At 36.1% G+C, this 60,948-nt stretch overlaps 3 protein-coding genes and 1 pseudogene across 6 annotated transcripts; 2 read left to right on the top strand and 2 right to left on the bottom strand.

Annotated features, from left to right (window-relative positions):
• The first annotated feature begins 3,761 nt into the window (after nucleotides 1-3,761).
• On the top strand, nucleotides 3,762-23,030 carry LOC147489594 (putative LRR receptor-like serine/threonine-protein kinase At3g47570). 2 transcript variants are annotated; one of them, XM_086572042.1, is made up of 3 exons: nucleotides 3,762-4,260; nucleotides 22,094-22,355; nucleotides 22,510-23,030. In XM_086572042.1, exons 1-3 carry the CDS (start codon nucleotides 4,234-4,236, stop codon nucleotides 22,791-22,793), a joined length of 573 nt encoding a protein of 190 aa, XP_086428168.1. In that variant the 5' UTR covers nucleotides 3,762-4,233; the 3' UTR covers nucleotides 22,794-23,030. The 2 variants fall into 2 exon arrangements, with proteins under 2 accessions (XP_086428168.1, XP_086428169.1); XM_086572043.1 differs by having other exon boundaries at nucleotides 3,771-4,260; nucleotides 22,175-22,355.
• Nucleotides 4,268-7,620, top strand: LOC147489597 (uncharacterized). The gene is made up of 2 exons (XM_086571045.1): nucleotides 4,268-5,376; nucleotides 5,544-7,620. Exons 1-2 carry the CDS (start codon nucleotides 4,434-4,436, stop codon nucleotides 6,695-6,697), a joined length of 2,097 nt encoding a protein of 698 aa, XP_086427171.1. The 5' UTR covers nucleotides 4,268-4,433; the 3' UTR covers nucleotides 6,698-7,620.
• Nucleotides 11,077-15,237, bottom strand: LOC147489596 (luminal-binding protein 1-like; annotated as a pseudogene). The gene is made up of 7 exons (XR_015201202.1): nucleotides 15,230-15,237; nucleotides 14,896-15,145; nucleotides 14,744-14,836; nucleotides 12,639-12,810; nucleotides 12,371-12,532; nucleotides 12,180-12,262; nucleotides 11,077-12,096 (listed from the first exon to the last, which is right to left on the bottom strand). The product of XR_015201202.1 is annotated as a luminal-binding protein 1-like (transcript).
• Nucleotides 14,235-17,380, bottom strand: LOC147489595 (uncharacterized). Of its 2 annotated transcripts, XM_086572046.1 has the most exons (6): nucleotides 16,530-17,380; nucleotides 16,218-16,271; nucleotides 15,978-16,112; nucleotides 15,230-15,345; nucleotides 14,896-15,145; nucleotides 14,235-14,814 (listed from the first exon to the last, which is right to left on the bottom strand). In XM_086572046.1, the coding sequence occupies exons 1-3, from the start codon at nucleotides 16,756-16,758 to the stop codon at nucleotides 16,054-16,056; spliced, it is 342 nt and encodes a 113-aa protein (XP_086428172.1). In that variant the 5' UTR covers nucleotides 16,759-17,380; the 3' UTR covers nucleotides 14,235-14,814; nucleotides 14,896-15,145; nucleotides 15,230-15,345; nucleotides 15,978-16,053. The 2 variants fall into 2 exon arrangements, with proteins under 2 accessions (XP_086428172.1, XP_086428171.1); XM_086572045.1 differs by having other exon boundaries at nucleotides 14,235-15,145; nucleotides 15,230-16,112.
• Nucleotides 23,031-60,948: the final 37,918 nt, after the last annotated feature.

Genomic DNA, 60,948 nt, shown 5'->3' with positions numbered 1-60,948 from the left:
TAGAACACTGAAGAGGGATGAGAAGAATAATTGTGTATATGAAGACATGGTAAAGAGGAACGGAAGCACATGCCGAGATACTACCGCACTAGTAGATAATGGTCTAGTGGGAATTGTGTCAGATTGTGGTGAGTGTTGTGTTAGTACCTTATGCTAGGATACATAGTAGGTGATAGATATAGGAACATCCTATGATCATGTCACACCGCACAGGAGTTTCTTCACTACCTACAGCTGTGGTGAATTTGGTGAGGTAAAGATGGGTAATAGTGGCGTCTCTAAGATTGTAGGCATTGGGGATGTTCATGTAGAAACAATTGTTAGCTACTCCTTGACACTCAAGGATGTAAGACATGTCTTTGAAATTCGGCTAAGCCTAATTTCCGTTGGGAAGTTAGATGATGATGGCTTTCTAAACTCGTTTGGTAACGGGGTATGGAAACTGAGCAAATGTTCCATTGTAGTAGCCAAAAGGAAGAAAACTTGCTTGCTTTACAAGATGCATGCTAGTTTGTGTAAAGTAGAGTTAAATGCGGCACAAAAAGAAGCTTCCTCCGAAATATGGTATAAGAGACTGTGTCATATGAAAGAAAAAGACATGGAAGTTCTTGCCAATTAAAAGGCTTTGCCAACATAAAAGGTACGCATTTAAATAGATGTACTCATTATTTGAATTGGTTGAAAAGAAACATAGGGTGTCTTTCCAAAGATTCCCCTCTTACAGAAAGGAGAATGTCCTTGAGTTAGTACACACAAATTTATGTGGTCCTATGAAAGTGATCGTACGAAGGAGCTTTGCACTTCTTGACTTTCATTGATGATGCGTCAAAAAAGATATGGGCATATAGTCTGAAGACCAAGGATGAAGTACTTGGTGTGTTCAAGACTTTCCATAGCATGGTGGAAAGAGAGACAGGGAAGCCTTTGAAATGTATTCACTCAGATAATGGGGGAGAGTATATTGGGCCGTTTGAAGAGTATTGCAAGAGTCATGGGATTTGTCATGAGCAGACGGTTCCCAAAACACTGCAACACAATGGTATAACCGAGAGGATGAACCGGACCATTGTAGAGAGGATGAGATGCATGTTGTCTCACTCTAAATTATCAAAGAGTTATTGGTAGAAGCAATGTGCACAGCCGTACATGTGATCAACCTATCGCCTTCGAAGCTTCTGAATAGTGATTATCCAGAGAGAGTATGATCAGGCAGAGATGTTGATTATGGATACTTGAGGCTATTTGGGTGTAGGGTATTTGTTCATATTCCCAAAGATGAGAGATCCAAGCTTGATGACAAAGCCAAGCAGTACATTTTTCTGGGTTATGGGGATGAGAAGTTTGGCTACACACTTTATGATCCGATCAACAAGAAGGTAATCCGAAGTTGAGATGTTGTGTTCCTAGAAGACCAAACAATAGCAGACTTTAAGAATGGTGAGAAGCTAGATACTTTCATTGATGATCTTATTGACTTAGAACCAGAAGTTCCTACTGTGAAACGTGCATAAGGCATTGAGATTGCAGAGAACCATGGGTTTGAGGCTCATGATGATGATCCTATTGCTCATGATGGGATAGAACCTATTGATATAGAAGATGCAGATGAAGTGCATGAACCACTATCTGAGCAAGCAGAAGTGCATCCTTCTGAGCCACAAGAAGATGGGGGTGCAAATGCATTATAAGCTACCATCAGAAAATAATTAACAGGAAATTAGAAATTGGATATAACTGCATTGAATTAACCTCAAAGAATAATTAACTGGAAATCGGAAACTGGATACAACTGGATTGAATAACTAACCTCAAAGAATAATTAATGAAAAATAAAAAACTGGATGCTTGAACTAACCTTAAAGAATAATTAGTAGGAATTCGAAAATTGAATGCAACTGAATGGAGCTAACATCAAAGAATAATTAATGGGAAATAGGAATCTGGATACAAATACATCCAATTAACCTCAAATAATATTTAATGGGACAACAGAAACTGAATGCAAATGTATCAAACTAACCTCAAAAAATAATTAATAGGAAATCGGAAACATGATGCAAATGCGTTGAACTAACCTCAAAGAATAATTAATAGAAAATCAGAAACTGGATGCATCTGCATTGAAATGACATCAAAGAATAATTAACGAGAAATTAGAAATTAGATAGAAATGCATTGAACTAACCTCAAAGAATAATAAATGGAAAATCGATCAGAAACTAGATGTAATTGCATTAAACTAATCTCAAAGAAGAATAATTAATGAGGAATTGGAAACTGGATGCAAATGCATTGAAATAACCTCAAAGAAAATAATTAACAGGAAATCAGAAAATAGATGAAAATGCATTGAACTAAACTTAAAGAATAATTAAGTACAAGTATGTAATTGAAAACTGGATGTAACTGCATTGAACTAACTTCAAAGAAGAATTAACGGGAAATTGGAAATTTGATGCAATTGCGTGGACCTAACCTCAAAGAATAATTAACAAAGAATTGGAAATAGGATGCAAGTGCATTGAACTAACCTCAAAGAAGAAAAATTAACCGAAAATTAGAAACTTGATGCAACTGCATTGAGTTGACAAACTCAAAGAAGAACAATTAACGGGAAATAAAAAGTTAGATACAAATGCATTGAACTAAACTCAAAGAATAATTAACAAAAAATTGAAAAATATATGCAACTACATTGAACTAACTTTAAAGAAGAATAATTAATTGAAAAACAGAAACTGTGAGCCACTGCATTGAGCTAACATCAAAGAATAATTAACATGAATAAAAAATAACATGAAAATGCATTGAACTAACTTCAAAGAATAATAAATAAGAAATCAGAAACTGAATGTAACTATATTGAACTAATCTCAAAGAATAATAATTAACGGAAAATAGGAAATTGAGTGCAAATACATTGAACTAATTATCTCAAAGAAGAAAGATTAACATGAAATTAAAAACTAGCTAGATACAATTGCATTGAACTAATCTTAAAAAAAATAATTAATGGAAAATCGGAAAGTGGAAGAAAATACATGAACTAAACTCAAAAAATAATTAACTATAGGTAATCGGAAACTGGATACAACTGGAAACTAACCTCAAATAATAACTAACGGAAAATTGAAAATTAGATGCAACTATTGCATCCAACTAATCTCAAAGAGTATTTAATGAGACAATGGAAACTGAATGCAAATGCATCCAACTAATCTCAAAGAGTATTTAATGGGACAACGGAAACTGAATGCAAATGAATCAAACTAACCTCAAAGAATAATTAACGGGAAATCAGAAATATGATGCAAATGTATTGAAGTAATCTCAAAGAATAATTAATAGAAAATCGAAAACTAGGCGTTACTGAAAGGAGCTAACCTCAAAGAATAATTAATGAGAAATATGAAACTAGATGCAAATGCACTAACCTCAAAAAATATTTAATAAGAAATCAGAAACATGATGCAAATGCATAGAACTAACCTTAAATAATAACTAACGAGAAATCAGAAACATGATGCAAATGCATTAAACTAAGCTTAAAAAATAATTAATAGGAAATCAGAAATTGAATGCAAATGTATTGAATTAACCTCAAAGAAGAATAATTAATTAGAAATCAAAAATCAAACTAGATACAATTACATTAAACTAACCTCTTCACAAATAACTTTTAATTACATTAAAACTTGGTATGTATTTCAGCAACTACATTAAATCATTAATCTCTCTTTCCATAACGAACAGCCCGTTCATAAGACGGATTCGAAAACTAGTTCCCATAAAAAAATAAAAATTGGCAACTTACGACTTACGTGTTTTCAAAGTGAGGCCTTAGGCCATCGCGCCTTTTTCGCCTTATGGACGGGCCGGCACTGAATACCCAGATGATGCCGTAGAAATCATTTCACATGGCGTCGTATCATTTGTGGCGATATTGTCCACTAAGATCGTCATCTCTGTGGGCCACTAAGTTTGGTGTACTGTGTAGTTTTGTTGAAAACTTGAATGACTTGAATTTCAGATCAATCCTTCGAATTTAAAAGTCGAGTTTATTGTCTAGCTACCACATAATAATTGGAGTTGAATCCACAATCTAGAATGCAAAGTTGGAAGGTTGTGCTCTTAAAGAGGGAAGAAGACTTTTTTTTAGGATAAAGATAATTTTCGAGGGAAGAAGAGTTGCATTTGGCTCTCAAAGCTTTTTCATCTTTGGAGGCAAAAACGATGGAGCTTATGAACATCAAGTCCAAGGTACTCATTATCGATATTATCATTGTTATATTTTGTCGGTCATTTAGACCAGTTACCTTTGCTAGAATCTTGTCAAACGAAACAGATAATTTATCTTTGATTGCCTTCAAAGAAGAGATAACTAGTGCCCATTTGGAGTACTAGATTCATGGAACAATTCGCTCCATTTTTGCATGTGGAATGGAGTCTCATGCAGTCGCAAACATGACCAGAGGGTCATTAGTCTGAAACTAGGTTCCTACAAATTGGCGGGTAAACTATCGCCGGTTGTAGGTAACCTTTCTTTCCTAAGGGTACTCAACCTTTCAAATAACCTCTTTCAAGGAGAAGTACCACAAGAAATCACTCGTCTCTACCGTCTGGAGAATATTTCCCTGGCCAACAATTCTTTCCAGGGAAACCTTCCCACCAATCTAAGTTACCTATCAAATCTTCGAAACTTTTTTTTATCCAATAATCAATTCAATGGGAGAGTTCCTGTTGAGCTTGGCTATTTGCAAAAGCTCGAGTATTTAAACCTCCGTAAAAACAGTTTTACCAGAGGCATTCCTTCCTCACTTGGTAATTTATCATCTCTAACTCGTCTTGATCTAAGTGGGAACAACTTGACGGGAAGAATTCCTCGAGAGCTTTCTGAACTCCGTAAATTAGAAGTTTTTTTTATGGATGCTAATCAGCTGACCGGTACAATTCCTCCTCAACTCTACAATTTCTCCAATCTTATTGTCTTTGGAGTCCAAGATAACCAATTACAGGGAAGCATTCCTTGGGATATCGGCAACACTCTCCCTAATCTACAGTGGTTAGCTATTTCGTACAACGAATTATCAGGACCTATCCCCATTTCTTTGCTCAATTGTTCAAAACTCACTACTATGTTAGTTACACGTAACCAGTTAACTGGGCCAATACCTGAAGATTTAGGAAGGCTGCAACAACTTTTTCGAATATCTGCTGGTTATAATAGATTGGGAAGTAGAGGTGGAAATGATTTGGAATTTCTCTCTTCCTTGACCAACTGCACCAACTTAGAAGTCTTAAGTGTAGGTGGAAATGTTCTTAGAGGTTCAATACCCAAGTCCACAGGAAATCTTTCTGCTACATTGAAGGTTTTGACATAGAAGAGAATCAAATATATGGAGAAATCCCTTCAGAGATTGGCAACCTCATAGGCTTGGAAAACTTTGGTGTTGCAGATAACCTTATTACAGGAAACCTACCAAATGTTTTGGGTAGGCTCGGACAGCTGCAAGTATTGCGCCTGCATAGAAAATGATTGACAGGAAGAATACCATCTTCTCTTGGGAACTTAACGTTACTAAATATATTATTGTTAGGTTTCAACGACATAGATGGAGCTATACCTTCAAATCTTGCCCAGTGCCAAAACTTGTTGTACTTGGATATGTCTTATAGTAATCTTAATGGTTCAATACCTGGCCAGCTTTTCGATAATCTCTCTCGTTTAACCACTTTAGGCTTAGATCACAATGCCTTTACAGGATACCTACCGTTTCAAGTAGGGAATCTCAACAATCTTGTTTCATTGGATGTTTCTGGTAACAAATTGTCTGAGACAATTCCAGAAACGCTAGGCAAATGTGATAGCTTGGTGCAGCTTAATATGCAAAACAATCTCTTTGAAGGTGCAATTCCCAAGTCTTTGAATGCTTTGAGAGGAATTGAAGTTTTGGATGTTTCAAACAATAAGCTGACAGGAGAAATTCCACAATTTTTAGGAAACCTTCCGTTCTTGAAGAATTTGAATTTGTCTTTCAATGACCTCGAGGGTACAGTACCAGAGGAAGGTGTCTTTAGAAATGCAAGTGGGATCAGATTGTATGGAAATGATAAGCTTTGTGGGGGTATGCCAGAATTGAATATACCCTCATGCCTTGGTTTGTCTACAAAGAAAAACAGAGAGTCTCCTTCTCTAGTCATCAAAGCAATAGTCCCAACAGTCGTGGGGACTATATCCCTAGCTGCATTAGCTTATTTCTTTGTAATGTCCCATAAGAGAAGGTTGTCGAGGAAAAACCTTTCTTCCTTATCATCAGCGAACAATCAACTTTTAAGAGTTTCTTATGGAGAGCTCCTTAAAGCCACAAATAACTTCTCTGACGACAACTTGATCGGTGTTGGAGCTTTTGGTTCTGTATATAAAGGAATCCTTGGTCATGAAGAAACAACTGTTGCTGTGAAGGTACTAAATCTTAAAGAGCGAGGTGTATCGAAAAGTTTCATCTCTGAGTGTAACGCCTTAAAAAATGTCCGTCACAGAAATCTTGTTAAGATCTTGACTTCTTGCTCAAGTGTGGATTTTCATGGTAATGATTTCAAAGCTCTTGTCTATGAGTTCATGCCTAATGGAAGTCTAGACAAATGGTTATACCCAGAACAAGCTGAAGAACAAGAGTCTAGGAATCTTAGTCTTTAGATATATACTAGCCATTTGGCCCGGCCTATGGCCGGACTTGCTACATAGATAGCTAATGACTCAAAAGCCTAAAGTTTACTTGAATAAATAATATATGTATATTGATAGCTAATGATTCATTATATACTTTATTTGAAGGGTTTATGTTTTTCTAATTTTTTTTAAGGGTTTTGACAAAAGGTTTTATTTCTATTTTTGGATTATTATTATCCTAAATAACAATTCTTATCATCCACCTATATAAACTATATCAAAATATAACGCAACAATCAAGGAATATAACACGTACTCAAAACATACCATATATTTAAGCGATAACCGAATTATATTCATTACACACAATGGTCTCTCCATCTGCATATGATTATGAAGTTTTATAGCAGATCGGTTAAAGAGCCGTTTCAAAAAGATATCTTTTGGTATAATACAATAATCCCAAGCTAAAAAATTCATACAAAAAAGAATTCAATTAATCTACTTTATTTCTTCAATTGAACTTCAGTTCAATAAGCAGCTACACTCTCTTAACAAATAACTAACACAATTGAGACTTTCCACAACCATTTTTTTTATCCGACTCCAAGTTCAGTGGCCGTTTACATTTTGAAGGAATGAAACTGCAAAACTGAAATAATGGTAATCCCCCTTTGAATGCTTACATTCATCCCGCCAGATTAGGAGTTGTTAAGTAGTAGCTACTGACAAATGATCCCGTTTGACAATAAAATCTAAAAAGTTCTAGCCACTTCTTGCAACAAAATCCTAAATGCAAAGATATATCAATCCTTTCACAATAACGAAAATTAGGTATCTTGTAATTCTAGCTACACAAACCCATTACTAAAAAAAAGTCACCAATATGAAGCCCAAAAAATTGTATAGGGAAATTTAAATAAGATTATTTTTCTTTTGCTATTGTGCTATTACTAAAAAAAAGTCACCAATATGAAGCCCAGGCTTACCTTCTCACCATTGTGCAGTTCCTTTGGCCATAGATGTTCCTAATACAGTACATAAATTAGCTCCACAATGAACTTCCCTCCAACTTGTTAAGTTGATCCAAGTTGTTGTTTAGTTGCTCCAAGTTGTCTGATCTAACCTTCCAGTGCACCTTGTTTGCTTGGAATGCTTTCACTGCTTCACCAGAATCACTCAATCCATATATAATTCCATTCCAGTTCATTGGCTTTGCTAGTCCCTTTGACAATGGCCTTAACTTATACAATTGGTATTAAGTCGGATACAATGGGTGCAAAGGACTTAATCGCATTTAACTTGATAAAATCAACAACGATAATCAAAGACTTTTACCACACAATAACATAGTAAGCGCGAAAGTCATTATACTATGTGAATAACTTAACACCACGTAATAGCATTGTAACAATCAACAATCTCAATATGACATCTTTTAACATCAAAATAACTTTAGACACTCATTGGCATGAGGCATAGTCAAATCAAATAAGATGAGGAAACAGAGATAGAAGAAGGAGATTAGAGATTGAGCATGATTATTACCTTTCAAGTGAAAGCTTTGTGCAAAACTTTTGAAGCTCGAGTTTCCATAAAGAAATAGTTTGGGTGTTGTTTTCGCAAAAAAGTGTTGAGTTTAGTGTTTAGGGTCTAACTTTCTTAATCGTTAGGAGTTTCCCAATAGCACTAATACTCTATAGAAAGTTTGCCACCATCGGATGTGCCCAAACAGTTTTCTCCTTGACCATTCGATGTAGGCTTCACAGATTTTGAGTAAAATATACCTTGAAATTGTCACTTCATTCTTCTTCAATTCTCTTTCTGAGCTTTTCTCCTTTAAGTTGTATCTGCCACTTAGGTTTTCAACAGTGTGTATGCTCGATGATCTCACTTGTGCAATCAATACATTTTTCATGTAACGTAATTCCAATTTCAAAGCGGGGGGCTTGGCTTAGCTTATTAAAGCATTGTCAGTTTGTCACACAATTCCAAGTTCACCAACAACAATACAACATGTATTAATTCTCGTATACATGAATATTTATCATACTTGATGAACATGTAACATTGAATAGAAATATATAATAAAAGTGAATGGTAAATTAGAAAATGGTTATCATAGGAAATAAACAATCGTACCTGATTCAGAATCAAAACCATGATTGAGCTACAATATCAGTGATATGTTGGTCTACCACCATCAAGACCCTGGAACGGAATAATACGATAAAATCAATTGACAAACTAACGCAAAAAAATAATTCAAAGAGAATGGAGAAACAAAAAAAAAAAAAAAACAATTAACTATTTTATTTTGGTGAGGTTTTGAGATATTATTCTTTAAATAATAATGAAAATAGTAAAGTAAAGCAATCGATGAATTGAACTTACAAAAAAAATAGTTCAAAGAGAATGACGAATCCTTGATTCGATTTCTTCTCGAGCGAAGCTCATTGGCAAAATTGAGGATTCTCCTTCCCTTGAAGAAGATGGGTGTGATTGAATTAAATTTTTTAAAACATGTGAGTCTTTTGGTTGAATTTCGGAAGATGAAGAGAGGGTTTGGAAGAGATGTAGTTTTTAGTACGAAGGGTTATTTTGATAATTCCGGAGGCTCCATTCCCGTTGAATACTCATTTTAATTCACAACGAAATAAATCCCTTGACTAAAGCACAGGCAAAGAAAAAGCATCGCATTTAATTAATTGATTTACAACCGCAAGTTCAATAACAATTACACCATTCAACTACCACTAACTTTATTAAAATATTATTATCGCACTCATAACGCATCAACTCGTCAACACCAAACATGCAATTATAAACAATTAGGTTAGTGTCAAAAATTTCATCTAAAGGTTTTGGGATATTGTACATTGGTACTAAGTTTTAATGAATGCTTAGATTGATACTGAACAAATTAAAGGATAATTATATTATTAAGAAAAGGAGAGAGCATACCAGAGGTAGATCTGACCAGGAGTGAGATTTAATGTTTATTGCTCTTGTAATAGAAATGTACTGCTGAACCTATTTGTAGATGAGCATTTCAATGCCATTAGCAATAACTGCAGCCTTCACTGTGATTATCGCATGGCCGCCACATTAGTTAGCATTTGCCATTCCAACACCTAACATTAATATCACACCAAAATGTACTTAATAATCCATTCATCACCAAGGAAAATGTAAGCAAACATAGCCTAAACTTAGGCCAGAGATAGCAATATCTCTAACAACAAATAACCTATCGTACTTGAGCAATTATCATGAAAAGAAGCACCTGAGTATTATTTAAAAAAAAAAAAAAAAAAAAAAAACCCTTGAAAGTTTTAGTACCTAAACCTGGTTGATATATTCTCTAACCGGTTAATCTATTTTTCTAGTAAGGCAAAACTATTTACATTTTGCATATGATATGAAAGTGGTAAAATTTAAACCCACACATCTTCAACATAATAAATCTTGGAGCATGTTACATGCTTACAATTTTTTTGAGATGCGCAGAAAAAAGAAGAAGAAGAAACCTTACTTCATAAACATTAGGTGTTGGGCCGTTGGGGGAAACGTTGAGTTGTTCTCACATTGGTTGTCCGTCAAATTGGAAAGTCGATGACGAAGAAGGTTACATTCAACATTTCTCACACAGCTGTGGGAGGCATGGAGCAACTTGCTGAATTGCAAAGAAACCACCTCCATGCTACATGAGAAGCGATAAAACAATATTAAAACTCATTCAATTATGAGACATAAAATCTGCTGGAAAACAACTACTGATTGAAAAGAAAAATACTAACGCTTATAAGGATAGAATATTACTTGGGTTGTGAATGTTGACGGTTATGGCTATGTTGCCACTACTTTATCTATTATGTAGAAAGCTTAGTCAAACCCTCAAAGGTCACCGGTTATTTGTGCAGCCTAACATGGGATCTATGTTAGGTAACCTTGTAGTCTATACTCGCTGTTTCTAAATGGTGCATTGCAATTATATAACCTTATAGTTTAGAATGGTGAAATTGGAGAATTACCAATTGTCAAATTCCTGTAATGGAAAATAAAAATAAAATAAAAATAATAAAATAAAATAACAGGCTAAAAAATAAACCAAATTGCAAAAAAAGAGAAAGAAAATCAGGATGAAGAGCTAACGCTCATAATGTTAACAAAAGGTCTTCCAAATTTACTTATTGAGATTTCTAGTGCATCTACATGTATACCGTTCAAGTAATAGTTTTGCATTCACAACATGAAGTCATCTCCATTGACCGTAAGCATTGAAGAGCATATAAAATGTTTAAAATGAAAAACATAAAATGTCAGCAAGAGCTTCCGTTGTCCTGCCTTCAAATTGGATTTCTAAATCTGTGATGGAGCAATTTAAATCTGTGATGGATGCTGGACTTGGTTTTGTAAACGTCTGCACATGAATTTAAATCTGTGATGGACGCTGGACTTGGTTTTGTAAACGTCTGCACATGCGAATTAAGTGGTTGACAGAATTCGCAAAGAAGTTGGATTTGCAAGGGAGGAGTTCATTACAATATATTACAATATAAACCATTAACATTTACATTTAATTAATTGCCGAAGTTAAGTTCATACTAACAGTTGAAGATTTTCAGAGGAACTCTCTCTACTTCACTATTAACACTTGTGACTCATCTACCGAAACAAAAAATGTATAAACGAACTAAGATACATTCTCTGGCATCTTGCCTGGCCGATTTACAGCACCCCTTCATTTTCCTTTGAAATTTTTCTGTCCAAGCTGCGTCGCTAATCAGCATTATATGACAATGCTAGCAAATGCCCTCATCTAAGGGCATTCACAAAAGCCAAAAGGGAATCTACATCTCTGTTCTCTGATGGGGAGCTTCTCTTCTTTCAGTCTCTTTTTGACATTTAAAGAAATTGAAATTATCGTCTATAGCTCGTCGTGAGAATCCTCATCTTCTCCTTCTCCTGATCCAACACCTACAGCCCCACCGGATCTCCGGTAAAAGAAGATGATGATTGGGTTGCATACAACTTCTACCTCCTTGAGCTTCTCATCATAATCATCCTTTTCAGCATTTGGTTTTCATCGAGCCACTCGAGAGCCTCCCTTGACGCTAATCGAATCTTTTTTCTTCCGATTCAAGCTTGTCGCAAGCTTGTCCTTGTCGTTGATTTGATTCTTCAAGTTGTACATATAAGTCTCCAAACTGTTTCGGGCATCAATCTTTTCCTTGACTTTCTTATCTTCCTCCGCAAATTCCTCTGCTTATTGAACCATACGGTCAATCTCCTCCTGACTTAGACGACCCTTGTCGTTGGTGATGGTAATTTTCACTGATTTGCCACCGGCCTTGTCCTCAGCCTTAACATTCAGGACACCATTGGCATCAACCTCAAATGTCACTTCAATCTGTGGAGTTCCCCTGTTCAAATGAAAGGAAACTATTATTAGGTTTCTCCTTTAAAACATGGGTCTGTAACAAATTGGAAAGGCGTGCTTACAAACCTTGGTGTTGGGGCAATTCCAGAAAGATCAAATTTCCCAAACTCCCTGCAGTCCTTTGTGAGACTCCTTTCACCTTCGAAAACCTTTAAAAAATAATACCAATAATCCATTAGATGAAGGTTGGCAGCATGTCATTTAGCTCAAATTCTACTATACTTATATTCGAAATGCATTGTGTACATATAATTTACTTGAATGGAAACTTGAAGAGTCGATGATCTTGGTAAGTTGTAAAGACTTGGGATTTCTTAGTTGGAATAACAGTGTTTCTTGGAATCAATTTAGTCATCACACCACCCACGGTTTCAATACCAATTCAAGGGTAAGAGGAGCCACATCCAAGAGAAGGATATCTGCAACAAAGCCATCAATGTAATGCCAGTAAAAAACATCTAGTACTTAGAGTTGCTTCTTATTATAGTTGATAAAATGATGTACACTGTGAGAAGAAAAACACACCTTTGGTTTCTTCACCACCTTCTCTACTCAGGATGCTTCCTTGTACAAAGAAACACCAAAAGTTTATTGCGGCCTCATCGGGGTTAACACCCTTGTTTGGCTCCTTTCCATCAAAGTAATCCCTAAGGAGTTGTTGAACCTTGGGAATTCTGGTACAGGTCCCATTGTCTTCCTGAATAGGTCATTGTTCATCAACTCTTCAAATCTTGCTCGGGTTAGTGGTTCTGAGAAATCCAAACCATCATAAAGAGATTCAATCTCCACCCGGACCTGGTGCTGGTTACTCAAGGCAATCAATATACAAAAGTAAATCATGAATTTTTCAGCACAAAGAATCGAATCAAATTCTAGCACCATGAAGAAAAGCCAATGGAAAACTAACGTGAAAGCCACTTTTAATAGTTTTACTACACCTGCTCATATCTTGATGCTCTTTCCTACAACATCATACATTAATTGTATGTTGTAAGAGCTTGAGCTATTAACTAATGTGGTTTTTGAAGCCAAGGCACATGAGAAGGTGGATCCGATTTAATCACTAAGTATACATCAACCGCTATGCATATTTATATAGAGGGAGTTCATGTTTTCAAAAGTGTGAATTGAAATAAGCAATGTTTGAGAAGCAATCTACTTGAAGCAACCTAAGGTTTCCTATCATGTCCCTTCAATTTACAGTCCGTTCCTTCTGCATTTGCACACACAAATCTATGTGGACTCATCGCATTAAAAAGCTTAGTTAATTCAGAAGTAAGGTTCACACATAAATCTTTCACATAGAAATCTAATAGATGGTAAATAATACTTGAGTATGCTTGCAGATTTGGAGCTTAACAACGAAAACGACTATGTATTGAGTAAGTGACTAACAAAATCAAAGTATACTAAAACAGACAAATTCAAATATTTGGATTTCCAACAACTCAAGTGGAAACATATGCTCCTAAATGGCAAATGCTGAGGATTCTGGGGGGATGGTCTTGAACATGATTAATTATTATTATTACTATTATTGTTAAAAGCTACTGTTGCTAAGAATTCATATATTGATTGATCTATCAAAAGAACATGTCGTCTTATAAAAAACAGAGAGAATATTAGATAGCAAGGTCGGGTAAGGAACAAAAGGTTAGTCCAACAATCAAACAATAATTAAAATAACCGCATATGGCAGAAACTCAATTTGGCGCTATCACTAAATTCTTTGGCATGCTATTCAATTCCCTGAATCCAAGGTTTAAGGGCAAGTACTTAGATCATAATGCTAATTCGGACACTCATAAACAAAACAATGACCATATATCACTAATCAAAATTCAAGTCGTCATACCAACCCACAAATGCTGGCCTAAAAAAGTAACAACAATCCATGACATCCACTAAATCAAACAATATAACACATAGAAGCACACAGTAAAGAATAATAACAAAAATATAAAACTTTCCAGAATTATAAAGAAAGTCGAATCCTCGAGGGAAAGTACTCTTTTCTCTCGAGCCTCTGCAAGAGCAAAAGTGCAAAAGGGTACAATTCCGCTTTTACAATATAGGTGTGGTAAATGCACATAAATTGAAATAACGATTAACTCACTGGATGGGAAACTGATGAGATAGGAAACTGATGAGATAGGAGAATGGAGGACGTCTATACTTGAGCACGAAATCATTTTTTATATGAATGAAGGAATGGCATTCTTGAATGCGTTTCTCCGCCTTTTGAGATAGGAATGAAACTATGCACTGTACGTGGAGTTGTCTTTCACGTGTATTTCCCAAACTAAACTAAAGCAAACTACTGAAACTAAGGCTTACTGGGTTTGTTGTTTCCAATCTGCCCAAATGTCAAACCAACGATGGTAGCTATAGGAGTCTTGTGATTGAATATTGTTATGTATACAGGTGATGCTAAACTTTCTGCTCTAAGAGATTTATAACAGCAGGGAAAGTACCCAGCAAGGTGAGTAGGTGACGGCAAGTAACATCCTGATAATTGCCTCCATTACTTTCACACAAAGATATGGGTGATTAAGAATTTGTGAGTGCACAGTTGCACACAAATATAAGCCCGTAGAAATTAAAACACATGTAAACAAAAAATAACTAACCATCCATTCAAACATTGTGTTGTTACAACAGCTTCCCGTCCCACAAAGCATAGAGGTGTCCTCTTGTTTCCCTGCTTCCAATTCTTTCAGTTGCTACAGGTCAAATTTTATAAGACAAAGCAAGCATACATACTTAAATCTAAACAACATACCTTGATAACTACTCTGTCAGTAACTGCAAAAGGAAACTGAACACCTTTACCACTTTGAGGCTCAACCCTTGACTCGGCATACATGTTCCTAGTTTCACCCTTGAAATCTCTGTTATCTACTTTGGGATCGATAAACTGGATGCATGGGTGACCTCCTATCGACATCACGGGATTCAATTCTAGGCACTTTGGCTGACCTCCCATCTTGCCCTGATTCAAATGGCAATGGATGGTATTCGTTCGAAGCCAACTGTTTCAATTTTCCAGAATGATTATTACTATGAGACAGGTTCGCATTTTCAATCACATGTTTTGAAACCGAAGAATGACTTACCTCTTCATGCAGTCTCTTTGGAGTGCCACTTATTATGTTCCAGGCTTCCGATTCACTCACTTCCTATTAAAACTTATCGTCTTTCATAAATAAAAAACATTCGCTTTGAGTACAACCTGAAAACCAAAGCAATAATGCTTTTCAATCAGTTTAGTGTATAAATAAAATTAGCAGAAGATAAAATTAAACAATATATTTCAAAAACCCCAGTGATCCAGCTGAAAATAAGATGGAAAGTGAAAATGAAACAAGGATAGAAGACCCTGAAGAAAGAATTTGTTCTGCAAAAGATCAATTTGTATGTCTTATTAATGAATGCAAGAAGAAGAAGGTAAGTCTTTGGTGGGAATCTTTGAATACTGATGAGATGCTGAATTTCCTCAATGTGCGTCCTCTTGATCTTAGGTCTCATTTCAGTTCTTTAGACGATAATTTGGCAAATGAGGTTATATTTAAACCGTTCTTGTTTTTTGATGAATATAAGAAATGGGAATTCTGGGAGTGCTATTGCGTTGTGATGAGAAATTTTAAGGCAGGAAGGCTTTATTATTTATCAAGCTAGTATTTTTTTTTGGACGCATATATGCAATATGGGTCTCATACGTATAAGCAAGGTAGTTCTTTCTGTTATATTTTCTCTCCTCTTTCACTTTCTTTCCTCAAATCATCTCTTTCTCTTTACTTTAAAACTCTAGGTGATATTCAACTACCCCCAATAACATAAAGCTCATAAGTAATTTCTAATTACCTCGCTGCAACCACTTTATGGGTAGTATGTCGAAGTTTTATTGTCCAATCCTCGCTCTTTTCGTTTTTCACGAAACCTAACCAAGGAAGCGAATCTTCTGGAAAGATTGGGGTGTTGTGGGACATCTAGCATAACCTGGAGGAAAATCAAAGTAAAAAGGTGATATAGCAAAGGTTTCCTTCAGAGCTCGGAAGGAATCAAAACTACCATATTACTATGATGGAAAGATTTATCACTTACGGGCATACCAAATTGTGATCCATTTCCTCCTAAATATGAAAGAACTGCTTGAACCTGTTTCGAAATATTAGCACATAATTAATATACACACACTCAAAAGTAAATGATATAGTGGTCATCAAGAAATTGTACTTGTAATTCTATAGACTACATTGCTGTCAGAGTTTTTCTAGACGTCTACTTAGAGTTTAGCTCTGTGATTCCATATGTAACGATAATATGATGTCAATTACTCATTTACTTTTCCAAAAGGTAATCCAAGATAAATTAAATGAAAACACCCATTATAAGCACTTTTAACAGTGAACTCACCTGCATTATGCCATCCCCAAATCTTATCCTCCAGCGGAGACCTTATGAAAGATATAGAGCAATTTTCAATTGTGTATTCAATTGACCAGAACCTAGTAATAAAATCCCAGTTCCACGATCCATCACCTGCACTAATGAAGTTTGCAACATACTCGAAGTTCAAATCTGGTGGCTCAAGTGGTAATCTTTCACCATTGACACTTTTAGCAACGTCTATGCAAATAACCATTTCTTTGTTGACCAACTCCTATGGTCAGTTGCTTATCACCAATGTCAGAGATTATCATGGACCAACTGGGACTCTGAAAAAATCACTGTAATAATTATAAGTTAAGCTTCGACGACCCAAATGGTGAAATGCAAATTATCCTATCATATAAACATCATTTGAGAAATTTCAAGTGAAATTAGAGAATTGAGAGAGCTTTTGTGAAATAAGATAGATAACAAATATCTAAGTAATGAAAGATTTTCACCAAGGGTTCATATGTGTTTGGAGTTGTACCTATAAAATAACATCTTAATATCACTATAGAGTATAGACAATCCATTATTATGCAAACTTACCGCCTTTTTCAAAATAGCATGGGTATTACTGCTGATCATCTTCAAGTTTCTTGATTCTGGATTCCATCTCTTCAAAATTTAGGCTCTGCTCTTCATCCAAACCATTCTCCTCACTTCCAACGCTTTGAGAACTATTTGGGCCCTCATCCATGAGATCTATGTCCTTTACCTGTTCGTTCATAAGCACATGAAACTCGTCATTTACATCTATGTTTCGAACAAATAGATGAAGAGACTTCTCTTCACTCCCTTCGAATGATTCTGATAATGGTTTTGGATGGACTTACTTTTCGATAAGAGGAATTTTTAGTCGTTCCTTTAGCAAGCTCGCCATTGACTTTTGCAGATTTTTTGGAGTACTATGTGGCCTTTAATTTGTTTATTATCTGTTGAGAATAAGAGAGAGATTATCATGAATAATATGTTTACCCATCCTTTCTCTTGCCTTCACAATTCGTGTAAGATTGCTTGAAGATTCACGTTAAGCCTTTGATTTGAAACACGGTACTAAAATGAAAAAGAAGGAGATAAGATTTAAGAACGACTTAAGAATGGAGATAAAATTTAAGAATTGAGATAAGATTTAAGAAAGGATTTTATCTACTTATCTATGGGCTACGAACAATTGAAATCGCAAAATAAGGGCGTAAATATGGGCGTAGAATTCATTTTTTTAGGTAAAATCTGATGTGTCAGTATGAGAGAAAAAAGGGGGGCTGACGTGGGTCACTGGGAGCATTCTCAACTACTCAGTATTAATGGTCTTTGATTATAGCTCTACCCTCTTGGCTCTATTTTTTGAGCATTCACAGAGTCTCCAATATTTGTAAAACTCTTTGGCTAATTACGAAAAAGTAAGAGACTAATATAGAAAAATCAGACAATTGACAATCACATAGACTCCAGTTTTTTCTAAACTCTATTACTAATTACGAAAAAATATGATATAAAAAAGGAAACAATCTCATCTAGAGTTTCATAGATTTTCCAACTTTTCCTAAACACTATAGCTAATTACGAAAAAATAGAAGACAAAAAAACTAAATTGTGAAAAATAATAGTTTTCACCGAAAATGATTTTCTTAAAACTCTTACGCCACAAAGAATAGTTTCCACACTAATCTTAGGTGAAGTTTAACATAATAAAATTTCTTTCTAGAAAAAGACAATGAAATAACGAATGAAAAAATGAATTGAGTTGCCTGAACATTTATTTTATACATTTGTTAATCTCACATGTGACTGGGACAAAAAAAATAAAATAAAAGTCAACTAATCATAAAATAAGTAACAGTGTACACCCTTTATACATTTGTTAATCTCACATGTGACTGGGACAAAAAAAAAAAAAAATAAAAGTCAACTAATCATAAAATAAGTAACAGTGTACACCCAAAACTAAGTGGATAACAAATAAAATTGTATTGTATGCACTATATGTCTATATGGGCCTAAACAAATAAACTTGGATAGATTTAATGCACCATCCACTTTGGGATTTAGACATTTAGTCATCGTTAAGGATTTCAAAAACCACAGTAATTACGACATATTCCAATTAAATTTCTGAATTTATAATTTTTTTTCAACACTATAATATAATTTCCAATTATATATATATATATACCAAACCAAAACAAATTCCAATGGAAAATTAAATTATACAAAAAATAACATCACAAAACATATAATAGAAAATTTTGCATTCATTCTAATGCAAGCTCACATGTATATAAAAAAATACAAAAATAACGGCAAACCAATAATGACAAATATTTTAAAATATATATAATACTACATGAAACTAAACTCAAAGAATAATTAATGAGAAATCAAAAACTAGATGCAAATACATCGAACTAACCTCAAATAATATTTAACGGAAAATCAGAAATTGGATGCAAATGCAAACATTAAACTAATCTTAAAATATAATTAATGGGAAATTGGACTATGGATACAACTGCATTAAACTAACCTCAAAGAATAATTAACAGGAAATCAAAACTTGGATGCAAATACATCGAATTAACATAAAAAAAAAATAATTGTTGGGAAATCAAAAACTGGTTGGAAATGCATTAAACTAACCCTCAATGATTAAATTAATGGGAAATCGAAAACTGGATGCAACTGTATTGAACTAATATCAAAGAAAAATTAACTATAAATTGGGAACAGGAAATTCATAGAATTAATCTTAAATAATAATTAATGGGAAATCGGAAATCGGATGCAATTGTATTGAACTAATCTAAAAAAATAAACTGGATGCAAATGCATTGAACTAACATCAAGAAATAATTAATGGAAAATCGAAAACTAGATGCAAATTCATTGAACTAACCTCAAACAATAATTAACGGGAAATCGGAAACTAGATGCTAATGCAACCTTATCGAATAATAAACGAGAAATAAAAAACTGGATGCAAATGCATTAAAATAATCTCAAAGAATAATTAACGGAAAATCGGAAATTGGATGCAAATGCATTGAACTAACCTCGAAGAACAATTAATAGGAAATTAGAAATTTGATGTAAATGCATTGAACTAACCTCAAAAAATAAATAACGGGACATCGGAAACTATATGCAATTGCATTAAACTAACATCAACAAATAAATAATGGAATTGAAATTCAGAAACTGGATGCAAATGGATTGAACTAACCTCAAAACATAGTTGTGTTATATGTTGTGGAAATGTCTCGATAAGTATAGTTTTGCATTTAAAATAGTGTTTATTTTATCTCTTTTCGTATGATTTAGAACGCCTTGTTATTCAAGTAGCTCCAATATGAACTTTGCCTTATTAGGCAATCTCACAAAACTTTAATCAAACTTCTATTATTAAACAACAAAATGAAGTTGAAGGGTTTTATCAAGGGTGAGTTTTTTTTTTTAATGGATAATGGGCTTTTCACGTTATAAGAAATTTGGACGAGTTATCAATATAATATTCATATATAATAGTTCTGCATATATAGTTACAAATATTTTTCAAAATAATTAATATAACATCACACGTTTGTAGATAATATTTAAAGATCCAACATAGTGAGTCATATATAATTTAAAGAATAATTAACGGGAAATCGGGAACTAGATAATTTTTGATGATCCCACATAGTAAATGAAACATAATTTATTTTTATATCCTGTTTGAAGTTGGCATTACACACCACATTGGATAATTAAAAGAAAATTAAAAACTAGATTCAAATACATTGAATTGAGTTCAAAGAGTAATTAACAGGAAATTGGAAACTTTATGCAAATACAATAAACCAGACTCAAAAAGTAATTAACTAAAAATCGGAAACTGGATGTAACTGCATTAAACTAACGTCAGAGAATAACTAACGAGAAATTAAAAATTGGATGCAAATCCTTGAAAAATATTTACCAGGAAATTGGAAACAATATGCAAATACATCAAACAAACTTTAAATAATAATTAACGGGAAATTTGAAACTGGATGCAAATGCATTGAATTAATCTCAAAAAATAATTAATAGAAAATTAAAAACCGAATGCAACTGCGTTGAACTAACCTCATAGAATAATTGGTGGGAAATCAGAAACTAGATGCAAATGCATTGAAATTAAATAACCTCACAGAATAGTTAACGAAAAATCATAAATTGAATGTAATTGCATCGAACTAACCTCAAAACATAAATAATAAAAACTAGATGCAAATATATTGAACTAACCTCAAATAGTTATTAACGGGAAGTCAGAAACTGTATGCAAATACAATGAACTAATCTCAAAGATTAATTAACGAAACATTGAAAAATAGATACAACTACTTTGAACTAATCTCAATGAATAATTAACGGGAAATCATAAATTTTGATACAACTACATTAAACTAACTTCAAAAAATGATTAATGAGAAATCGAAAACTTGATGCAAATGCTTTGAACTAACCTCAAAGAGCAATTAACTAGAAATCGAAAATTGGATGCAACTACATTGAGCTAACCTCAAAGAATAATTAACTGAAAATCATAAACTTGATGCAATTGCATTAAACTAAAATTAGAGATTAACTAATGGTAAATCAGAATTTGGATGTAATATCTTGAGGAATATTTAACGGAAAATTAGAAACTTGATACAAATGCATTGAAATAACCTCAAAGGATAGTTAACAAGAAATAAGAAATCGGATGTAACTGGTCGAACTAACTTCAGAGTATAAATAACTAGAAATTTGAAACTAGATGCAAATGCATTGAACATCGAACTAACCTCTAAAAATAATTAACTGAAAATTAGAAACTGGATGCAGATGTATTGAACTAATATGGAAATAGTAATTAATGAGAAATTGGAACCTGGATGGAAATACAATGAACTAATATCAAAAACTAATTAATGAAACATCGAAAACTAAATGCAACTGCACTAAATTAACCTTAATGAATAACTAACGAGAAATCATAAACCTGATACAACTGCACTGAATTAACCTCAAAGAATAATTAATTGGAAATCGGAAACTTGATGCAACTGTATTGAACTAACCTCAAAGAATAAGTAATGGAGAATCAGAAACTAAATGCAATAACTACATTGAACTAACCTCAATGAATAATTAACAGAAAATCGGAAACTTAATGCAGCGCAAATGCATTGAACTAACTTTGAAACATAGTTTATTTGTAGAGGGAATATAATGTCTCGACAAGTATAATTTTGCATTTTAAATAATGTTTATCATAATTATTTTTTTTATGATTGAGAGTGTCTTGCTATTCAAGTAGTTTCAATATCATTTTCACCACATTGAACATTCTCATCAAACTTCAATTATTAAAAGAAGTCGATAGGTTTTATCAAGGTTTGATGTTTTCTTTTTTATTGAGAGTTGTGCAAGAAATTTAAATTAGTGATTAATATAATTTTCATGTATATCTTATAGCTTTGTATAATTATTAATATTTTTTAGAATAATTTAATATAACGGCACCCGTTCGTAAGACGGATTTGAAAACTAGTCTTCTCCAAAGGCTGAATGTAGCAATAGATGTAGCTTCAGCTCTTGAATATCTTCACCATCAGTGCGGATCGACAATTGTTCACAGCGATCTCAAGCCAAGTAATATTCTTCTTGATGGTGACATGACTGCTCGTGTTGGCGACTTTGGGATTTCCAAGGTTCTTTCTTTGGCTTCAGATAATTCTGGAGAGAGTGGGATTAGTTCCTTTGCAGTAAAGGGATCTATTGGGTATGTTCCCCCAGGTACGGCGTCATTCTTTTTCCTCTCAACTTATTCAGTTTCATTTATTTGACAAGGTCTTTCTAAATTTTTAAGAATCTTAATTTATTTCCTGTACCCAGCCCTTTCATTTTCTTGGGATTTGAATTACACCTTACTGGTTGAATGGTATTGCAGAATATGGTATGGGTGCGGAAGTATCGACCCAAGGGGATATATACAGCTATGGGATACTATTGTTGGAGATGTTTATAGGAAAGAAGCCAACAGATAATACATTTAAGGATGGCCTGAGTCTTCACGCTTACTGCAAAATGGCTTTGACAGAGGAAGTGACAGAAATCATCGATTCTCGACTTCTTGTAGAAGATAATCCTGATGGTCAATTGCAAGGGCGCGGATTGGTGTGGCATGTTCTTTGGAACTGCCAGGAGACCGTATGCGTATCAGTGATGTTGTGAAGGAATTGAGTTTGATTAGAGATCGTCATGTTACGATAAAATTATCATCTGTTGAAGCACCGAATGGTGTGTTATGACTTGTGAGTGTATTTTTGTGTTATTGTGCTATGACTTATGAGTGTATTTGGTTGCTGTTGTTTGGTAATTTTATTTTATTAACACTTGCATCTTATACCTCTTTGAGATAAATGTATAACCAGAATCATCAGTTAAGATAAAAATGATCTCATATCTGTATTGCCTTGTTCCTTTTTTTGCCATTTGAGTATGAATTGTTTACATGTAATTTCCCAGCAGACGTTTTGTTTATTTTATAGTTAATTGTATGAACATTTTGAATCACAGTTTGGGTTTCAAGTGGTTGGCAATAAAATGTGAAAGGGCGTTGAAAAATTGTACATGATTGTTATAGACATGATTGATTATGGATGATCCCAGAAGTTAATTCTTTCTCAAAGACAGAAGTTTCAATTTCTGATATCGCTGAACATCAAAGAAGTCAATACTCAAGCTGGATCAACAAGTATCATCATTCTCAAAATTTCTTAGTGTTAGCTCGAACAATTAAATGCGCGCACCAAAATCTAGTGGAGACAATGGGTCCGGCCACCACAGGATTCACACGCAAAGTTTGGTGGAATGGCTTGTATAGGATTAATATAAGATAATTGTTGTGAATATATAAGTGCGGAAACAACGTTATCCACAACAAACGGATCAATTCTACACAAAGATCGATCCTTCACACTAGACAAGACTTCAACACCCTCCAAGCAATATCCCAACACTTCTCATTATCAAATAACAAGCATATAAAATAAAACTATTAATGTAAAGGAAGAACAAACCACAAGACGAGATATATCGTGGTTCGACAATTTGCCTACTTCCACACTGCGAGTTCCAAGCTTTACTGGATGTCCTGAGTAACATATTACAAGTCTCTCAATTCACTCACAAAGAATGAACACTCAACTCACAAAGAATTGCTCTCTTATAATCTCTCTTTCTTGGTTTGGAAAAAGTTAGGTTTTCCAAAAACCGATTTTGTTTTTATACCAAAACCAAAATCGCGATTCTTATAGAATGAAGCCCACAAAAAAGACGAGCGCTGGTCGCTTCACTCTGGCCTTGGAAGCTCGAATGTGAAAAACAGAGAAAACTCTTTTTTTCTCTACATTCTCCACCTCGGTGAGGTTTTAACACATAAAACCAAGCCGAACACATCCAAAGAAGATCACATCCAAGAAGAACACCTCCAGCAAAGGAAGACTTCGCTGAAATAATCGCCGAAGGGGCTATGCCCACATGGGCTCTTTCAAACATGTAGGATTTGGAGCAAGTCCAAACAGGTGTTGGAACTTAACTCCGGTGACAACTTTCGCCAAGATATCGGCCGGGGTTGTCATGGGTGTCTACTTTCTCAAGTGCTACATCACCATCCTCAACGACATCCCGTGATAAAGTGATAACGGACATCAATATGCTTGGTCCGACCATGATGAACTTGGTTCTTCGCCAAATGAATAGCACTCGACTATCACAATACCGCAAAGAAACATTTTCGCTTTCAATACCCAAATCATCTAGAAGACCTCGAAGCCATATTGCCTCTTTCACTGCCTCTGCATCGCCATATACTCGCCCAAGAGTAGATAGATAGCAATCAGAAATTGTAGCATAGACCTCCAACTAACCGGTGCACCATGTATCATAAACACATAACCGTGAGTCGATCGTCGCTCTATCTAGATCACCTGCATAATCAGAATCTACAAACCCACTGACATAACAAGTGCCTCCACCATAAGCTAATCCCACATCCAAAGTACCCTTCAAGTACCTTAGTACCCATTTCACTGCCTTCCAATGCTGCTTCCTAGGATTTGCCATATACCTGCTGACAACACTAACTGCCTGTGAAATGTCTGGGCGTGTGCACACCATAGCATACATCAAACTGCCCACGACACTTGCATAAGGAACATTTGCCATATGCTTTTGTTCCTCCACCGAACTAGGAGAGAACTTAGCTGAAAGCCTAAAATGCCCAGCTAAAGGTGTAGAAACCGACTTTGCATTTTCCATACCAAATCGAGAAATTACTTTCTGAATGTATTTCTTCTAAGATACAACTATCCGTCGCTTCTTCCTATCTCTATCAATCTCCATGCCCAGTATCTTCTTGGCTCCACCTAAGTCTTTCATCTCAAACTCAGAGCTAAGTTGAGATTTCAACTTGTCTATCTCCACCATGCTTTTGGAAGCAATAAGAATGTCATCCACATAAAGCAGGAGATAGATGAAGTCATTACCACGAAGCCTTCTAAAGTAGACACGGCAGTCATACTTACTTGGTGTACTCATGTTGCATCATGAATGTGTCAAAGCTTTGTACCATTGCTCGGCGATTGCTTTAACCCGCATGATGACCGATTCAATTTGCATACATAATCTTCTTCAAAGAACGACAAACCCTTCAGGTTGTCTCATATAGATCTTTTCTTCCAAGTCCCCATGCAAGAAAGCAGTTTTCACATCAAGTTGCTCTAACTCCAAGTTGAAGTGAGCAACTAAACTTAATAACACACGAATGGACGTATGTTTGACCACCGGGGAAAATACCTCATTGTAGTCAACTCCTTCTTTCTGTGAAAAACCCTTTGCTACCACTCTTGCCTTGTACCCAGTACTGTTGGACTCAGGAAGGACCTCTTTCTTTCTGAACACCCATTTACTGCCGATAGTCCTTTTGCCCTTTGGTAATAAAACTAGGTCCCATGTGTGATTTTTATCAAGAGATTCCATCTCTGCTTGCATAGCTACCAACCAATCTCTGTAATGAGCATCTCTAACAGCTTCCTTGAAGCTATCTGGCTCATCATCTTCGATATTTAGTGCATATGCCACTAAATCCACCGATCATAGTGTTTCACGGCTTTGTGCCCATACTTGTGCACTTTTTAACTTTGTCTCGTGGCCTAGGGTCACCACTAAGTCATGCGGATGCTCTTGCTCTTCTTCCCCGTTCTTTTGTGTGGTTCCATGATTTGGTACCTCATCATGATCTAACCGGTCATCTGGCGCATGACGACAACTCAAACTCATTAGCTTGAACTTCGTAGACTCACCATTCTCGCGCCAAAGCCTACTTCCCGCCATCGAAGATAACACGGAAGTCTCATCAAAGGTAACATCTCTGGCGACCCGGGGAACTTGTGGTCTTCTAGACACCACAATCGATATCCCTTTACCCCATTTGCAAAGCCTAAGAATATGGCCTTCTTAGCTCTAGGATCTAGCTTGTCGTCCCTCACATGGTAGTAAGTCCGTCGATCCAAACACTCGCAAAAAATACTATAATTAGTTTGGGTTACCGACCACACCTCATAAGGTGTCTTGCAATCTATAGCCGGTAATGGTGACCTATATCAGATAATGTAACACGCCATGGACACCGTGATTCGCCTAATACTCTTTGCCTAGACCGGCATTAGACAATAAACATCTTGCTCTTTTCAAGCAAAGTTCTATTCATCCTCTCTGCCATTCCATTCTGGCTGTGGCGCGGCCCCCTCGATCGGTCGATTGTCCGGCAATTCTCGTCATTGCATTTAACTCTTGAAAGGTCCATAGGTATACTCAAGCACCATTGTGTAACCGTAATGTCTTTACCTTCCCTATCGTATGCGATTCTCAACCCTTGCCTTCCACTTATTAAATGTCTCAAACACTTCATCTTTCGATTTCATCATATACACCCACACATAGCGAGTATGATCATCAATGAATGAGACATAATAGCAGTTACCTCCCTTGGAAGCCACCCTGGAGGGTCCCCAAACATCTGTATGCACATAATCAAGGATGCCTGTTGTTGTGTGCTTGCTTGACTTGAACTTGACTCTGACTTTGCTCCCATAGACTTTAATGCTCACGTGAGAACCCCATACTTGGCTTCTTCAAGTTCTTCAAGAACCCTCGCTTGCACAACTCAGACAAACCCTTTTCACTCATATGCCCTAAACACATATGCCATATCTTAGTGCACTCAGAATCATTACTACATGCACCCACTGCTACATCGCCTATCACCGTACTACCTATCAGAGTATACAAGGTTCCATATTTTTGACCCTTCATAACAACTAAAGAGCCATTAACAATATTTAGGACTCCACCTTCGCCTACAAACTTGTGGCTTTTGGAATCCAAGGTACCAAGAGAAATAAGACTTTTCTTTAGCTCAGGAACATGTCTCACATCGGTTAAAGTCCTCACTACACCATCATACATCTTGACCCGTATAGTTCCAATTCCTACCGTCTTACAAGCAATGTCATTACCCATTAAAACGGAACCACCATCAATGCTCTCATAAGAAGTAAACCACTTTCTATTCGGGCACATATGATAGGAACATCCGGAATCAAGAATCCACTTTTCAGTCATATAGTCTTGTGTGGACACACAGAGGCTGAACTCATCCTCTTCAGAGCCTGAAGCATAATTTGCCTCAATTTTTGCCTTACCTTTCTTCTGACCATCTCTCTTGTCCTCTTTCTTCGGGTGAGGACAATTACTTGCATAATGTCCCTTTTCATTGCAATTGTAGCACTGTACATATTTTAAAGGCTTCTTTGACTTGGACCTAGAATTCTCATTACTTGAATAATTCTGTTCATACGAATTTCCTCTTGCCACTAGCCCCTGACCTGCATCAATGCTATTCTCTACACGTGTCTTCTTCATCAACTCATAAGAAAGAAGTGCACTTTGAACTTCGTCAAGATCGACGACTTCTCTGTTCATGAATGTAGTCATTAGATGCTCATAGCTTTCTGGCAAGGAGAATATTAAACATGCCGCTTGATCCTCATCATCCATCTTCATACCAACATTCAAATAATCCGCTAGACGTCGACGGAACTTACTAACGTGCTCTTGCATCGTTGAACCATCGACCATCATGTACCGATAAAGACGCTTCTTAAGGTACATCTTGTTCGTCATGCTCTTGGTCATATACATAGACTCTAGTTTGAGCCAAATACCGGCAGCAGTATTTTCTCCCATCACACTATACATAACCTCATTAGCAAGACATAACCGGATTGATGAACAAGCTTGAAGATTGAACTCTTCCCAATCATCATTACTCATACTCGCCGCCTTAGATTTATTCCCATTTAAAGCCTTGTGCAAACCTTGTTGGATGCAGATGTCCTTTACTTGGACTTGCCAAATCCCAAAGTTATTCTTCCCATTAAACTTCTCTACTTCAAACCTTGCGTTTGACATCTTGGGAGCCATCTTTCAAGTTACACACAATAACCCAAAAGAAACAGTTTCACCTCGGAATTTAATCGAATACCTTGTCTACACAAATTTTGAGCACTAAACTCAAAATCCTAGGTCGTATACCTAAGCTCCGATACCAATTGTTGTAAATATATAAGTGCGGAAACAACGTTACCCACAACAAACGGATCAATCCTACACAAAGATCGATCCTTCACACTAGACAATACTTCAACACCCTCCAAGCAATATCCCAACACTTCTCATTATCAAATAACAAGCATATAAAGTAAAACTATTAATGTAAAGGAAGAACAAACCACAAGCGAGAGATATATCGTGGTTCGCAATTTGCCTACTTCCACACTTCGCGAGTTCCAAGCTTTCTTGGATGTCCCGAGTAACAGATTACAAGTCTCTCAATTCACTCACAAAAATGAACACTCAACTCACAAAGAATTGCTCTTATTATAATCTCTCTTTCTTAGTTTTGGAAAAAGTTAGGTTTTCCAAAAAACTGATTTTGTTTTTATACCAAAAAACCAAAATCGTAGTTACTGTAGCGATGCCCACAAAAAAAGACATGAGCTGGCGCTTCTTCGAGGCTGGGTCGCTTAAAACACTGGACCATGAGCTGGGTGGTCGCTTCACTCGAGCGCAAAGCGCTCGAATGTGAAAACAGAGAAAAACTCTTTTTTTCTCTACAGTAATGAACTGTAAGGAGTCTGTGTGGGAAAGTGCAGTGACAGCTTAAGGATCCTACCAGAAAGTGTGTTTTGTAAATAACAATATACTACTGTGGATATCAACCAACGACCAGTGTCTTTCAATAGTGGTTTATGTTTGTAGTTCAATATGTTTGTGGACTTTGTAGCTATTACTTAAATTTTTCGAGGCCTGCAGTTCTACTAGAGAATATTCCACGTTGCCATCAGTGAAGAAGTTCCTTTTAATCCGAAGTATCATTGTGAAGATTATATTTTTTTCGCTAAAGTCCAATTTTCATTAAAATGAGGAAAATTTACAGTAAAGTGAACAAGAAAAAGAGAAGGGAAGAAATGAAATACATAACTCATTAACCATTTTCTTAACACTGCAAATTTCTTTTGACCGAGTCCAAATTATGTAAATTCTTCTTCACAAAAGTTATTCATTAATCCATTAGGAATGCCCATGAAATCTTAAAAATACCCTTGGGTCGAAATCTTATTCCAAAAATGTATTACATTAAACAGCGCGCACAACGAGTTGAAACGGGATATGACAAGATTAGGGTTTCTGAAATCCAAATGAAACCTTGACAAGTTTGTACTCATTTCGAAAGATTTTTTGAGGAGAATTCAAATATGAAATAATCAAATCCAAAGAAAGAGGGAAAAATTCGAAATTGGGGCTCCAAAGGTATCACATTGGCATTTTTGGTCATTTTCAACTTGAAACTCAGAATACAACGAAACTTCACTCATAGCTAGAACATGATGAGAAGAGTCTAATATAAAGACGTTAATAGAAGATTGAAAGGAAGAAGTTTGATGCAGAAATGAAGACTCGAGAATGCAAATCACCATATATGATCAAATTTAATTCAAGGCAAAACTGTGAATGAATTATGGGTGTGGTGCAAAAATGGGGTGCCTACAAGTGGAAATATTATTATTCTTGGATACTATTATATAGGGACTCACTCTCAATGTGGCACTAAACTAGATACCTGTTTGTTAGCAATTCGCCGAATTATTCGTGAATCGAATCTTTGAAAGACCATACGTTTAATATTTTCGAATGTTTGAAAGATTTGGAATAATTCGTGATTTTTTGTCATGAAAAATATAATATGGTTTTTGACGAATTTTTTAAAAATTTGGTTAAAAAATTTGTTGGTTGTTGGCATTAAAAAAAAAGAGAGCTCCACACTCTCTTTGCGCCTTGGTGGTCATGGTATTTAATGTGCTACTGACGTAGTCAATTTCAGTTTTGTGGCATCCCGAACTCAAACAAAAGAGCTCCAGAATCACATCCTAAGATGTCGTGCAAACACTCCTATGGGACAGGTTTTCGACAATGCCTTAGTTGATCTACAACTTTGTATACCTGATTTCAACCTTAATACTCTAGTCACAACAACAACCGTCCCCTCTAAACCACAACAGATTTTGGCAGAAGCTTATTACGACAGGGTTATCTCTGGTCTTGAGATGGAATATGAGTTGTCAGCTCGCCATAAAGCTGTCATTGGATGCTTACAATTAGATCATGCATATGATTTCCTCTTGGCAATTATTCCACTTGAGGGTCTTGTCCAGCGCATGATACCAGTTGAGTACCAGGCCATCCTACGTTACCGCCTCATGATCCCATTGTACAAGAATGGTGACCGTTGTCCAGCATATAAGAAGAGTACGCGGATTAGAGAGCTGCTGGAGAATAGGAGCCTATGTTTTCAACAACATCAAAAGTTTACGAAGATATCACACTTTTTCTTATTCAAGAAGGTGTGGACGTTAACATTTCAGGTAAGCCTTTTCTGTGTTGAACTAAATGTTATTCTATCCCTCTAGGTCTTTATTATTCTTATGGTTTGTTTGGTGTCTTTTGAAAGTGATAGACCATAAATGTAATGATAATTTCTCCCAACCAGATAACTTTGGGACCTGTAGAAAATTTCGTGTGGAACTGTATCTATTTTGTTGTATAGAAGTATTTGGGCTAGCTAGAATGAAATGATTGACTTGTGAGTTTGTCTATTTTGACAATGTATTGAGTTGACATCTAATTTAAAATCCAATATATACATTATTTCGAATGCTTGTGTGATGATAATGATATTTGATAATGCAACTTATGTATTAGATAAACTAATATAGGCCATTGGTTATATATTTTGGGAGCAGATCGATTTCTTGGAGCGTGCTTTGTTATGGCCACCTTGAGTTCAAGATTTTATTGATTACGGGTTCATCCTAGCTCTGCAAGGTATTAATCTTGTTTAATTTTAAGGTTCATATATACATTATGATTTAGGTGCTATATGTGGCGCTCACTTTTGTTTTAAGTAATTGAAGATCAGAACATATATAAGATAACATGGCCTATTGGGGACCACTTTAGTTCTTTTATTCATTTTAATTAGTAAGCTTGTAACATCTCATGCATGTGTAGCCTAACTTTTTTTTTTGGTTAATCATCATATATATATATATATATTAAGGATCCAAAAGTACAAATCTTCTTTCCCTATCCGAAATGTCCCCAAGCCATAGATTCTGTATGCATAGGTAAAGACTTGCCATGTGTGGCAATAGAGCTAGCAGCTTTATTTTTCTGCTTGCTAACCCAGATAATATTTACATCTTCTAAGGAATACAAAATAGCTAATGCATCATTAAGTAGTAGTTTTGAGGTTCAAGATATACTCATTTCCTCCTTCTTGTTCAAAAAGTTACTGACTATCCTTGAGTCCACTTCCACTTCTAGTCTTTGGTGGTTGAACCTTCTGCTCCATATGATTCCTTCGAGTACCCCTTTGCTTTGGGCTTCCTCTGCTGTGAGGTTTGTCCCATGTTCATTTCTTGCAGCAATAAATTCTCCATTATTATCTCTAAGAATAAATCCATAAGAAGAGTTATTGTTTTCTGAAAAACAGGCATATATATTGAGTTTGACATAGCCCTGTTTAGGAGGTGTCCACTGTAGAGTAGCAGGAGTAATATTTTGTACATAGTTATCTTCATTATCATAGTTCATGGGGTCAACAAAAAAACTTGTAACAATATGAGAAATCTTATAAAGGCTAGACTTCTTATTTGTATGATAGACATCACATCTTTCTAGCCAAATTTCCCAGTATATTTGTAGGCAGAATTTTGTCCAAGTTGTTGTTTCAATTGGCCAGTTTGGTGGAGGAGTATACCATAAGTCAATCCATTCTTGTACCTGCAAGTGCTCAAAATGATTTAGTCTTATATTCCATGGTGTATAATACCACAAAGATTGTGTGAAATGACAACTTAATAGCATATGGTGAATAGATTCAACTGCCCTCCCACATAACAAACAAGATTTATCTGGAATGTGAAAAAGGTGTGACAGGTGTTCTCTTGTTGGGACAATGTTGTAGTAACACTTCTAGGCAAAAAGTGTGGCTCTTGGTAAGTGACATTTCTTCCAAAATTTTAGGTTAGTTTTGGATTTTGTAAGGGTAGTATTATTTGTACTTAGTTTCCTATACATAGACTTTACTGAATGGTGACCAGATTTGTTCAATGCCCACTGAATTTTGTCCTCAAGTTGTGTCCTTGGAAGGTATATACTTTGGATAGCATGACTGATTGTAGTATCAAATAATATGTTCAGAAGACTTGTGTCCCATGTTCTAGTATTATGTTCTTTTTGGGGAGAGCATGAACTGGAACATAGGAGAGCTACTACAGAGAGGGGACACTACTTATCTTATAACATGTTTTTTAGATTATCCATTTGGATTATGTTCTTTTTAGGGGACATGCTTAGTTTTTTTAATAAATTAAAGCTTATGAAATTTAATGGAAGCACCTCTATAGGGAGACGTACAGGAGGAGGAGAGGACTCTAATCCTCATTATTTGAAGTGTTATAAGAGTTTGTTTTCTCATTGGTTGTTTAAGGTTGGGGTAAGACGAGGAAAACCCATCCGCACATGGGAGGTCAAATACTTAAATGAGGGACACTTTAATTGATTGAATTTGTGGTTAATTTAATTAGAAAGGATATTTAATTCCTGGAATTTAACCAATCAGACTGTATCTTTCCCTCCAATTTTCGAATAAGAATGGAGTATTGTTAATTTATCCTTCTTATTGAAGTTGGACCAGCTCTTAATACTCTTTAGAGTGGTAATTGGCTACTGGTTCAATTCTTTCATATAGTAACTTTAAATCAGAAAAGTTTAGCTGTTACTACATTAGTTAACTAGGACTACTACTAGTCAGTAATCGAACACCTTGCTGGCCAAGATGTTTTTTTTATACATTCTTAGTTATAGACTTTTCACTAGTAATTAATTAAAGAGGCCCCATAGATTAGTTTTTATATGCTTGTAAGCAATTGCTCTAGTCTCTTGTAGAATTATTGGCTATTAGATGGAAAGTGAATATTTGGTACCGTTACAACACTAAATAGTATGATTATGGCATTATGCACTCATATAGGTTCTATCTTACAAAAAAGCACTTGGTTGGAAAGTTTTTGAGGTACTTGGGTAATACTTGGAATTAGACTTGAAATTAGCATTCACTGAATTTAGGTATGGATGTTTCTTTCATTTTGTCTGTCTTACATATTTTAATAAGTTTTGTAGCTTTACCACCTTCCCCCTCCCAAAAAGTTTCATCTATAGGCTGACCCCCCAAGACCACGATAGATCCAAGTCAACCCAAGGGGTAAAACTAATTAGCCTAAGTTTTTTTTTTTTTAGGAGGCTTGGGGGTTGGGGTAAAGCTAGAAAACTGTATTTTAATTTATGTTATTCTCAGGACTCAAGATTCATGGAGTGTCGTCAAGGCCTAGATAGTCAAAGAAGAAGAGGATGAGTTCCCTGACAAATCTAAAATATTTATTTCCTTGTGCATCAAATTTTCGAATTCGCATGTTTTTTACATGTGACTTTTTAGTTGAGTTTTGTAGTAATATAAAGGAGTACATACTTGATCGGATGTACTTGTGAGGTTTTCTGTTTATTGGCAACTTTTGTGGAATTCTCAAAAAAAGTGGGGGCATTCACTACTAAAAAAAGGTTTTTTGTCTCACTTTTTTTTTAGGTCTTGTGTCATTCACTACCAAAAAGTGACACACAAAAGTTTGATGTGTCACTTTTATATGGAACGAGGGTTGATGTGTTGCTTCTAAGAAAAGTGACACAAATACTTTAATTTTTTGGTTCACATTATTTGAAAGTGACACTAGTGCTTTGCCTTGTTGTGTCACTTTTCAGTAAGGAGAAAACAAATAAAAAACAGCTACTATAAAAGAAAAAAAACGACACAAGTAATTGCTAGACCAAAATACAAAACTATACTCGAAGTTTGAGACTCATGATTTGTGCGCTATTTCACTACATAGCTATTTTGTAACAGGGCTAATAAATTAAAAAATGAAAATGAAAAATCAATTTGGTCACGTGCCTATCCTTCCCCATTCTTTCTTTTTTAGCTAACACTTAAACACTTGACAAAACTCTAAAATTTCGGCTATGCAGGAAACCAAAAACCCCCTCTAAAGAACCCTAACTTTTAAAACATCTTATTCGTTTGGTTAATCTTCTCCGATTTTCCATCTTTGTAAAACCCACTTTGCAGAGTATTGTTTTGATTTTTGGTGTTGGAAATTGTATTTAGATATGAACTTACACCTCCAACCGTTTGAAGTATTCGAATCGTCCATGACAAGAACGGCTTTCGTCATTGAAAGATTCATAAAGTATGTCAGTTCTCTTGATTCCTGTTGTCGACCGAATTGCATATGTTCATTCACTCAAGGAAGAGGCAATCCCTATTCCAGATCAATCTTCTATTACTAAGGATAATGTCAGCATCTTGATTGATGGAGTGCTTTATGTTAAGGTATAATAGCATTCTCAGCTCTTTTTTGTTCATTGGGGAAAAATAGAAAGCTTTAATGTGTATTTAATTTGTTGATGTTGAGAGTTCCTCTTTTCTAATAATGGTGTCTCTGTTGTAGGTTGTGGATCCACACACAAGGCATCCTATGGTGTTGACTGTTGATAATCCAATATTTGCTATTATTCAACTCGCTCAGAGACCAATGGGGTAGCAAACTGACATCTTACTTAATTAACTTGGCTAAAGTGGGGTTGTGAAACTTAGAATTGTCAGGATTTCAAATATTTGAGTATTTAATAGAGTTGCAAGCTAACTTGTAAGACAATGTCAAATCTGTTGTAGTGTTTCTGAAGTAGCATTGTTTGACTTGAACCAAACAAGTTTAATGGAGCTAGGTACCATGGGATCTTAAAGATAGAAGCTTGTGGATATGTCTAATAATCTTGCAAATGCGTGGTCATGTGCACACTGATATCACCTAGAGCTGGATTTGGGCTTCAATCTTTTGGCTACAAATTGTGTAATAGTTGTTAATGGTTCATGGAATCCAACTCACGATCTTCAGGCTATATATATTGCCTGGAGGTATGCATTTACCTGAATATCAAATTTCCAGTTAAACTGTTTCTTTTCTGATGTTGCTTTTTATTCAAAATCTTTTCCTTGTAGGTATGGTCAAAGGAAACCAGTTTTTGCTTATTGTTTGATGGCACATGGCACAATGGAAGGAGAAGATATATAAACATCAGGTATTTGCAAGATTTGAAGAGTGTTAGAACTGGGTTAGAAAGACACTCCTACAATAATATTGTGAAATATATTAAGTTTCTAGCTAAAGTATTAGATGATAGTTACTGTTGAGTCATGCGAACAGGTCACAAAGGAAGGACTTGCTGCAAGGGTTGTGGATAAACAACAAATACACATGACTTTGTCTTAATATGTATTATGTCAAGACTATGTACATATGCATAGGTGAGAGAATATTTGATTGACTTCACTTGAACTCCTTATTGGATAATATCTGAATTGAATTTTGGATAACTTGTGGACAAGTAAGATGCCTTACTATTTTAGAAGTACTTTTGACTCTGTCTTTTTTAATATGAAGGATTGGAAATTATGTCTTCCCTAAATTGTTTACAGGACTTTGGTTTATTCATGATTGTGATTGATGGTTGAGTAACTTAGTTTTTGGTTGTGTACATGCATTCTTGTTGGAAGTTATAATTTGATAGAGATATTTCACTTAAAAAAAAAGTCATTGTAATTAAAGAGAAATTGTTTTTAATGCTCTATCTGGATGTAAATGTTTCACTTCATTTCTAAGTAGGCGTGAGCCAACTAAAGGGTCAAGCTTTCTTGTACTCTTGAATGCTTACAAGCATTTGTTACACTTTTGCTTTATGTCTTGGCATTCTAGGAAGACGATGTTATTGTCATTGGTTAGTTGATTTTCTCATCAGATATAATGCAACATGAATTGAGGTTGTGTTTTTTTTACGAGGAGCCTTCACACTATTTACTATCTCCTTAACTAGGCACTTATGATTAAGGTATGTACTTTACCTCAAGGAGAATATATATCAAGAATTGTATAGTTTGATGATGTTTGTGTTGAAATTATCTGACTCCATCATCTGCTACACATAAAAGGGAGTTAATAGGAATATTTGTATGATGTTGTTATATTTCAAGTAGTTCATTGTCTACTTATTTTTCCTTTGGCTTTATTATTATTTTCTTTTACTCAAGTGCTGCCATGTGCAGTGTTGATATTTGGATGATGCTTCATATTACGTATAAAATTAACTATCAGAAAGAAGACAACTCTACTGATAGAAGAAAGTGCGAATATGAACATTCCTTACCATCCTCACTGAGGCTCTCACCTCTCTTCCTATGCACTACCTATAAGTCCCAATGCAATATGTATAGTGCTATTTGCTAACGTGATAAGATATGGTAGAACCAGAGTTATTTACTACTGGACTCTCTTGCTAACGTATACTGTTCTTATCGATTTTTTTTTTCTTACTTGTGCAATATACCGTACCTTTCTTAATTCACTTGCTCTTTAATTTTGTATAGTCATAGTGGAATGAGGACTTCATGATGCGGATGCATAAATTGATTAACAGATGAATAGATGGCAACTAGGTTTTTTGGTGTTGGAAGTGCGCATAACAAGCTAAGATATAGCAAGGATAGCGTTAGCGTCATGTAATTTTTTTTTTTGTTTACTTTATTGTGATTATTTTGGTATTGGAACGTCTTATTTTGTTGGGAGTCAAACTAGATGATAAATACTTGATTTGATCGATGAAATCAATAGAAGTTAATTGTTTTGAATGTTGTCTCTTTTTTCCCGAGTGGAAGTTTCCATCATAAAACAGGTTAATGTGATTTTGGTTGTGATGTTTTGATAATGTGGATGTTGTATGTCATAAAGCAGGTTAATGAGATTTTGGTTATGACGTACAGGATGCAGGTTGAGAAATGAATGTATATGATCGAATACAAAAACGAGATTTAAAAAAAATATATATATATGTACATTAATGTCGCTTTTGGGAAAAGCGACATAATATCTATTAAAAGTGACATAACTGACTACTCTTATGTGTCGTTTTTTTTTTTCATACGAGTTACATGGAGTTGATTCTTAAAAGTAACACAAAAAGTGGGGGGCTTTTGTGTCGCTTTTGATGTACTTATGTCACGCTCTAGTCTAAAAGTGACACAACTAGTATACTTAATGTGTCGCTTATGACGTACTTATGTCTCGCTCTAGTTCAAAAGTGACATAATTAGTATACTTAATGTGTTGTTTTTGACGTACTTGTGTCTCACTCTAGTCCAAAAATGACACAACTAGTATACTTAATGTGTGGCTTTTGACGTACTTGTGTCTCACTCTGGTTTAAAAGTGACACAACTAGTATACTTAATGTGTCGCTTTTGATGTACTTGTGTCTCACTCTGGTCCAAAAGTGACACAACTAGTATACTTAATGTGTCTTACTCTGGTCCAAAAGTGACACAACTAGTATACTTAATGTGTCGCTTTTGATGTAGTTATGTTTCACTCTGGTCTAAAAGTGACACAACTAGTATACTTAATGTGTCACTTTTGATGTACTTATGTCTCATTCTGGTCCAAAAGTGACACAACTAGTATACTTAATGTGTCACTTTTGATGAAATTATGTCCCACTCTGGTCCAAAACGGATACAACTAGTGCCACTTTTGACAAGCACTGTGACACTCTTTCTTAAAAGTGACACAAGAGGCAATTATTAAGTGTCACTTTTATTAACAAAAAGTGGCACATTTAGCAATGCTTTTGTGTCACTTTTGGTAGAACTTTATGTGTCGGGGGCTGTTAGGTCACTTCAGAATTAGTTTCAAAATTGACACAAGTGACTTCTTGTGTCACTTAAAAAGTGCCACAAAAAGCCCTTCCTTTAGTAGTGATTTTATGTAGGTGATTGGTGAAGGTGGTAAATGTGTGGCAGGAGATTTTTTTTTCCCATACAAAACTGTTTTGTAATGGCAAAAAACGTTACTAAGCTCTTCATTAAGTAACACTTATAAAGTAGGAAAACCGTTAGCAATGGGTGCAAAAGCTGTTAGTGCATGATTCAATTAGTATTAACACACATTCTACATAAAAGAACGTTACCAATTTCTCATAAACATTACTAATATCTTCATTAAGCTATGCGTACAAACCGTTAGAAATTAAAGAAAACCATTACGATTGTTGAAAATAATTAATACGATTGAGTCTAGGCCAGAAAACCATTAGTAATTAATTTTAGTAACGCTAAATAACTGTTAAAAACTGTAAGTAAATAACTTAACAAATTAATAACGCCCAATTCGTTTCGGATAAAAAACGTTACAAATAATTTTAGTAACGGTGTTCCACCGTTAATGATATCCTATTTAGGTGTAGTGGCTTTTGGAGATCACGCTTTACATTGTAGGTATTTTCCAGGTTTCAAATATCATCATGACCATGTATGTGATATTTTGTATGATGTTATTTGGTGGGCAGGAGTGCAAGTGAAAAAAGAGGCCCCTGTCAATTTTATAACAGACCCAGCTGTTGGTAAATCGTCGCTTCGACCGACAGATGTCCTGATTTATAATTGGTTAGAGGGTATAAGCATGTTTGTGTTGATGTTACGAGTGTCTCCCCCATGGTAGGGTTTGGCAATGGAGTGTTTGAGGTAGGGCAGACAAGTAATAGTGTAGCGACAATGAAGATGGAGAAACATGAAGCAGCGTGCAGGGCCAACCAACATCGGTTTATTGCATTTGCCTTTGACACTTGGGTTTCTACCATTAGAGTCAATAGAACTTCTCAGAAGATTACAACGAGTAATGGATAGTAACGTGATGACGGTTGGTTCCAATGAATTTGTATTTAGGCGTATTGCATTGGTTTCGTTATCCAGAAGGGGCTTGCGGCGCAATTTGTGGCACGTTTGACCCCTTCTAACTTTGTATGATCTCTTTTGGATATCAAATAAAATATATTCTTTAAAAAAAATATTGAATGAAATTTTGGTTGCGTTTTTGTTATTTTTTATGCACTTTATGTCCTCACTTTTACTTTAAGTCCCCACTCTTACATCCTTAGTAATAAATTAATCCAAAAGCTTTGTTTTTATACTTTTTGGGCAATATTTAAATTGTCATGCCACAATATGTGTATTTTAAAGTTTGAACTGTAATTTCAATCCAAGGGCAAATAAATGAAGGTACCTATGTGGACCGTTCAATGAATTTCAATGTTTTTATAGCTAAATTGATTAGATATGTTTGTTATGTTGTAGAGATTGACAACTATTATTAATATTTACTGATATAATATCACGAATTTTTGACTTCCGAATTTTTGCAACCAAACGTTTAAAACACGTAGTAATTAAACACCGCATAATAATTACCGTATTGTGAATTTTTGACCGTACCATTTTTTTTTTAAGTCACCAAATAATTCTTGAATTATTCCCATACCGTATCTTGCCGTATCCCGAATTACTAACAAGGCCACATACTAGAACTTATATATATCTCAACACTAGAGATGTAAATATTACCCACGGGTACGGGGCTCCATGGGGATCCGACCCTAATGGGGCGGGTATGGGGGGTACTAAATGGGTATGGGCACCCCGATTGATCTCAAGCGGGGATGGGGGTCCCCGACCCGATCCGATTATGTATGCATGTATTATAGTGTTTTTTCTGTTGTTAATTAAAAGGTTTTCACTTCTATGAATTCGAACACAAGACCTCCCTTATGGTCAAACAACCATCAAACCACTAGACCGAAGGCAATTTCTGTTATAAGAAAGATACTATTTATTAGATACTTAGAGTGGAAGTCTAGAATACCAAAGAAAAAAAAAAGAACACCAAAAGTCAATAAGATTAAGTGCAACTATTTTGTCTTCCCTAAGTCATTATCGACATGTGTGCTACTATGTCTTCTTTACTAAGAAACTAAGAATACCATACTAATACTCTTTCTGTCTTTCACTCAAACAATATGTCTTATCTCCATTCTCATGCATTTTTCATCTCATAGAGACAAATTAAACAATTCGATTGTTATGGTGTTACCCTCAAGATCCCACTATTTCAGGTAAGTTCACTCTCTATCTCTCTCCACCATTTATCAATTTGTTTATGTTTTAATATTTATGCAACTTATATATGCTGTATATTTGTGCCTTTCTCTTGTACAACATTAACAAGCATTAACAGCAAGAATATCATATTGCTTCAATTCTAAGCTTCTTCTCTTTCTAATGTGGTTTGTATTATGCCGACCAACTCATGTCAATATGTACCCTCTAATAATAATTTTCTTTCATATATTGCATGTCGCAACAACCTCTCACAAATGTTAACTATTTGCAATTAATTTTCTTTCTTAATGTAGAAAGGTGTGATATTACTCTAGTTACTCAAGTGTTTGTATAAAATTGTTTATATTTGGTTTATTTTCAGGTGAGATATGTCTACGCCAGGAGAAGATGAAGCTAGTAATGTTAGTCATGCAACAATTACTACTCTTACTAATTAATCCATTCCCGCGACTCCGGTAGAATCCAGCGCAACTCCAAATGGTGGTGATGAAAGTCAACTTACTGAAAGTAGAAAAAGAAGACCTACTTCTGAAGTGTGGAACCACTTCAAAAAATAGAAAATCAATAATGCAATGAAGGCTATTTGTAATTATTGTGCAAAGAAGCTTGTAGGGGGGCCTAAGGATGGGACATCACACTTGCGTGATCATTTAAGGATATGTCCTTTGTGGAAGCAAACAAATATAAAACAACCAATGTTGAGTTGCTCTCGAAAGGTTGATGGGAAAAGCATTATGAGCACCTATTCTTTCCACCAAGAAAGTGCATTGAACTCGCTTGCAAAAATGATAATATTGCACGAGTATCCAATTGTAATGGTTGAGCATTATGGATTTAGGGAGTTCTGCCGCAGTATCCAACTCATGTTTTTGTATGTTTCTCGGTACTCGGTGAAGAAAGAAATTTTTAGGATTTATGAAGATGAAAAGAGTAAAGCCATGGAATTGATGGGAAAAACTCAGAGTAGAATTGCCATTACTACCAATATGTGGACATCTTCTAACAAAAAAAGGGGATTTATGGTTGACAGTAGATGTGGTTGACCTTCTTTTAGAGAAGCTTTCTTATAATGAATTGTTGCTAGGTGGTAATGTACTCCATGTGCATTGTGCTGCTCATATCTTGAATTTGATTATAAAGGATGGGTTAGATTTGATTACTAAAGGTATTGAGAATGTTCGTGACAGTGTTGCCTACTGGACAGCAACACCTAAAAGAGAGGAAAAGTTTTCTGAGACGGTTCGTCAATTAAACATTTCAAGCACTCTTAATTAAACTAGCCTTAGATTGCAGAACTAGGTGGACCTCAACTTATTTAATGCTTCGCACTGCTTTGATATACAAGGATGCCTTTTTTCGTTTGAAACAACGTGAAGCGCAATACAAGTGTTGGCCTAGTGATGAAGATTGGTTGTTAGCAGATGAAGTTTGTGATAGGTTGGAACTTTTTTTTGAAGTAACTAAATTGTTTTCTAGAACTAAATATCCCACAATTAACCTGTTTTTTTCCTAAAATTTGTGAGATTAGAGTAGCACTTAATGAGTGGGGGGATTCTGACTATAGTGTAGCTCGACACATGGTGACAGAAATGATAAAAAAATTTGAAAAGTATTGGAGCTCTCTTCTTGGCATAATGGCTGTAGGGAATGTTTGGGATCCACGGTATAAGATGAAAGGAGCTGAGTTATATTTCCTCTTATTTTTCCAAATGGTGCGGAAAACGAAATTAAGGTTGTTCAGGATCTTTGTGCTAAGTTGTTAAAAGATTATCAAACTAATGAGAAATCAAATGTGGAAGCCCGTTATAGAGGTGAAACTTCAAGTGACTGTATCACAAGGGGTTAATGGAAAGAAAGGATGTCGTTGTTTAACTAATAAGTTCGACTTGTTTGTTTCAAGTAATACTTCTACTACTGAGCATGTTAAGTCAGAACTTGACTATTATTTGGAGGAGTCTGTCTTACCCAGAAAAGATGACTTTGACTTATTGGCTTGGTGGAAAACAAATGGAATTAAATATCCTACTTTGCTTGCTATTGCTAGAGATGTTTTAGCCATTCCTGTGACTACCGTTGCTTCCGATCTTGCTTTCTGTACTAGTGGTAGAATTGTCAGTCCGCATCGTAGTAGACTCCTTTCAAAGACCTAATTGGAGATCTTAATGTGTGCTCAAGATTGGTTATGTGATGAAATTTCAGGTAGCTAAATCTCTATGAAAAATTTGAACTGTATTTTTTGTTAGTTAAATGTGAGCTTATCATTTTTTTTTAAAATTCTTTTAGTGCTAGGAACACTATGTGGGAAAAGTTTATACATTGAAGACATGGATGCTGATGAGGTAAATGATATGATAGAGCAAAGTATTTACAAGAAATCACCTTAATCTGATTTTGATTATATATATTGATACTAGTTGCTATTATTTATTGTTGTAGGATGGAGGTTGCATTGATCCTTGAGACAGAAGTACTGCTGTACAGAACCATGAAGTCATGAACAAAACAAGTTTTTGGTTTTTGTGGTGGAAAAGGCTTTTTGTTATTTTTTTTTTTTTTAATTTAATTTAATTTAATTTAATTTTATTATTATTATTTTTTGGTAAAGAGGGAATACCTTATATTAGAAAGAAACAATGAAATACAAGAAACTTATGTTTGCTCTGTAACTTCTGGAGTATGCCTTAAACAACACAGGGAAGCACAAATATTTTTGTATTTGGCAAATTTAATCTACTACCTAGATTTTTGTGAATGCTTATTAGTTTTTATGTGATGAGTACAATTTTTTTTTTCTTTGTTTCAAAGTTGGTTAATGGGGAATGGGGAGGGTATGTGGACCCGATACCCACATGGGGTGGGTTTTGGGGAATCCCCGACTACTCTCAAGTAGGGATTGGGGCGGGTATGGGGAATAAAATTGAAGTTGGGGACGGAAATGGGGATGACAAACTCGCCCTTGACCCGCCCCATTTACATCCCTACTCAACACTCCCATCAAGCCGAAATATACTAAGTAACTAAGTAACTAGTAGATCACACTCTCCCTTGAGCGTATACAGAGATATCACATAACATATTCCTGCCAAATACAAAGATATAAACCTCCAAGCTCCAACCGCAAACATCATCCTCGAACAAACACCAACAACAACATCAACAAACAAAAACAAAGGCTCCGAACTCGTAGGCCTCGGTAGCTCCAAAAGGCTCCAGGCACATGACATGGAAGCTCCAATAAAAAAATGCTCCTCTTCTAGAGGTAGCTCAAGAACTGGGTGCGACAAACAACAGAAGAGCTTGACTAACAAAAAGAACGAAGGCTGAGTTGGATCCAATAATCAATAATAAACACCAATCATAGCGTCAGGGGTGATGTATCCAATCAAATCATAAACAATTTTGGGAGATGCAACCAAACCAACTAGAAAGAATTTCATCCAAAAACCAACTTTTCAGCACATAACAACTCTTATCCATTAGTACCTTATACCAAAACTTCCAACATCACTTAATAGATAATGCATAAGCAAATACTTCCAATACTCCCCCTCAAATCCAAAGACATATACTCAACTCCTTATAAGCATCTTGTCACAAACAAATAATGGCAGCATAAAAAATAACGAATTACCTCAACAAGAGATAGTAAAAGTCTGTGAAACACTAGAATACTCGGCACTACTACGGCATAAGAGGAATCAAACCCTGAAAAGTTGAACCATTAATGATAGCAGCTGATAAACACGCAAATGTTACATATATTTACACATAATTTTATATTAGTTAGTTCGTTTAATTAATTTTTTTGATTTAGTTAGTGTGTTTTTGGTAATTTTGTAGAAATTGGAGTTAATTGATTAAAAGTGATGAAACTCCAGAGATTTGGGATATCAGTGCGTTCATTGATTTTACAGTTTAGTAGACAGTGTTCTAAAAAATGCTAGGCGGTAGTCGGGCGGTGGGAGAGCGCCTAGGCCTTCTAGGCAGTGCTTAGACGGGCTAGGCGCTAGGTGGGTTCCCCCCCCCCCCCTAATATATCTTATAATATATATAGTAATACACACCTATACTACAAGAAATGAAGAAAATCATTTACCATCATTTACCATAACTCAAAAAATAAACATAAACAAATATACTTATTACAAAAATACGTAATAATTGAAGAATATCGACTTAATATCAAAACATACTCTTTCTTATAGTGGCATATAATTTACATTAGGCTTTAGTCTTTTAAACTTTTTCAAATCTTAAGCCTACACGGGTCTTTAATTTTCGACATTTAATTATTAAAAAAAAAAAAAACTTGATTGGACTACCTAGAGGTCGATTAGTCCGCTTAGCCCACCTAATTGGTCTGCCTAACCCGCCTAATTGGTCCACCGATTTTTTAAATGAATTAGGCCTAGGCGAGTCGGTTGGGCACCACCTAGCGCTTAGAGGCCGCCTAGACCAATTTTTAGAACATTGTCGCTAGAGGTGCCTAGCGTTGGTGAATTCACTCTATATTTGCATTTGGATATGGCTTGGTTTATTTGGATGGGCCTTATTAGTTGTTATGTTGGGCCGAACTAAAGGAATTAAAAGGGCAATGGGCTTTTGGGCTTAAGTGGAGCACGTAATCCGCACCCAAGATTAATTTGCTCACGGTTCTTCATAAAAATGGGGCCCTGTTTTCGTACCAAAATGGAATTAGAAGTGAGGGTTAAATCTAATGGTGATAAGATGGTGCGGCTTTACTGAAAGGATGGTAGATTAGATATAGTATGGGCTTTGATTTTGTTTATTGGTTGGTTCGATTTTGGAAGCTGGAATTAGATGGGTTTTGAGTCTGTTCTCGAGAATGAATTTGGAGAAGGAAACTAAAAATTTGATCCGGTAGTCCAAGGTGCAACATAGTTGGAATACATGGCTCGGTGGGTTATATGTTTGTATGGGCCTGAAAGTGTGGGCTTTGATGTTGGAATATATGGGCTGATCTAATTAGTTGCACATGGGCTTAAACTCACACTCCCTTTGCTAGTCACGTGCCCACTTAAATTCATGGCCCCTTTGCTTTTCATTCTTTTATTTCGGCCCATCCAAATAATTACCCAATTCTCCAATGCTCTTTCGGGTACCAACTAAAGTCATGCACTGATATCTCGATTCTTTCCAATATCGACATTATTAATCAAGTTATTCTAATTCCTGTAAAATCACCGAAAATACACTAACTTAATCAAACAATAAAATAAATGGACTAACTGAAATAAAATTGGGCGTAAATAATGTAACATTTACGTGTTTATCAAATACCCCCAAACTTACATTTTGCTAGTTCTCGAGCAAAACTAAATCTAAACTAATAACAAAAATAAAAATCCTAACTCACTTTCGTAGGAATCATGATTACACTTAGCATGTGCAACAAGCCTTTTAAACCCCTAGGTTTACCTTAGTGGACGAGTTTAGTCTCGTGAGAGTTTCAGAGAAGATACTCACAAACTTCATCTATACTATAGTGACTAAGAAATAACAATAATGTTTTCTTAATTTATCTCACGTGTCTATTCATCTCACTAGCAAACAATAAAGAATACTCATTTTAAAACCTAAGTTAATACATGCATAATAATCAAATCATCTAAAAATAAGCATACATGCAATGAACTATATGTACTATGAAATGCAATGGTAGTTCCGTTTATGAATTTTTGGAATAACGTTCCTAAGTAGGTCCTCACAAATGTGTCAAGACAAAAATATTCTGATTTTTCCACTCAGGTTTCACTCACTTCAGTGTGCAGTGGGCACACTTTTCCTCTCAATCTCAATGACATCCAAAGGAGCCGAGGTTGATTAAACATAACTACCACTTATTATCACATTAACCTATTCATAATTGAGCTAGATGTCTTTATTAGGTGTTATGTATGGTTTAGGTGATGGTTTAAGAATAAATGAAATGGATAAACAAAATAGACAAATCTGAGAAAATAGGGTCTTCAAAATATGTAATTAGAGAAAGACACTGTTCTTACTTTGCTTCTACACTTTGTTTCTATCCTTAGCCCTTTTGTTTTGGCTTTTGACTCATTTGATTATGTTTTTGGAGTTCTAACTTTTTATTTTATTTCTATTTCTTTTTTTTTTTTTTTTTGGAAGGAAACTTTTTTTTTTCTTATTTTTCTTTTGAAGCAACTAACAAATTCTTTGTTTTCCACAGGTCTTTCTCTTTTCTTTTCTTCATTTCATCCTATTTCTCAGACTCATTCAAGATGGGTAGGCTGATTTTTGTTCTTTTAATTTTCTTTTATATAGGATAAGGAATTTGCGGGTTATGAAAAAACTAATGAAAGGCTTAGTGGGGGGACTAGCGTAAAAAAAAAATACTTTAGGTTGGAATTTATAGCTATATCGATCTAAATAGGGTCTAAATTCTCGCTTAGGATATGGTATGGTGATCAAGCAAGTGGACGTGTGATTTCTCTACTCGGAATTAATTTCTCCTTTGTGTCATCACTCAGCTATCAACTCATATGAAGCTTTTAGGCTAAATTCTCACAGGATATGTAAAATTAAGTAGTCTAACCTAGGTCTCAAAAATTTATTGCCAAGTACAATTATGATGTTCATGGAAGACATTTATGAAAAGATGCAATTATTATTACCTACATATTAACCTAAGTTTCTAAAAACTACTCTTAATTCTAATGCTAAAGTGAGACTTCTAGACTATTATCATCATAGAAAAGGAAACAATACTATTATCACTAAGTGCATAGTATAAATAAATATTATTTTTCACTAAAAAAAACATTTTGTTCCCACCCCTAAACTTGTTTTAGACATTGTCCTCAATGTTGACATATATGCTCAAAAGAAAAAGATAACAACATGGACAAGTAAAGATAAATGAAAGAGGTTACCAATAGCTCTATGAATGAAAAATAAAACTTGAGTCACATGTAGAAATTAGTACCTTACCAAAGATATAACAGTAATAATATATATAAGGAACCAAATTATTACAACAACTAAAATGTGTCACGTATCTCATTTTATAGAGTTACACGTCTCCAAAAAGGTGGAGAAAATGTGCTAAAGTGGAATGCATGAGATATGTGCACATAAGACTCAACAAAAATAAAAACATGGGTTGTCTCCTACAGGCGTTACAGTTAATATCTCTAGCAGACGTTTGCATGCAATGTCATGCAGATAATCAAACACTACAAAAAAACATGTTTTACCCCACGGTCCAAAACCGTGGGAAAAGGTCTTTTCCTATAGTTTTGGACCGTTGCAAGGCCGTGGGCTTTTTGTGCATCGGAAATGGTCTACCCACAGTCATGACCGTGGGGAAAACCTACCAATAGCGACGGTCTTTGCGTCAGCTATTGTCATCGGTATGGCCACGGCAGAAACTGTTGGATAATCCGTGGCAAAAGGTCACGTTTCCCTATGGTTTTGGTCCGTGGGAAAAGGTCAGTTGTTCCTACGGTTTTGGTCAGTGGGATCTGCTAGTTTTGAGACGGCTATAGACCGTGGCAGAGTCATTTAAAAAAATAATAATTGATATTTCAATTATTAGATATTTTCACCTGCAATCCACAAAAATGGAAAGGTTTTACACTTACAAATAACCTAGCAAAGGTTTTACACAAAAATGCAATCCAATCACCAAGCAAAGGGTTTACACTTACAAATAACCACTAATCACCATAGCCATCCTAGACCTCATTAATTATCACGAAAGATCTATAAAAAAAAGCTAAGGATTGAATTAACCAAGATCCAGAAAACAATCATGTTAGGTATATAAAAGTTACCCACCCATGCACGCAAGTTTTTTTTTTTTTTTTTTTTTTTTTTTTTTTTTTTCCAGCAATTAACCATAGTCAATAAAAATGGAACATATAACCATATCTTAAACAAAACTTAAATCACCAGATCCAAAGTAAACATTTTACCTAAACAATAGAACATACAAAAAGTCTTTAAACCAAATTTCCAAAACATCAGACACCTCCTAGGCAGTAAGAACAACAACACCACCAGCCTCCTTAATATTCTTCTTAGCAGTCTTGGAAATTAATTTAGCCTTAACAACAATAGGTTGATTCATAGGCAACATACCTTTACCAAGAACTTTAAAATACCCCATTTGAGTAACATCCAAAATAGGTGCGCATTATCCTTAGTAGCTTTTTCTTTAGATTCTTGTGGAACCAATGACCAGAGTTTGTCAATATTAACAATAGGAAAGTAAAACTTGTTACGGAGTTTACGGATTGGGGGTGTAGGCCCTTACTGGTTGTGGGTAATTATTGTCCTTCTCACTGGGAGTTAGTGAATCGTACTATAAAATGGGATGGTAGGTCATTATGTGATAGGTTGTAGTGTATGTAGGTTAGTTGATATTATAACGTTCTGATAATTTTGTTTCATTTTTGCAGAGGTTGCTATTTGTGGGCGTACGAACACCGTAGCTATAGAAGAGTTTGCTTGTTTGAGTTAGGAGGAGAAAGTGTCTTTGTTGGATGAGGTTGCGCATTACTTCGAGAAGCGCGGAGGTGAGAAGATCAGCCAGAAGAAGGTTGAGCAGAAGAAGAGGGCCCAAAAGTTAGTCTTTGAAATCTCTGACTCTAGCTTGGATACTGAGATGGAAAGAGAGGATCAAAGGCGGGGGCCTGTTTCTAGAGCAAGAAATGTTGGAGGGGGCTCTGGTAGCCGTTCTTTGGGTAGACGACCAATGATAAGGGTGGACGTGGAAGTGGGAGTGCTGGGGGAGGTGGTGATGCTCCCGCTCCATTTTACAGGCCTCAATTAAAGAGGCGAACTGAAGGTGGCGAGCTTGAGGGGGCAGTGAAGATGCGACATGAGTCTGAGGAACAACCTGTTATGGGAGAAGGTCGTACTTTATCAGGTCGGGCTCCTTTAAAACGGATGAATTTGAAGGAGATGGCGGTTGATGTTGGTGTTGCTGATTCTAGGGGCAAGACGAAAGCTAGTGACACTGAGCCAACTGGCCAAAAATGTAAAGGGTCTGGAAGTACGCTCCAAGGTGATGAGGTTGGTAAGTCTAACATTCTAGATATGACAGTCACCTATGACGACCTAGTGAGTGGGCTAATGCGGCTAGTGAAGAATAAGGAATGTAGTTTCAAGTCTTCACTAGTTGTGAATGGGTTGTTGGAGAGTATTGCCTTAGATGCAGATAGGCATGCGCTTGAGACTGGGAAGGATTTGGAGGCGAAGCTGAAAGACATGGATCACTCGATGTGTTTTGTTAGTATATCTCTGACCTACGATTTGTGTTGTGCTTTGTGATATTGACTCCTGACTTACTTTGTTGTCTTGGTAGGTTTTATTAATGTATAGGAAGTTGAGAGAGATGACAACTATTTATGACCTGAAAGTTAGTCTTTGAAATCTCTGACTCTAGCTCGGATACTGAGATGGAAAGAGAGGATCAAAGGAGGGGGCCTGTTTTTGGAGCAAGAAATGTTAGAGGGGGCTCTGGTAGCCGTTCTTTGGTTAGACGACTGTTGGAAGGGTTTGGGAATGATAAGGGTGGACGTGGAAGTGGGAGTGCTGGGGGAGGTGGTGGAGCAAGCAATGTTGGAGGGGGCCAGGAATGTTTTTGCTTGGTCGTATATCGATATGCCAGGAATCGACTCTCAGGTCGCTTGCCACAAATTAAATGTAGATCCAACTATAAAGCCTATCAAACAACGACCTAGGAAACTAGCACTCAAATTTCAAAAAGCGATCAATGAAGAAATAGAAAATCTCAAAAAGGTTGGATTCATCAGAGAGGTCGAATACCCGACTTGGTTAGCTAACATTGTAGCCGTTCCTAAGAGAAAGGGCTGGGTATGACTTTGCATCGATTTCACTAACGTCAACAAGCATTGCCCAAAAGATAGCTTCCCCCTACACAAGATTGACATACTGGTAGATCAAACTTGCAGTTATGGACTTTTATCATTTATAGACGCATATAATCAGATACCACTTGCAGAAAAGGACCAGGAAAAGACGTCCTTCATAACTGAACAAGGAATGTTCTGCTACAATGTCTTATCATTCAGCTTGAAGAACGCTGGCGCGACCTACCAGAGACTTATCACAAAAATGTTCAAAGACATGCTAGGCGACACTATGGAAGTCTACATAGACGACATGGTAGTCAAAAGCACCAAGGCGGGCGACCACATCTCTCACCTACAAGAAGCCTTTGGAAGATTGCGCCACAACAAGATGAAGAAAGCTTTGAAGCAATGACGCATTGAAGCAAATCTAGAACAAATACGAGCTCTCCTTGAATTGCTAGAACCAACTTCCAAACAACAAATACATAAGCTATCTAGCATGGTTTAAGCCCTCAAAAGATTCATCTCACATGCATCTAACAAATGCAGACCGTTCCTTCAAATACTGAAGAAAGGCATAACATTCACATGGACAGACAAATCCCACAAAGTATTCAGCGACCTGAAAGCTTACCTCTCAACTCCACCCGTCCTGTCTAAACCAAATGAAGGAGAAACACCAGGGCTTTACCTTGGGACTACCGATTTTGCTATCAGCTCGGTGCTCTTTCCCGAAAAGCGAGGGAATTCAAAAACCAGTCTATTTCACCAGCAAGACATTGATAGATTCAGAAAAGCATTACTCTCAAATTGAGAAAACAATGTTATCTTTGTTATACTCTGCTCGCAAGTTTTGACCATACTTCTAGGCTCACGGCATCAAGGTCTTAACAGATGTACCCATCAAGTAGGTCTTGAGTTCCACCAACAAAACAGCCCGCATGGCCAAATGGGGTGAAGAACTCAGAGAATATCACATCAAATTCTTTCCCAGAACGTTGCGCAAAGATCAAGTCATTGCCGACTTCTTTGCTGACTTCCCCGTCAAAGATATCAATTGGGAACCCGAGCCCATTACCTCACTCCATCAACCAACCACCCCAGACACATGGCACCTCTATGTAGACGGAGCTTGCAACAATAGCGGTAGTGGACTGGGAGCTGTGTTAACTTCACCAGAAGGAACCCAGCTACAAAAGTCAATAAAGATCGATTTCGCAACATCCAACAACGAAGCGGAGTATGAAACGTTAATCACAGGCCTCCGCATGGCACAACAATTACAAGTCTGGAAGTTCAAAGCTTACAGTGACTCGTAACTAATCGTCAAACAGATCACCAAAGAGTATGTGACAAATGGAGCAAACTTAGCCAAGTATGCTCAGGTCATCAGCGATATAATCAACTCGTTCTCAACATTCTCCTTGGAACACATTCCCCGAGAAGATAACACACATACAGACAGTCTGACTTTCTTAGCTTTAAAGACCCAAGATGCATGTCCTAGCACAGTTTACATTGACATCCTAGAGAGGCCCACCTACCAACATGAAAGTTTCAACAGCCTCACGGACTTCCAGCCCTCATCCAAAGAAGAGATCACCCAATCTTGGATAGACCCATTTTTGAAATTTATCTTACATGGCGAGCTCCTAGCAGAGGCAAGGAACGCTCGTGCCATATAATTTTGTACTCCCAGATACACCGTCATTAACGGATGATTGTTCCGTAAATCTATAGGAGGACCCCACCTGAGGTGCATAACTCCACGCGAAGGCCAACTCATCTTCAACAAAATTCACAAAGGTGAATGTGGCAACTATGCAGGAGCAAGATCTCTTGCTCACAAAGCAATCGCCCAAGAGTATTATTGGCCAAACATGCACATTGAAGAAAAGAAGTATGTTATCAAATACCACCAATGTCAAACATTTGGTCACAACCACCTAAGTCTAGGATGGGAGTTGATCAACATAGCCAGCCCGTGGCCTTTTCATATGTGGGGGCTAGACATCATGGGACCATTTATCCCACAAAAAAAGACAGGACTCAAATATGTCCTGGCCGCAAAATACTACTTTACCAAATGGGTTGAGGCGATCCCACTTGTTCAGGTAAAGGAAGTCCACATCATCAACTTCACATGGACCAATATCATCACAAGATTTGGTCTACCCCACACCCTCATCATGGACAATGGAACCCAATTTGCCGGCACACAAGTCAAGGCATTTCTACAAAAGTGGCGCATCACTCAAGCATTTTCTACACCTATATACGCGCAAAACAATGGCCAAGCAGAGGCCACAAAAAGTTGGAGAGCAAGAAAAGCCAATGGCCAGAACAACTCTAGAACATTTTATGGGCATACAAAATAACAGCCCTAGCCAATACCAACGAGTCTCCTTTCACACTTTGCTTCGGAACAGAAGCAGTCATACCATCAGAACTTACAATCACAACTACACGTTCTGACATCGTCGAATCAAGAGAAAACGACAACATCTTATCCAAAGAAGTTGACATCACCGCTCTCTACCAGGTCGTTTCCTTCTGAGCTCGTTCAACAATGGCCTGCGATTGTTTGCTTTCAGCAATCCAATGCGCTACCTCCACCCTTGAAGAGTCAAGAGATGGATACAATAAAGTCAACTTCCCAGCCAAATCACTGAGCTGAGCCCTCAGCCCCACCACTTTAGCTCGTTCAACTTCTTGCATAGCCACCAATTTGTCATAAGCCTCCTTAGCAACCTCTAACTCCTTCTTGTACAGGTCAGAAATAGTTGCCATCTCTCTCAACTTCCTATACATCACCAAAACCTACCAAGACAACAAAGTAAGTCAGGAGTCAATATCACAAAGCACAACACAAATCGTAGGTCAGAGATATACTAACAAAACACATAAAGCGATCCATGTCTTTCAGGTTCGCCTCCAAATCCTTCCCAGTCTCCAGTGCATGCCTATCTCCATCTAGGGCAATACTCTCCAACAACCCATTCACAACTAGTGAAGACTTGAAATTCCAGTCCTTATTCTTCACTAGCCGCGCCAGCCCACTCACTAGGTCGTAATAGGTGACTGTCCTATCCAGAATGTTAGACTTACCAGCCTCATCACCTTGGAGCGTACTTCTAGACCCTTTACATTTTTGTCTAGTTGGCTAAGTGTCACTAGCTTTCTTCTTGCCCCTAGAATCAACAACACCAACATCAACCGCCAGCTCCTTCAGATTCATCCTTTTTAAAGGAGCCTGACCTGATAAAGTAGGACCTTCTCCCATAACAGGTTGTTCCTCATACTCAGGTCATGTCCTTTTGCCCCCTCAGGCTCGCCACCTTCAGTTCGCCTCTTCAATTGAGGCCTGCGAAATGGAGCGGGAGCATCACCAACTCCCCCATCACTCCTACTTCCATGTCCACCCTTATCATTCTCACCCCTTTCCACAGGTTGTCTACCTAAAGAATGGCTACTAGAGCCCCCTCCAACATTTCTTGCTCCAGAAACAGGCTCCCTCCTTTGATATTTTATTTCCATCTCAGTATCCGAGCTAGAGTCAGAGATTTCAAAGACTAACTTTCGGGCCCTCTTCTTCTGCTCAACCTTCTTCCGGCTAATCTTCTCACCTCTGCAGTTCTTGAAGTAATGTGCAACCTCATCCAACAAAGATGCTTTCTCCTCCCAACTCAAACAAGCAAACTCTTCTATAGCTCTGGTGTTCGTACGCCCAATAATAGCAACCTCTACAAAAACGAAACAAAATTATCAGAACGTTATAATATCAACTAACCTACATACACTACGACCTACCACATAATGACCTACCATCCCATTTTATAGTATGATTCGCCAACTCCCAGTGAGAAGGACAATAATTATCCACAACCAGTAAAGGCCTACGCCCCCAATCCTCCTTACTCACACCCACAATCACAACAGATTTACCCTTCAGCACTTGCAAACTAAAATTTATAGTAGACGACCTCTTCACTGAAAAATGCTCAAGCACATCCGATAAACAAATGTTATAGCCCCTATTGTCCAAAAAATCCAGCACATGAAAAACTATCCACTATTCCCCATGAACTGATAAGGGGGTTTTGCCACAAAAGTTCAAAACCTCCACAGTAAGACGTGAGAATGATAACCTCATCCTAGCCTTCAACTGACCATAACAAACCACAACACCCCCATCTCGAGGAATATAATCCAAGCCAAATACATTCCTCTCTCCACTCAGATCATATATTTCCAGGTCAGAGTTCTCCAAACCAAACTCCCCCCTCAGATCAGCAGTATTACCTACCGACCTAGGTACCGCCTCCTCAACCACATTCTCCAATGAAGAGGACGATGACACCTCATCTCCACTACGCGCCCTAACACCACCATTTCCATCACTCACAGTTGCCTCCCTCGACTGATTCAATGACACTTCCCCACTCACACTGCCACTAGTAATCAACATGACAACACAGAAGCAAAAAGGAAACAAAAGATCTAATTTTTCTATCAAAGAGAAGCGCACCTGGAGACGAAAGGTTGGAAATTTTTGTTTTTCTCTTTCTGCTTTCTTCCTTTGTTTTGATGAAATGAAGAGATGAATGACCTTAAGACAAAAAAGCCCCTTTAGCCGCACAAATCTCGAAACAACCAAAATGTTTTTCCTTCCCCACAAAACACAATCATAACCAACTTACCTCGCTTACAAACCCGCCGTGAGTTGGGCCCATGGATCAAATCCAAATAGTTACCGCACATTTTCCAAAACCGTTCACTTCTTTCAAATAAACCAGCTGTCTGATACGTGTAAAAAGCTTTATTTTATCTTTTCTTTTCACACCAGCGCTATCCAAAAAATAAAATAAAATAAAGGGGGCTGTGTAAGTACCCTCTATTCTCAAACCAGTCACTACAACACATGTGTCCACACACTAGGTCGTATCTTCACAACTCGTATATCCCTAGGTCGTACTACGCCACCAGGACGTAACCAAGACCCAAACTCAGGTTGTCCATAATATCAAATACAGCCATATATGGAAACAAATGATTTACCGTGATTTTGAAGCTCAATCAATGCACCAATGAAGGAGGCATTTACTTTGTAACAATATAAGTAATTACGAATCATCAAGAGAGCACAAAATATGGATCTACACTTGACAACAGCCTGAAGCAAATAAGGAAAGTCAGACCAAATACCTATAAGTAGAGAGAGATGAATTACGTAAGGCTTGATTCAAGTTCACCAAAGAAACTTGATATGTAGGCAACTCTTATCCCGAGAAAGAGTGCAGTCATTCCCCATCAACCTCAAGATCAGGTCGTAGATAGAAATCTACACCTCTGCAATTAGTTTCAACCAAATTAAGCTCATGTATATTTTTCGACTCCTCAAGTTGGTTGCTTATATTAAAGACATTAGGCTCTAACTGGTTTTTGAGTTCTCTCTTATTATATTCCTCCATAGATTTTACTAACTGATTGACACGAGTTTCAAGTAGTTGGGTTGCCTCATAAGTAGCTAGTGCCTCTCTCTTGTCATTTTGCATTTTCAATAAACTTTTCATGTTCAAAATATTTTTCTCCATTTGAGCAAGAGCGTGTTCTAAAGCAGGTGAAACTGCAGAAGGATTGTATGTGTTATAACTCCACATTTTTTTTAATGACAATCCACACAAACAATATCAAACAAATATATTAATTCCAATTTAAAAATAATATGTTTAATATTGTTGCTCCTAAACCCTGTGCAGTTAAATCAGAAATCGGATGCTACTCGGTCGAAGAGCGAGTAGCGAGTATCTCTACTTGGTCAGGGATTAATCGTGATTACTCGGGCAATTTTTTTAGCACTATATTTCTATACATATACTTGTTAAATTACTTAAATATAATTAACAAGTAAAAGCATTGATACATAATAGAGCCAATAAACGACTCTATGGCCTAATGGATAAGGCACTGGTTTATAAAACCAGAGATTTTGGGTGTTCGATTCCCAACAGAGTTATTCCATACTTTCCATACTCTATTTACTTAGTTTACCAAGCGAAAGCAAAAACACAACCATAATGGAGAGCTAATTAGTGCATACTGCATATCATAGTTCATAAAGCCAAATAACAATATATGCTAATATCACAGTCACAAAAAAAACATTAAAGTTTAGCGAAGTTAAGCATTTAAGCTATTCTCCATAGTACTAATACTCTAATAGTTTAGACAAAAAGACCACAAGTCAACAAACACTCAAAATGCTAAATTGCCAACAAAGCTTCCATGACTAATGACTACTGATCATCTCCAGCTTCAATATCTATATCAATATCGTCAATATCACTTTCATTAACATCGTCATCTTGACTTCCTTCACCATGCTTTCCAGCTCCTGTACGACCCTCCAAGTCCACCTCATCATCTTCGTCTGATAATAAATAATTGATGTTTACACTACCAAAATAGTAATGAGAAGAGAGAAAATAGTAGATAAATACTCTCTAAATCATGTGAGATAAAGGGGAGTAGTCGTGTTCGCCAAACTCTAATTCATACACTATTTGGATGTGAATCTAGATTGCAAATATGCTTCACTAATAAGAGTCAAAACAGTAGATATGAGGTGAAAACAGTGAATTGAGAGAATAAATAAAGGTATTAGAAGGGGTTTAATCCGCCATGGGATTCGATTTACTATTAGTTAGTATTGAATCGCTTTGTTAATCCCTAGTGAAGACCAAGTCCTCTCGGATCGAGGTTTCACTAGTATGAGAGTATAGCTCCACCACAAATCTCTTTGGTGGTGGCTCTATTATCTAGTTCTTTATTATGAGCTCTATCTCTAGTTACTCATAACGAAGAACTTGACGTTCTTTTATGCAACACAATAAAAACTACTAGCTACTTATAATCATATGGCTTTATAAACCTCATCTAATGGAGGTTTAGCCTAATGTCATAGGAATCATGCTAATTAAACAATAATAATAAGACATAATGTAAAGAATAATTATTGAAATTAATTTAAAGCTTTTTATTGATGGGAAATAATGGAGGCTACAATTGCTAAACTTAATTATAAACTAAAGAAAACATAAACCTAAATTAAACTAAGGGTTTCCTAGAAGAGGTAAAGAAGGAGATATAGTGTTTAGCCTTAAACCTCTTTATATAGGAGAGGGTTAGGGTTATATTTTCGTGCATAGGCCAAAAAAGGGGTCTTTGAGCCTCTAAAGTGAGCTCAAGTCCATTAGGTTAAGTCTAAAAGGGCTACAACTACTGAAAATTATTTCGGTACCATTTTCATCCACTTTTATAGCTCTAATTGGGGCAAGGCCAAGTCCATTGGAAATCTGATTCCGAGATGGTCGTTTTGACATAACGTAGGCCAAATTCCGAGGCCTGAGTCCAAAGATACAGCCTGTTGAAGTTCTATTTACTTTTCTGTTTTTTTTTTCTACCCGGATTGACTTTGACTAGGCTTGAAAAAAGGCTTTTCTCTATGATTCTTAGGCTTTAAATGTAGAACTTCCTTGTCAATCAACTTTGATTCATTTTCTATACAAAAGTGGTGCTTTTAGTAACCTAATCAACTTCAAGTCCTAGAATGCACAACAATACGTAAACATTACTAACTCTTCTTTATTATAAACATAATTGGCCTAAATATAGTACTATTTAGGGGTTTAAACTACATTTTTGGGTGCTTATCAGGTTTCATTGCAAATTGTCATCGAGTTTCTAGTTCTAATCCTTGTACTTGGCCCCACATCAATATCAGCTCCCTTCGCTGCTCGACCTTGCTCCCAAGTGAGGTCATCACCTTCCATCACAAATTCTTTAAGCTGTGTCTCACTTGGCATGATCCAATCATCATTTTCATCAACGTCCTTCAAAAGAATATGATCACTATCACTGTCGGCTAACCTTTCTTTGAATCGCTTCTCTAGCATTCGATTGTATTGAATGTAGACAAAATCATTCAATTTTGATTGAAGAAGGCAATTCCTCTTCTTTGAATGTAACTAAAATTGAAATGAGAGAACGAAAAAAAGAAAACATATTAAAATAATTATATAGAGTTGTAGAGATAACCACTACATGACTAATGTAATTTTTGACTCTATTAGTTAATGTATGGTACTTACATTATCAAAGGCACTCTAGTTACGTTCACATGGTGATGCACTACGTATTTGTGATAAAACTTTAACTGCAAATTTTGCGAGGCTAGGCGCATCACTCCCAAATTGTAACCACCATTCATCTATATTTAACACATTATGATGATGTTAAACTTAGTAATTGAAAAGATACAATACAAATACTACTAAATTAAATTATTATATCAAATGAAAAAGCTTATGGGGTTGCATAATCTCTCTTCAACTTATGGCGGCCTTTATTCCAAATGTCCCCTCTGCATCTCTATAAAGTTTCAGTTGATCCATTGCTTTCTCCGACTCAGACTTGGGTATAAGCACCGACATAGCTTTAAAAAGATTTGCCTTAACTACATTGTTTGTCTCCATCACAACTTTAGTTTCCATGAAATAGATTGACGGATTTAGATAAAACCCGGTTTCGTACCAAAATGTTTGGAGCCAGTACTTAATATATACCTCAAGGCTCAAGCAAAAATAATGACATCCATGCTTGCTAATTTTTTTTGAAAAAAACTTAGAAGTTGTTACCTGCATGCAATGGACAATGGAGTTGATATTCCCACCTCTTGTCAATAATAGTCTTCACCTTCGTCCATGCCCTTGTGTCCGACCCCAAGTTATTTTCAATTTGCTCCTCAGCCCTCCTCATAACCTCATATATATAGCCCATACACGACTTCTCTTCTCTATCCACCATTCTCAAAACATCCACCAATGGAGCCATCACTTGACAAGAGAAATAAATATTATCCCAGAAAGACTCCTTTGCAACTATTCTCTCAACTCTCTTTCCGCCGGATTTTTTTTGGTAAAATCACGCTTTCTCCAATATTCAGAAACAAACAAGACCTGCACGTAATGCCTATTCTCCCACATGCTATGCAATGTGTAAAAATGATTAGCAAACCTAGTTACACAAGATATGTGTAACTCTCTATCTCTGGTCAACTTCCGTAATCAAGCTAACACTCTCCCATGGTTATAGAGATAAACCATCACTACTTTTGCTTCAACTAATACAGACTTTATTTTAGGCAATGTGGTCTTCAATTCTCTCCACTCCCAAAATCATGAAGCATCAAATTAATACAATGCACTGGACAAGGAGTCCAGAACATTGACCCTTGCTCTTCTTCCAACATTGTTCTCGCCAATTTATAATTGGATCCGTTGTCGGTCACAAACTATTGAAAAGAGAAATGCATTAGTAAGTTGATAAATGAATTAGTAACTTGTATTTATTCTTTTGTACACACAAATCACAAATGTCCAAGTATCTTACCGAAACAATATTCTTAACCCCGACATCGACAATCACTTCATTAATCATTTCTACAATGTAGATTGCTTCCTTGACATGTTCTGATGCATTAATTGACTTCAAGAAAATTGTGCCTTTTGGACGACTAACCATAAAAGTTATCAAACATTTACCTTTTCCATCGATCCAAAAGTCAGACATAATCGAACATCCATATAGCTCCTAATGTGGTCTAAAAGTATTAACAAATTCTTTTGTCTCGTCATACACCTCCTTCAGTAAAGTCACCCACGTGTTATGATAATAATAATAAGTACAATATTTTAACAGCCAACTACTTCAAAAAGAAAATAACTAAATAATTGAAAATTCTAAATATGCTACCTTGCCTGTAAACTCCAATAGCATGAATAATTTCTGTAAAGCTTGGTGGGCGTATTGCATTGAAAGCTAATCCCACTTCGTATGCCCACTTTGCTATCTTGTTCCATGCTATTTTCTTCAAAGCTTGCTTGTTAGGGTTGTTTTTATCCAAAGTGATTTGCTTCATTTTATCGGTTGGCAATAATTGATCAAGAGGACCCTTAACATTGTCGATGACTTTTCTTTCTTAGCACCACCAATGGAAATACCTTGGCTTGTATTGCCACCACCATTAAAAATTTCTTGTTCTTAGACTTCATCAACATCTTCATCTTGTCTTTCAAGAATACCTTGAATTCTAGCTTTTTCAAGATTCTTCTTTTTTACTTGCAGCAAGGTTGCATTGATTTTCTTTTGAATCTTTATGGTCACATTCGGACAGGACGTCACATTCCCTTTCTTAAGAACTAGATGCTCCTTCAACTGATTTATCCCTCCAGACATCCTTTTATTACACAACAAACACCAAACAAATTTATATTATTTGGGTCCCTACACTCACCCCATTCCTATGTTATATCATCTGACTTCCTCTTCATTGAGGTTGTTGACGGTTCATTCGAAGCTCTCAAAGACATCTTTAAAAAAAAAAGAAATCGGTAAACAACTAAACACTAAGAAGTGAGAGAACAGAAGGAAGAGAAGGAGGAGAAGTGAGGAGAAGTGAATAGAAGAATTGAAGAAGTGAGGAGAAGTGAGAGAACTGAAGAACAGGAGGAGGAGGAGGAGAAGTGAGAGAAGAAGAAAAAAAAAATGGAGAAGAAGAAGAGCTAGCGTACCTGGAAGTCCTGGAGGTCCTGGAATGGAGAAGACAAACTAAACTTTTGCTGAAGAAGAGCATACGAACCTTTTTTGTTAGCTGTTTCAGTGTTTT

The sequence above is a fragment of the Coptis chinensis genome, chromosome 7 (assembly GCF_015680905.1).
Source record: "Coptis chinensis isolate HL-2020 chromosome 7, ASM1568090v1, whole genome shotgun sequence".
In the NCBI taxonomy this organism is placed as follows: domain Eukaryota; kingdom Viridiplantae; phylum Streptophyta; class Magnoliopsida; order Ranunculales; family Ranunculaceae; genus Coptis; species Coptis chinensis.
Note: the sequence above shows the minus strand (reverse complement) of the source record. Positions and strands in the feature narration are given on the sequence as shown.

Coding starts and splice junctions, on each gene's coding strand:
- LOC147489595 (XM_086572045.1), bottom strand. CDS start 16,758: ATGGTTATTTGCATAGACGTTGCTAAAAGTGTCAATGGTGAAAGATTA. Junction 16,272..16,529: donor TTGGGGATGGCATAATGCAG/GTGAGTTCACTG, acceptor ATTTCGAAACAG/GTTCAAGCAGTTCTTTCATA. Junction 16,113..16,217: donor GATCACAATTTGGTATGCCC/GTAAGTGATAAA, acceptor ATTTTCCTCCAG/GTTATGCTAGATGTCCCACA.
- LOC147489597 (XM_086571045.1), top strand. CDS start 4,434: ATGTGGAATGGAGTCTCATGCAGTCGCAAACATGACCAGAGGGTCATT. Junction 5,377..5,543: donor TGCTACATTGAAGGTTTTGA/CATAGAAGAGAA, acceptor AATGATTGACAG/GAAGAATACCATCTTCTCTT.
- LOC147489594 (XM_086572042.1), top strand. CDS start 4,234: ATGGAGCTTATGAACATCAAGTCCAAG. Junction 4,261..22,093: donor TTATGAACATCAAGTCCAAG/GTACTCATTATC, acceptor CCCGTTCGTAAG/ACGGATTTGAAAACTAGTCT. Junction 22,356..22,509: donor TATTGGGTATGTTCCCCCAG/GTACGGCGTCAT, acceptor ATGGTATTGCAG/AATATGGTATGGGTGCGGAA.